General features: G+C 37.9%; 1 protein-coding gene and 1 long non-coding RNA gene across 2 annotated transcripts; both read right to left on the reverse strand.

Moving 5' to 3' along the window:
- Positions 1–3850: 3850 nt before the first annotated feature.
- LOC145506119 (uncharacterized) lies at positions 3851–7843 on the reverse strand. Its single transcript, XR_014053557.1, has 2 exons — positions 7026–7843; positions 3851–4343 (listed from the first exon to the last, which is right to left on the reverse strand). It is a non-coding gene; the product is annotated as an uncharacterized LOC145506119 (long non-coding RNA).
- LOC145506116 (calcium-activated chloride channel regulator 1) lies at positions 7836–39657 on the reverse strand. Its single transcript, XM_081489971.1, has 14 exons — positions 39477–39657; positions 37929–38069; positions 37585–37732; positions 36716–36824; positions 32577–32757; positions 26849–27076; positions 25531–25755; positions 17272–17449; positions 15130–15230; positions 14560–14784; positions 14160–14430; positions 13422–13592; positions 12471–12713; positions 7836–8432 (listed from the first exon to the last, which is right to left on the reverse strand). The coding sequence occupies exons 2-14, from the start codon at positions 37983–37985 to the stop codon at positions 8092–8094; spliced, it is 2478 nt and encodes an 825-aa protein (XP_081346097.1). The 5' UTR covers positions 37986–38069; positions 39477–39657; the 3' UTR covers positions 7836–8091.
- Between the last annotated feature and the right edge of the window lie 25395 nt (positions 39658–65052).

Raw genomic sequence — 65052 nt, forward strand, 5'->3', positions numbered from 1 at the left:
TTTTTTAGGGTTTACATGTCTCTGCTTACATCTTTATTGTGTTGTATACTTTTTGTATTAGAGCACTAGGATATTAATCATAGTTACTTTAAATTCTTGAGCTGATGATTCTAAAGTTTCTGCTATATTTAAATCTGGGTCTAATGTTTTGTTTGTTTATTTTTGTTGATTTCAGACTGTGTTTTTTGCCTTTATCATGCCTTGTAATTTTGGGTTGAAAGTCACAGATTATGTGTTGGGTGAAAGGAACTGAGGTAAATAGGCCTTTCATCTGAGGTTTTGTGCTATCTGACTAGTCGGGTGTGCTTACTAAAGGTGTAGCTTTAGGTGTCAGAGACAAAAATTTCATCTAGTGTCTGTTTTTGTCTTCTTGAATGTTTTGGGCTTCCCAGAGGTTCATGACATTGTACAGGAGACAGGGATCAAGACAATCCCCATGGAAAAGAAATGCAAAAAAGCAAAATGGCTGTCTGAGGAGGCCTTACAGATAGCTGGGAAGAGAAGAGAAGTGAAAAGCAAAGGAGAAAAGGAAAGATATTCCCATCTGAATGCAGAGTTCCAAAGAATAGCAAGGAGAGATAAGAAAGCCTTCCTCAGCGATCAATGCAAAGAAATAGAGAAAAACAACAGATTGGGAAAGACTAGAGATCTCTTCAAGAAAATTAGAGATACCAAAGGAACATTTCATGCAAAGATAGGCTCGATAAAGGACAGAAATGGTATGGACCTAACAAAAGCAGAAGCTATTAAGAAGAGGTGGCAAGAATACACAGCAGAACTGTACAAAAAAGATCTTCACGACCCAGATAATCACGATGGTGTGATCACTCACCTAGAGCCAGACATCCTGGAATGTGAAGTCAAGAGGGCCTTAGAAAGCATCACTATGAACAAAGCTAGTGGAGGTGATGGAATTCCAGTTGAGCTATTTCAAATCCTCAAAGATGATGCTGTGAAAGTGTTTCACTCGATATGCCAGCAAATTTGGAAAACTCAGCAGTGGCCACAGGACTGGAAAAGGTCAGTTTTCATTCCAATCCCAAAGAAAGGCAATGCCAAAGAATGCTCAAACTACCGCACAATTGCACTCATCTCACATGCTAGTAAAGTAATGCTCAAAATTCTCCAGGCCAGGCTTCAGCAATACGTGAACCGTGAACTTCCAGATGTTCAAGGTGGTTTTAGAAAAGGCAGAGGAACCAGAGATCAAATTGCCAATATCCACTGGATCATCGAAACAGCAAGAGAGTTCCAGAAAAACATCTATTTCTGCTTTATTGACTATGCCAAAGCCTTTGACTGTGTGGATCACAATAAACTGTGGAGAATTCTGAAAGAGATGGGAATACCAGACCATCTGACCTGTCTCTTGAGAAACCTGTATGCAGGTCAGGAAGCAACAGTTAGAACTGGACATGGAACAACAGACTGGTTCCAAATAGGAAAAGGAGTCCGTCAAGGCTGTATATTGTCACCCTGCTTATTTAACTTATATGCAGAGTACATCATGAGAAACACTGGGCTGGAAGAAACACAAGCTGGAATCAAGATTGCCGGGAGAAATATCAATAACCTCAGATATGCAGATGACACCACCCTTATGGCAGAAAGTGAAGAAAAACTAAAGAGCCTCTTGATGAAGGTGAAGGAGGAGAGTGAAAAAGTTGGCTTGAAGCTCAACATTCAGAAAACTAAGGTCATGGCATCTGGTCCCATCACTTCATGGCAAATAGATGGGGAAACAGTGGCTGACTTTATTTTGGGGGGCTCCAAAATCACTGCTGATGGTGATTGCAGCCATGAAATTAAAAGACGCTTACTCCTTGGAAGGAGGGTTATGGCCAACCTAGATAGCATATTTAAAAGCAGAGACATTACTCTGCCAACAAAAGTCCATCTAGTTAAGGCTATGGTTTTTCCAGTGGTCATGTATGGATGTGAAAGTTGGACGGTGAAGAAAGCTGAGTGCCGAAGAATTTATGCTTTTGAACTGTGGTGTTGGAAAAGACTCTTGAGAGTCCCTTGGACTGCAAGGAGATCCAATCAATCCATCCTAAAGGAGATCAGTCCTGGGTGTTCATTGGAAGGACTGATGTTGAAGCTGAAACTCCAATACTTTGGCCACCTCATGAGAAGAGTTGACTCATTGGAAAAGACCCTAATGCTGGTTAGGATTAGGGGCAGGAGGAGAAGGAGATGACAGAGGATGAGATGGTTGGATGGCATTGCTGACTCGATGGACATGGGTTTGGGTAGAACCCAGGAGTTGGTGATAGACAGACAGGCCTGGCTTGCTGCAATTCATGGGGTCCAAAGAGTCAGACACGACTGAACTGAACTAAGTGACTCTTTCTTAGTTGTTTTTGAGATTCCCAGTTCTTTTATCTCTAACCTTCTGTTATTATACTGCAGCCTTATTAATGTGATGGTAAGGTGTAGGGAAGGGAAAACACTTTATAGTCTTATAATTAGGTTTCATTTTTGTAGTGTGCTTGTTCTCTGAGCTGTGAGCTTCATACATGTTTTATAGATTTTTTTCCTTTGATAAGACAGGAACAACTAAATGGCTCTGGAGTTTGGTACTTCTCTTCCTCCATGTGGAAGGCTAGTTGGGGTTGGATTTGGGTATTTTCTTCTCCCTGCATGGTGGTATATGGGAGATTGGTGTTGAACATTTCTCTTCCTGAAAGTTATTTGGGCTCTGGTAAAACCTAAGCTGGATGGTTAGGTAACATTGTTTCCCTTGAGGACAGCTTTTTGTTAAGGAAAACAGAAATGCTCTGGGCAGTTTCAAAATAATTCCTTTTCCTTCTCTCCCTGTGAAAAGTCTGAAGGAATTTTTCTCCAATTCTCAGTGTGAGAGCATGGTGGGGCTCCTGGAGCAAAAATTCAGCAAAGTGTAGAGCTTTCTCAAAGGACCCTTAGAGTTTTTAACTCTTAAACTTAGCCACACTGAGCCTCTGCCAGATCATCATTTATAGTTTGTGTTCCTACTGGTACTGGCTTCATTGAAAAAAAGAAAGTGAAGTCACTCAATTGTGTCCGACTCTGTGCGACCCCATGGACTGTAGTCTGCCAGACTCCTCCATCCATGGGATTTCCCAGGCAAGAATACTGGAGTGTGTTGCCATTTCCTTTTCCAGGGATCCTCCTGACCCAGGGATCGAACCTGGATCTCCCACATTGCAGGCAGACTCTTTACCGTCTGGGCCACCAGGAAAGTGGCAAGGTTCAACTCCTGGGTTTCTGTTTTAACTGTGATTCTCTGTATTTGTCTGTCTTTCCAATTTTTAAAATTTATTTATTTTTAATTGGAGGATAATTGTTTTACAATATTGTATTGGTTTCTGCCTATATCAACATGAATCAGTCATAGGTGTACATGTATCTCTTCACTCTTGAACCTCCCTCCCACCTCCCACCCCATCCTACTCCTCTGAGTTCTCACAGAGAACCAGATTTGAGCTCCCTGTGTTATACAGCAAATTTCCACTGGCTGTCTAATTCTACACATGGTAATGCATATGTTTCAATGCTACTCTCTCAATTTGTTCCACCCCAGGAGAAATATCAATAACCTCAGATATGCAGATGACACCACCCTTATGGCAGAAAGTGAAGAAGAACTAAAGAGCCTCTTGATGAAAGTGAAAGAGGAGAGTGAAAAAGTTGGCTTAAAGCTCAACGTTCAGAAAACTAAGATCATGGCATCTGGTCCCATCACTTCATGGCAAATAGATGGGGAAACAGTGGAAACAGTGTCAGACTTTATTTTGGGGGGCTCCAAAATCACTGCTGATGGTGATTGCAGCCATGAAATTAAAAGACGCTTACTCCTTTGAAGGAGTGCTATGACCAACCTAGATAGCATATTTAAAAGCAGAGACATTGCTTTGCCAACAAAGGTCCGTCTAGTTAAGGCTATGGTTTTTCCAGTGGTCATGTATGGATGTGAGAGTTGGATGGTGAAGAAACCTGAGTGCCGCAGAATTGATGCTATTGAACTGTGGTGTTGGAGAAGACTCTTGAGAGTCCCTTGGACTGCAAGAAGATCCAACCAGTCCATCCTAAAGGAGATCAGTCCTGGGTGTTCATTGGAAGGACTGATGTTGAAGCTGAAACTCCAATACTTTGGCCACCTCATGAGAAGAGTTGACTCATTGGAAAAGACCCTAATGCTGGGAAGGATTGGGGGCAGGAGGAGAAGGGGACAACAGAGGATGAGATGGTTGGATGGCATCGCCAACTCGATGGACATGGGTTTGGGTAGACTCCAGGAGTTGGTGATGGACAGGGAGGCCTGGCGTGCTGCAATTCATGGGGTCACAAAGAGTCAGACACGACTGAGCGACTGAACTGAACTGAACTGAACTGAACTTCTTCCCCCACTGCCTCCACAAGTCTGTTCTCTATGTCTGCGTCTCTATTGCTACCCTGCAGATAGTTTCATCAGTACCCTCTTTCTGGATTCCATATATATGCAATATTTGTCTTTCTGACTTCACTCTATATCATAGGCTCTAGGTTCATTCATCTTATTTGAACTGAGTCAAATGCATTCCTTTTTTATGGCTGAGTAATATTCCATTGTATATACGTGTCTTTTCAATTAATGGAATAGCAGATAGTGATTAATTCTTTGATCGACCTAAGAGCAATTGTTGATTTTAGTTACTCAGCTTTTTTCTTGGGAGGATGGTAGTAGACTGCTGCTCTTGATTTTTATAATTAATCTTGTGTCTGGTAGCTTAACAGAATTCTCTTATTAGTTTTAATTATTTGTAATTCTGTTGAATTTTCTGTGTCACCTGAAAGTAATTACAGTTTTGTATCTTTCTTCCCAATTGCATCTTCTGTTTTTTTTTCTTTTAGCTGTATCATAGGAATCTTGTGACTGTTAAAGGTCTGTAAATAATTTATTAGTACAGTGGCCAACTAGATGGAATAAATTATTATTTCACCATTTAGATCTTCACAATCAACAAAAATTTTTTATAATTTATAGACTCTTCAGTGATGTGTTTTCCTTGGAATTTAGAGTTCTCCCTCTTTTGTGTCTGATTTCTCATCCATACTTGAAGATTTAATGTGCATGTCCTCAGTCGCTCATTTGTGTCTGACTCTTTACAGCCCCACGCACTGTAACCTCTCTCCGTGGAATTTTCCAGGCAAGAATTCTAGATCAGGTTGCCATTTCCTACTGCAGGGGATCTTCCTGACCTGAGGACCACACCTGCGTCTATTGTGTCTCCTGCGTTGGTAGGTGGATTCTTTACCACCTATGTCACCTGGGAAGCCTGCAGATTTAATGGCCCCTTTAAAAAATTTTTTTAATGATCAGGATGGACATTACCATTCATAGAATCAGGTTAATAAAGTTTTCAAAGGTTTCAATTTTAATGAAGCATGGTGGCTGAATGTATATTATCATATGTGAAATAGATCACCAGTCAAGGTTCGATGCATGAGACAGGGTGCTCAGGGCTGGTGCACTGGGATGACCCTGAGGGATGGGGTGGGGAACAAATATACACCCATGGCTGATTCATGTCAGTGTATGGCAAAAACTACTACAATATTGAAAAGTAATTAGCCTCAAATTAAAATAATTAATTAAAAAAAGAATGGTAGTTGAATTATGCTTTTATAGGTATGTTGAAATAATATAGTTTTCCTTTTAAATCTATTAATGTGATAAATTACATTGATTTTCTAATATTAAACCATCTTTGGATTCCTAGGATAAATTCAACTTGGTCATAATATGTTATTATTTTTTACATATTAATGTGGATTTGGTTTGTCAGTGTAATTTTTTCCTGACTTTTCCAGTGTATCATATAGCTTCCTCCTTTCTGACATTCAAAGTTTTTAAATATTCTTGTCTATAAACAAAGTATTTTCCTTTAATAAAACTGTTACTCTCTTTGTCTCTTTCTTCCTCAGGAAAAAAATCATACTAGCGCTATAGTAATGGTTTAATTTACATTTTATTAAATAGTGTATAAATTCTATTGACAGGATACAGTAAATTTCCTGAAATGCTGTGGAGAAATTAACAAGATGGTACCAGTCAGGCTCTCTTGCCCCACGCTCTCATGCCCTCTCACCCTATGTTCTATAAACAGTGACTTTGCAAGGTTGTGTAACAGCTGAGATCACTTAGAGCACTGCACATGCGTGTCACAAGATACTTGCTTGATCACCAGCTACTTTGTGAGGTACCCCTGTATGAGCTTCACCATGAAAGCCCTGGCTGCTGCTGCATTGGGCCTACATTAGAGCAGCCTCATGATTATGTTATATGAGGTTATGTTATGGCTATGTTATGGCTGCTGCTATGGCTGCTGCGTCAGCCAAGAGAGAGGCTGTGTTATTGCTGCCATGCCAGCCAGGATAGAAGAAACGCATCTGCAGTTCCTGTTGGAGAAGGCAATGGCAGCCCACTCCAGTACTCTTGCCTGGAACATCCCATGGACGGAGGAGCCTGGTAGGCTGCAGTCCATGGGGTCGCGAAGAGTCAGACACCACTGAGCGACTTCACTTTCACTTTTCACTTTCATGCACTGGAGAAGGAAATGGCAACCCACTCCAGTGTTCTTGCCTGGAGAATCCCAGGGACGAGGGAGCCTGGTGGGCTTCTGTCTATGGGGTCGCACAAAGTCAGACACGACTGAAGAGACTTAGCAGCAGCAGCAGCAGTTCCTACGGCTCCTTGTGTCTTCTTCCAGCCTCTTAGCTTGCTATCCTGGGTTCAGTGAACTGAGTGAATTGTGTGAACAGTGAGACAACTGGCATCATGAGCAAGATCAACAATACAAATGCTATGTGTTGATTGGGCTTGCCCTGGTGGCTCAGATGGTAAAGAATCAGCCTGCAATGCAGGAGACGGGGTTTCATCCTGGAGTTGAGAAGATCCCCTGGACAAGGGGATGGCTACCCACTCCAGTACTCTTGCCTGGAGAATTCCATGGACAGAGGAGTCTGGTGGGCTACAGTCCATGGGGTTGCAAAGAGTCAGACACGACTGAGTGATCTTTACTCACTGTGTTGATTGAGATCACTATTATTAAGTGGTTGGTTTCATTGTATCAAATTCTTACAATACCATGTGCACATGATATTTTGTGGATTTTTTAAATGTAATTGGTCAAACTGAATTTCATTGATTTATGAAAATGTTCATTAATTTGTTTCACAAATATTTATTAAATGTATATTATGTGTCAAATACTATTCTGGATTCTGAGGATACAGCAGTCAAAACAAATCCCTGCCTTAATAGAGCATCTTGGTGATACCCTTAGGATTTAATAATGGTCTCAGAATATGAATGGGTCTTTAGTGATGTTCCACAATACATACAAAAGTAAATTATTCTTGTCTAATGGTCGTTTATGCCTAGGGTCAAAGCTTTGATAGACCACTTTTAATCAATGATAAAAAACAAATTTGACCTCCTTCCTGCTTTGGATCATATTTCATTGAAAAATTATCTTATAGTCATTTTTATTATAGTTTTTGTTAATATGAAGTATTCATTCATAATAAAAATGAAACCTAAATAATTCTATCATAAAATTATTTCTATTGTGGATTCATAAACATTTTTCAAATGGCTTAGAAAAGCTTTGATTTTGTTAATATACCAAGTGAATTTATAGCACACTTCGAAAGTGTTTCTTAAAAAGCCAATAAGTAAGGTGTTCCCTAGTGGCCTAGAAGTTAGGATTTGGTACTCTTGCTGGTGTGGCCTGGGTTCAGTTCCTGTTTAGAGAAGTGAGATCCTGCAAGCTGTATGGCATGGCCAAAAAAAGAAAAAAAAAAAAAGCAAGTAAAAATATGCATTTTATTTTATGGTTAGTTAATAAATGGATTTTTCTAAGATAGGAAATGGTATATTCATTTTGCTTTAAAGTGAAACTAATTAGAACTAATAAACTCAAGTATTTAGGAAATTTACAACTTTCATACATTCACATATATTTCAAAGAGCTTTATAGTAGACAATGTGTATAGCAAATTAAATCCTAAATAAATGTTTGCCAACTATGTATAACATTGAATCTCAATTCTGATGCAATCCCTAGTTTAAAATATAGATAAAATCATAGCTAATCCAAAAATTGCCAAACTGATTGCAGAAATCTTGGTACCCAGAGCAGGGACACTGTCTTCTGGCATAGGAATAAACTTGATTGCTTGTGCAATGTTAGAAACCTCTGAGATGAGATTGGCTTCATTGATGGCTTGGACTGCAATATAGAAGTTGGTGCCATTTTCTATTCTAAAAGGTTCTGGCTTAAATTCAAAATTTTCTACTGAGCCGGCCTCCTTAGGTTTTAGACTAGAAGTATTCACTAAAGTAGCATTGTCAAAATCTTCTCGGAGATCCAGGAAACTCTCACTTATTCTTATAATGTAGCTGTTGGCTGGAAAACAAACAGATATTTCATGTACGTTAGAGTCACTGCATGCCTTATTGCTACCACATTGTTTTACATTTAAGAGTCCATCAGAAATGCACACTGGGTTTTTTGTCTGGTTATTCCATCTTCTTTATTTTAAGAATAAATATGTGAACAGTTTTTTATCTAGTTATCTAATCACAAAGAATTTAATTTAAAATTGTGTAGTACTAAAAATGGATCTCAATTTTTTAAGAAATAGAAATATGAAGAACTGAGTCTACTTTTGATTTAGAACAAGGAACACAATAATGTTTGAGTATAGTAAAGACATTCAGTACCTTATGTCTGTGCTATTTTCCATTAAGCTGAGAGAGGGAGTTATAAGATGGATGAGTAAGAGAGCAGATAAGTAGAGTAGGAACCAGGGATATGGACAAAGAGCAAAGGGAGGCAAAGAGTCTGGAATGTGTACTAATTAAACATGTTTAAGAGCCAGGCAGACTTTGACCAGCACCTTAGTTCTACTACTTTCTAGCTATAAGAAAGAAAAATTTATTTAATATTTCTTAGTTTTCTTAACTATAAAAAGAGAATCAATCTTTCATTTCATCCAACAAATATATATGGAATGCTAGTGATGAAAATTATATGTGAGAATGCATTAAAAATGTTTAGCACAATGTCTGGGACTTAATAAATATTTGAAATATTAATTATTATTACTGTTACTTTATCAAGAAAGGAAAGAAAGATAATACAAATGTTTCATTTCAAAATGCTTTTAGAAATCCATCAGAGCCATAGATAAAGAAATATATTTTAACATTAGGAAATGCCATGAACAATAAAACATCGAATGTCCTTTTTTGAAGTGAAGACTTTATTTCATGAAATGTTGAAGATGTTTTAAGTATGTGGTGAATAACTTAAATTTAGGATTTTCTTTTTAATTCAGGCCCTGTGCCTTAACGTCTGAGTCTTTTAATAAATACATCTTATTGATCTGATCTATTCCGCTACTCTTCACATCCTCTCTGCATTTAATTTTGGTGGGTCTATCTAACTATCCATCCATCCCTTACTTTAATTCAAATATTTCATTGTGAAATTTTGCTTTCTTGACTTTGAGCATATTATTTGGTTCCTTTTCTCCCTGACATGAATCCCTGGAATGTGCCTCCCTCTCCCTATCTATGCAAATTTTACTTATTCTTCAAGGCCCAACAGGTGGTCCAATTTCTCCTTGAAGTCTTGGTCATGTGTTTCATCACTTGATGACTCTCTTCCATGAACTCTTACTGCATGGGAAGGAGCTTTCCAATTTTATGAAGGTTCAGTTTATCTTTTCAATGTGAATTACTTCTGGGCCCCCAAAGACACATGAAAAGTGCTCAACATCACCAATCATCAGGGAAATGCAAATTAAAACTACCTTGCACCTGTCAGAACATGTATTATTAAAAAAACAACAAAAAACAAGTGTTGGCTAAAATGTAGAGAAAAGGGAACCCTCTTGCACTGTTGGTGGGAATGTAAATTGCTGCACCACTATGGAAAACAGTATAGAAGTTACTAAAAACATTAAAAGTAGAATGATCATATGATCCAGAAATTCTGCTACTGGGTATTTTTCTCAAGAAAACAAAAACACTAATTCAAAAAGATATATGCATTTCTATGTTCATTGCAGCATTATTTGCAATAGCCAAGATATGCAGCAACCTAAGTGTCCATTGATAAAATACTGGAGTGGGTGGCCTATCTCTTCTCCAGGGGATCTTCCTAACCCAGGAAATGAACAGGGGTGTCCTGCATTGCAGGTGAATTCTCTACCAGCTGAGCTACTACAGAAGCCCTATATATATATATATATACTTTTACACAACAGAATATTAATCAGCCATAAAAAGAATGAGATCTTGTATTACATGACAACATGGATGGACCTAGAGGGTATTATGCTAAGTGAATTAAGTCAGATAGAAGAGACAAATACCATGTGATTTCATTTATATGTGGAATCTAAAAAACAAAACAAATGAACAAATGTAACAGAAATAGTCTCATCAATACAGAGGACAAACAAGTGTTTGCCAAATGAGAGGGGAGTAGGGGGAGTGAGTGAAGTCTGTAAGGGAGATTAAGAGGTACAAACTTCCAGTTACAAAACAGATGAGTCATGGTGATGAAATGTACAGTATGGAGAATGTAGTCAATAATACTATGGTAACTTTGTATGGTGACAGATGGTAACTAGATTTAAAGTGGTGATCATTTTGTACTGTATAGATACATCAAATCACTATATTATGTATTCAGAACTAAAATAGTGTTGTAGATCAATTGTACTTTAATAAATATATTACTTTTTGGCCAAAAATGTTTTTTCAGTTGATGCCCAAAATGACAAAATTAGAGGATCATAAAATATTAGAATTATATCTACTTGTTTTAGTAATTCTAGGTCATCTAGTCTGATTTGCATATATGACAGATATGGAAATTGGGTCCCAGTAAATTTAAGTTTTTCATTCAAAATTATATAGGCTCTTCATTTATTTTTTGAGATACTGCTACTACCTCCTTTTGTAATGCCTAAGGGTAAAATTTGATAGAACTACAATATCTTCCTATTAGTTACAAGAAAAGAGGGAGATCAGATCCCCCCTATTGTAGGTGTTTGAGGTTAAACACACTGAAGTTCTTTCTTTTTCAATGTGTGTATGAAATGCTTTCTTCCTTCTTTTAGTTCCTGTTCAGCATAAGGGACATTTATTATGAATCCCATCTTAATCTAAAGGCTTAATCTTAACTGAATTCAAGTTATAACTAAACATATAGTCAGATAATTTCATTTATGGCTTTTTCAGTGAAAGTATATATATATATTTTTCACCATAGTTTTAAGGGTCATAATGTATTTCAGAAGCTGTCATGATAAGAGTCTCAGTACTGAAGTGCAAAGAGCTCTTTGTAGGTATTTTATGTTTCCTTTGGCTTCAGAATGATTTTTTACGTTGTGTAATAATAACAAAAAGATATAACTGTAGGAAATGAAAGATTAAGAAGCATCATTTCTTTTAAGAGCATATAGTGAGGGGTATATTATAATCCAAGTGAAGGAGCATTGAAAGTCACTTTTAAGCACTGACAACCTCTGAGTTATTGTGTCTGTTGATATGCATATTACTTTCATTTTACCACCTTAAAGGGAAAATAACAAGATTGGCTTTACCCCATGAGAATCTTCTTATCTGGCACAATTCTGGAATATGATAGTAATTCAATAAATACTAATTTAATTTAGTTAAATTTAAAGCAAAGCTAAAAATGATTAAAGCTTTTTGGAATGAGGGCAGTTTATTATGAGAAACTTTGAATGAATGAGATATTTTGGCCTTGAAATTTAATTCAAACTCCATAGCCAAATCTCTGCTCGTGATCCTCTTTCTGGGACATCTTCACTTAAATTCGTTAACTTCTTTCATTCTTCAAGACTTGGGTCAGGGATAGTCTTCCCTGAAAAGTTTTTAAGATATACCTTGTGATCTTAACCTTCAACTATTAATAGAAGTGGCCATCCAGTGGTGTATCTCATTATATTCTATAAAATTATCTTTTATTTTCAGGAACTATCTTCTCTACTTAACTGTTGAGAGTAGGGTTTATTTCTTAAGAACCTAATAGTGTTTGAAAATTCAACAAAAGGTCAATGAATGAATGAAATTGTGCAAGTACAGAAATACATAGAAAAAATTTTCTCTGTTAGGAAATCAGTCTTCTCAAAGAATTTCTAAGACAGTTCATGTTGTGAGAGGCAGTTTGGTACAACAGAATCTGATGAGAGTGAGTTAGACTTCTAATTTATTAAATATAGAAGTAATCTGGGCCAATCCGTTATCTCTTGGGGCTTAAGTTTTCACATATGGAAACAGGTGACTGATAGTAGACAATCTATATATGTTATTTATAAATAGGACATTAGAAAATTTTGAGCAAATGAAAGCCTGTGGGATTTCTTTTAGTATATAATATTTTAAAATATAATATCACACTTACCTTTTCCTTTATCTAGGACATTGCCAGGGGCTGTCCATGAGAGTTGAATATGCTCTTCTTTAAATTTTGCTTCAAGGTCTATAATTTTATTGGGTGGGATCACATGATAGTGACTATTACTAGGAGAAGGAGCTCCTGATACAGTAAATGATCCTCCAGAGGTTAGTCTGTTAAAGTCTTCTATTTCAGCTTTTGCCAGGTCATCTTTGACTTCAGGTCTGGGTGGGTTCAGTATAATTTTACCTACCAAAAAAGCAGTTTTGTAACTTTTCATATTGCCATATCTATTCTTGTAATCTCATTTGCAGCTGTAGAGGGTTAATATTGAGTGATAGTAGCAGCTATTGAAAAAGTAATAACTTTTAGTGAAAAAAAGCTTGTTTTATTGGTGTTATTTTAAAATTGATGAGGAGACATTATGAAATATTAGTACTGTTGTTTAACCCATCTTTCTTTATTCTTGACTGTAAATTCTTTGAGGACAAGGATGGCCCTTTATTTATCTCTGTAGCTCCAGTATATAGCAAAATGCTTGCCACAGTAAATTTTTTTCAGTGTAATTGAAATGAACTGAGGGAGATGTAAACAAAACTAGGTCCCTTATCATAAATATGGTTTTGAAACATTAAGTTGATTATATAACTCTATACTTAGGTTTTCCATGCTAAGTTGCTTCAGTCATGTCCGACTCTTTGCAGCCTCATGAACTGTAGCCAGCCAGGCTTCTCTGTCCAGGGCGATTCTTCAGGCGAGAATACTGGAGTGGGTTGCCATGTCCTCCTCCAGGAGGTCTTCCCAACCCTGGAATTGAACTCATGTCTCTTACATCTCCTGCATTGGCAGGTGGGTTCTTTACCACTAGTGCTGCCTCCATGGTACCTTTTAATTTGAATGCTTGTCACATATAATTTACCTAGATAAATGACATATTTCTATTTTAATGCCACTTACCATTTTCAATATAGCCTGGTATATACAGGGCTTTGTTCTGTGGTTGTCTTAAACTTAGCCTAGCCGTGTTGTTTCTTGCCTGGGCATGTACTTTTAAACTGTATCTACCATTTCCATGGTAATCTGTAAAATATCTTGAATAGATGCCATCATTCTTGACAGTATCAGCACCTTGATATTGAAATGTAATATTAGATATACCACAAAGTAAAAATGACAATATCAACTGTTTATGAGCCCTAGTGATGCAAGCTATTTTGGGGTATAGTATAGCACAACTTTTTAAGTACATGAATCCAAGAATCAGGCCACTTGAGTTCAAAGTCTGGTTTGGCCACTTGCCAACCTTTGACTTTGGAAAAGTCTAATTCATGGTAAACATTCAATTAATATTAGTTATTATTATTTCATAAGAAAATCCTATCAAAATAAGGAAAATGTAACTAAACTGGAGAAAGCAAATGTAAAACACTGATACTAATGAAAATAGAGAAAAATTGTACTCTGTTATATGGGAAAAGTAAAATTATTTATAAAATTTAAAGAAGATAAATATGCTTATGTTCACACCTAGACAAGATAACTAAGTGAAAAGTTAAAAAGTTTTAAAAGCATTACAATTAAATTTAATTCACTTAAATTATGTTTCATTAGCATATATAGGAAATCCTGACTTCTAAGACATGTGACTGTAGTAGCATTTTCAGTTCAGTGAAAGTTGATGCAGATTCTTATTACCTGCACCATTGTCCCAGAGCTCCAATGTTACTTGATGTCCATCTTCAGTTTCTATAATGGCAGTTACATTGATTCCCAGTACAGGCAAAAACCCTTGACTGACTTGTGCATAAACTATCACTGGGCTAGGGTAATGTGCTGTATTTTGACTCATGTGAGCAGTTGCAGTTACTGGGAGTGTAGTAGGACTTCTTGCTCGAGTAGTCACTGTCATTGTTAGCATTTGAGAACTGGCACGATTATTTAGAAGGCTATAAGTCCAAGTACCTGTCTGAAAATTTAAAAAAACATCTATTTTAGAGCTTTTGTAATATCTTCCTACTCCTATATGAGATGTTGTCTTCATTTTTTCCTTAAAATTGGTTGATAAAGCATGGAGAAAATAAAAAAATATTCTTACCTCTGCAATACCAGGTATTTGAAGACGAGCAGAACGAATATTTAGCTTATCTTCTTTGAAATCTGAGGTTTTATATTTCTTTCCTTTTGGATCCTGGAGAAGAATTTCTGGCTTTTTTATTGTCCATGTGACAACAAAGAAAGTGTCATTTCCAATTGTACTATCCACAGGCACCGTACCATTTACCCATTTCTTTTCTGTAATTGCCAAGGCTTTGCGTTCCAACTGTTAAAGTAAATATAAACAACAAACACATGAGACTGATTTGTTATTATAGTTAATAAGATTTCAAAGTTTAGTCAGTTCAGAGAAATTCTAGATATACTTTTAAGATTTCAATTAAAATAACCAAGACTTATGTTGAATGTTTATATTGATTAAAAATAGAAGAATCAAAAGAAAAAGTGGCTATAAGTATCACAAAAAGCAAATTCAGTAGGATATTTTTCTTCGGGAACCTGAAATGTTTTCAGACAGATGAGTTATTTATTAGAGAAAGAAGTTACTATTTAGGATAATAAAAATTTGTTACAAATGTGAAAAGGCAAAGAATTTTTTTAAGATACTGACCTGAATAGTCTGCTGAGTGATACTGCCACTTCTAGATGAAATTCTACTGAACGCATTAGTAAGGCCATTTATGTCTTTATTGGCATAAAACCGATGTCCTCCTAAAATGGAATTTTATTTCTTTTATAATACTAATTTTATTTTATTTGAAAAATTTTTATTGGAATATAGTTGATTAACAAAATGTTAGTTTCAGGTATGTAGCAAAGTGAATCAGTTATACAAATACATTTATCCATTCTTTTTTTAGATTCTTTTTCCATATAGGACATTACAGAATATTGAGTAGAGTTCTCTATGCTATACAGTAGGTCTTTATTAGTTAACTATTTTATATACAATAGTGTTTGTATGTCAATCCTAATCTCCCAATTTATCTCTCCACAGCTCCTTTTGCCCCTGGTAACCATAAATTTGTTTTCTATGTCCATGACTCTGTTTCTGTTTTGTAAATAAGTTCATTTGTACCATTTTTTTTTAAAGATTCCACATATAAGTGATATCATAGATTTGTCTTTCTCTGTCTGACTTACTTCACTCAGTTTGACAATCTCTAGGTCCACCCATGTTGCTGCAAATGGCAGTATTTAGTTCTCTTTTACGGCTGAGTCATATTCCATATGATTCTAATTTTAAGTGGGAAAATCATATTTGTTATTATACTCTTGTCAATATACTATAAAATACATTTAAAAATTTCTTTTTAAACTTACAAAAGATGAATTTTCCAGACCTTAGGAACTTTTAGTATATCAGTATCCTAGATGTAATCCTGCAATAACTAAACCTTGCTCAAAATATCTTAGAATAAAGAAAAAAACTGGCCAAATAATATTATTTTAAAATCAATCCTTAGATTTAAGTGCTTGCCACATTAGTAAAGCTTATCTAATCACCAAATAATGTTATGAAAATTAAAGACAATTTTAAACTAGCTGCTTATTTTCTAGTTATATTAAGATATACCAAAACAATTAGAGAATGACAGTGTAGAATAAAGTCAAATTGATTAAAGAAAGTGAAAGTAAAGTGAAAGTGAAGTCGCTCAGTCGTGTCCAACTCTGCAACCATGTGGACTGTAGCCCACCAGGCTCCTCCATCCATAGGATTCTCCAGGCAAGAATACTGGAGTGGGTTGCCATTTCCTTCTCCAGGGGATCTTCCTGACCGAGGGATCGAACCCAGGTCTCCCGCATTGCAGGCAGATGCTTTAACCTCTGAGCCACTAGGGAAGCCTAAAATTGATTAAATGCAGATACTAAATGATGCAAGAGTTAATGAAGAGGGAGGTAACTTAGGTGTCAGAAGCTGGAAAAGAGTGGATTGCAGAGAACAAGATTTGGTATTCAGTTCTCTATGCTGTGCTGTGCTTAGTTGCTAGTTGTGTCCGACTCGCTAGTTGTGTCCGACTCTTTGAGACCCACGGACTGTAGCCCACCAGGCTGTCTGTCATTGGGGATTCTCCAGGCAAGAATACTGGAATGGATTGCCAGCTCCTCCTCCCTGGATCTTCCCAACCCAGGGATTGAATCTGGGTCTCCTGCATTGTAAGTGGATTCTTAACCATCTGAACCCACCAGGGAAGCCCAAGAATAGTGGAATGGGTAGCCTATCCCTTCTCCAGGGGATCTTCCTGACCCAGGAATCGAACCCAAGTCTCCTGCATTGCAGGCGGATTCTTTACCAGCTGAGCTACCAGGGAAGCCCTGTCTTACTATATTGCCTTGGGCAAATAATTTGTATTCTCTAGATTTTACATTTCTTCCTTAATAAAATAGTGCTAGCTGAATCTCTACAGTAATATTGAGCAGGTAAGATACTGAGTAAGAATTTGGAACGGCAGTTGAGTAAGTCTAGTAACCATGAGAGCAAAGGTTCATCTTGGTGGTAAAAAGTGATGAGAAATGAATGAAGACAACACATACTGACTAATGTTAGAAGAAGCTAGTGTAAGTAGAAACAGAGAGAAGTGAGATAGGGTGAGGAAAGATATTAATTTGAAGGATGAAGAGAAGGAAAGGACAAAGATGAATTTTTTAGGACAGGAAAATTTTGAGCAGTTTATAGTTTAAGGGGAAAGAGCCCTAGAATGAGAGAAACTGAAAAGGTATTTTCTATTCAAACTCTATTCCAAATGTTTACCTGTCATATCTGACAGTGTCTCCAGTTCTTTGGCAGCAGAAGGTCCCAGAGCAATGGTGTGAATGATCACACCACTTTGTTTTACCTCTTCAATGCATAAGTGTATTTTATCATCTTCCCCATCAGTTAGTAGTATGATTTCAGAACCAGAAGTGCTCTGGTTACTCTGGATAATTGCCTAATGTTGAAAAACCAGACTATTATTAATAATTAGAGAATATCTTATCTAAATACATATAAACTAAGAATAAACCTTTTCTTTAATCTTGGAAAAGTCTTTAGGCCCATACATCAGAGTAGGCAAAAGGAAACTTTGCGTTGTCATTCCAGGTTGAGCTAGCTTGGAAATGAGTGTAATGTATAATGGCCTTGTAGGTTTCCAAAGGCAGAATGCTAACAGTGCTTTCACATATACTCAAGCTGTCCAAGACAGAAAGAATATAACACTTGGAACACTAATACACAATAAATATTCAGTGAATGCTAGCTATTATTATTATCTCAGGAGATACTTGGTGTGGAGCCCGATGACCCAGGCAGTTTTGGTAATTTGCAGACATTTGTAAAGCCATGACTGAAGGCAGGTGTGCAAAGTTAAATGATGTGACTTGTGTCTTTTTACGCATCTTAGTTGATAATTAAAGAATCTTAGGATTTCCTGGAAAAAACATTGACCTATCATGAAGAAGGAAGTTCATGAATTTATCAAATACTGTAATTTTGGGGGGGTGGTATTTTCCTGATTTTTTACCAAGAGTAGTGGCTAAGACAATTTACTCAGAGAAATTGAGAGTAAATTCTAGCTCTTCCATTTGCTGAATTGAATAGCTAGTGTTTAGTTCTCTGTAGTATATGTATATATAAAATATATGTATATATGAATATAATTTATATTTATAATAAAGTTCTATAAAGAGTTCAGTGTAATGATTACTTTTTTGAACTTTGGAGTAAGAAAGACCAGGTTTTGATCATGAATTTGCCAATTACTGATTATATGACCTGGAGAAAGATATTTAATTACTCTGTACCTCAGTTTCTTTATGTGCAAAATAGGCATAATAATAGTGCCTGATTAAAAATTAATGGTAGCAGTAAAGTAAGATTATGAATGAAAAGCATTTAACATAGGCACTAATGTAGTATATGCTCAATAAATTTCAGATATTATTGTTATGATTCTGTAAGTAAAAGTTTGTATGATTTCATTACATAAGTAATTAAGAGGTTTTTATTTGTTTGAATGTAATTTGATATAATCTCTTCAGCAATAGTCTGTGGTCAAAATTTCATATGACACATATCAAAACATTAAGAAAAACTTATGAACTAATATGTGCAAACATTATAACACATTCCCAAGATATGCTGCTGCTGCTGCTAAGTCACTTCAGTCGTGGCCGACTCTGTGCGACCACATAGACGGAAGCCCACCAGGCTCCGCCATCCCTGGGATTCTCCAGGCAAGAATACTGGAGTGGGTTGCCATTTCCTTCTCCAATGCATGGAAGTGAAAAGTGAAAGTGAAGTCGCTCAGTCATGTCCGACTCTCAGCGACCCCATGGACTGCAGCCTACCAGGCTCCTCCGTCCATGGGATTTTCCAGGCAAGAGTACTGGAGTGGGGTGCCATTGCCTTCTCCATCCCAAGATATAGTGTAGTCATATTTTAGAATTGAATAAACATATATAAGAATTATCATTTTTAATAGCAATCCTTGAGCACTTGCTTATCATTTTTATTGAATTATAGTTGATTTACAACGTCATATTAGTTTCAGGTGTACAACATAGTAATTTACTATTTTATAAATTATACTGTAAAGTCATTACAAAATAATGGCTGTATTTCTCTGTGCTGTACAATATATCCTGTTGTGTATTTATTTTATATGTAGTAATTTATATTTCTTAATACCATACCCTTATCTTGCACCTTCCCCTTTTCTCTCCCCATTGGTTACCACTAGATTGTTCTCTATATCTCTGAACCTGTTTTGCTGTATGCATAATGTTTGTATTATTTTTTAAGTCCTACATATAATTGATAATAGAGTTTTTGTCTTTATCTGCCTAACTTATTTTATTAAGCATTGTACCCTATAGGTCCATTCACATTGTTGCAAATGGCAGAATCTCATTCTTTTTTTATTGCTGAGTAATAGTCCACTGTATATATGTATATATACATACATGCACACTAAATCTTCTTTATTCATTCATCTCTTGATGGATGCTTGGTTTGCTGCTCTATTTAGGCTATTGTAAATGATGCTGCTATGAACATTAGGGGGCACTTATTTATCTGTCATATTTCTTGTAATTAAATGAGATAAGTACGATTGCTTTTTTTTCCTTCAAAGAAAAAGAAGTGCAAGAAGGCAAAGTATTTGTCTGAAGGGGCTTTACAAAGAGCTGAGGAAAGAAGAGAAGTGAAAAGCAAAGGAGAAAGGAAAAGATACACTCAACTGAATGCAGAGTTCCAGAGAATAGCAAGGAGAGCTAAGAAGGCCTTCTTAAATTAACAGTGTAAAGAAATAGAGGAAAACAATAGAATGGAAAAGACTAGAGATCTCTTCAAGAAAATGGAGATATCAAGGGAACATTTCATGCAAGGATGGGTACAGTGAAGAACAGAGTGCTAAGGACCTAACCAAAGCATAAGAGATTAAGAAGAGGTGGCGAGAATACACAGAGGAACTATACAAAAAAGATATTAATGGCACTGATAACCCTGATAGTGCAATAACTCACCTAAAGATGGACATCCTGGAGTGTGAAGTCAAGTGGGCTTAGGAAGCATTACTATGAATAAAGCTAGTGGAGGTGATAGAAGTACAACTGAACTATTTCAAATCATAAAAGATGATGCTGTTAAAGTGTTGCACTCAATACTTCAGCAAATTTGGAAAACTCTACTGTGGCCACAGGACTGGAAAAGGTCAGTTTTCATTCCAATCCCAAAGAGAGGCAATGCCAAAGTATGTTTAAACTACTGAATAATTGTGCTCATTTCACGTACTAGTAAAATTATGCCAAAATCCTTCAAGCTGGCTTCAGCAGTATGTGAACCAAGAACTTTCAGATGTACAAACTGAATTTAGAAAAGGCAGAGGAATCAGAAGTCAAATTGCCAACATCCATTGGTTCATGAAAAAAACAAAGGAATTAAAAAAAAATCTGCTTCATTCACTATGCTAAAGCCTTTGACTGACTGTGTGGATCATAACAACTGTGGAAAATTCCAAAAGAGATGGGAATACTAGACCGCCTTACCTGCCTCCTGAGAAACCTGTATGCAGGTCAAGAAGCAACAGTTAGAACCTTACAGGGAACAACTGACTGGTTTCAAATTGGGAAAGGAGTGTGACAAGGCTGCTTATTTAACTTATATACAGAGTCAGTTCAGTTCAGTCGCTCAGTCGTGTCCGACTCTTTGCGACCCCATGAATTGCAGCACGCCAGGCCTCTCTGTCCATCACCAACTCCTGGAGTCTACCCAAACCCATGTCCATCGAGTCGGTGATGCCATCCAACCATCTCATCCTCTGTCGTCCCCTTCTCCTCCCGCCCCCAATCCTACCCAGCATTAGGGTCTTTTCCAATGAGTCAACCCTTCGCATGAGGTGCCCAAAGTATTGGAGTTTCAGCTTCAACATCAGACATTCCAATGAACACCCAGGATTGATCTCTTTTAGGATGGATTGATTGGATCTCCTTGCAGTCCAAGGGACTCTCAAGAGTCTTCTCCAACACCACAGTTCAAAAGCATCAATTCTTTGGCGCTCAGCTTTCTTCACTGTCCAACTCTCACATCCATACATGACCACTGGAAAAACCATAGCCTTGACTAGATGGACTTTTTGTTGGCAAAGTAATGTCTCTGCTTTTAAATATGCTATCTAGGTTGGCCATAACCTTCCTTCCAAGGAGTAAGCGTCTTTTAATTTCATGGCTGCAATCACCATCAGCAGTGATTTTGGAGCCCCCAAAAATAAAGTCTGACACTGTTTCCACTGTTTCCCCATCTATTTGCCATGAAGTGATGGGACCAGATGCCATGATCTTAGTTTTCTGAACATTGAGCTTTAAGCCAACTTTTTCACTCTCCTCTTTCACCTTCATCAAGAGGCTCTTCAGTTCTTCTTCACTTTCTGTCATAAGGGTGGTGTCATCTGCATATCTGAGGTTATTGATATTTCTCCCGGCAATCTTGATTCCAGCTTGTGTTTCTTCCAGCCCAGCGTTTCTCATGATATACTCTGCATATAAGTTAAATAAGCAGGGTGACAATATACAGCCTTGACGTACTCCTTTTCCTATTTGGAACCAGTCTGTTGTTCCATGTCCAGTTCTAACTGTTGCTTCCTGACCTGCATACAGGTTTCTCAAGAGACAGGTCAGATGGTCTGGTATTCCCATCTCTTTCAGAATTTTCCACAGTTTATTGTGATCCACACAGTCAAAGGCTTTGGCATAGTCAATAAAGCAGAAATAGATGTTTTTCTGGTACTCTCTTGCTTTTTTGATGATCCAGCGGATATTGGCAATTTGATCTCTGGTTCCTCTGCCTTTTCTAAATATACATAATATACAGAGTACATTATGCTAAATGCTGGGCTGAATTAATCACAAGCTGGAATCAAGATTGCTGGGAGAAATATCAACAACCTCTGATAAGCAGATGATACCACTCAAATGGCAGAAAATGAATAGGAACTAAAGACCCTCTTGATGAGGGTGGAAGAAGAGAGTGAAAAAACTGGCTCGAAACTCAGAATTCAAAAAACTAAGATCATGGCATCTGGTCCCATCACTTCATTGCAAATATAAGGGGAAAAAGTGGAAACAGTGACAGATTTTTATTTTCTTGGGCTCCAAAACCACTGCACACAGTGACTGCAGCCTTGAAATTAAAAAATGCTTGCTCCTTAGCAAAAGAGACACAGATGTAAAGAACAAACTTTTGGACTATGTGAGAGAAGACAAGGGTGGGATGATTTGAGAGAATAGCATTGAAACATATATATTGCCATATGTAAAACAGATGGCCAGTGCAAGTTTGATGCATGAAGCAGGGCATTCAAAGCCAGTGCTCTGGGACAACCCAGAGGGATGGGATGGGGAGGGAGGTGGAAGGAGTGTTCAGGATGGGGGGAACATGTGCACTTGTGGCTGATTCATGTGGATGTAGGCAAAAACCACCACAGTATTGTAAAGTAATTATCCTTCAATGTAAATAAATTAATTAATTAATAAAAAGATGCTTGCTTCTTGAAAGGAAAGCTATGAAAAACCTAGACGGCATATTTAAAAGCAAAGACATCACTTTGCTGACAAAAGTCAGTCTAGTCAAAGTTATGTTTTTTCCAGTAGTCACGTACAGTTGTGAGAGTGGGACCATAAAGAAGGCTGAATGCTGAAGAATTGATGTTTCTGAATTGTGGTGCTGGAGAATACTCCTGAGTGTCCCTTGGACTCCAAGGAGATCAAATTAGCCAATTCTAAAGGGAATCAACCCTGAAGCTCCAGTACTTTTGCCACCTGATGTGAAGAGCCAACTCACTGGAAAAGATTTTGATGCTGGGAAAAATTGAAGACAAAAGGAGAAGGGGATGGCAGAGGACGAGATGGTTAGATAGCATCACTGACTCATGGACGTGAATTTGAGCAAACTTAGGGAGATAATAGAGGACAGAGGAGCCTGGTGTACTGCAGTCCATGTGGTCACAAAGAGTTGGATATGACTTAGCGACTGGACAAGAACAACAAGTATTACTTTTCATATTCCATTAATTGAGGAAACTGAGATTTTTTTTGAGCTGAGTAACTCACCCAAGGTGTTTTAGCTAGGGAATAATAGAATCACAGTCCCAGGTTTGTCTGGATCTGGAACTTGAGTATTATCTTAAACATATATGCTTTACAGAAAATAAACATCATGAGGAAAGCTAGTAGTTTGCATTAACTAGTGGTCCAGATGAAAGTAACAATCTCCACTTTTTAGCTGAGGCAGTGAGAGGATCAGGAAAGGGAAACAGTTTTCTGTTTTTTTGACTGAAGGAATATAAATAGGCTTAAACAGAGGCTATCTTAGGTTGGAAGAGATTCAGATGAGTACTGGAGGCAGTTTAATATAGTGCTCAAAAGTTGCTCACAACTTTTGATTTCACAATTTTTATTTCAATAAACTTCTACCTATGTGTTTTGAGTTTCATACTATGCTTGAGCAACTACCTTTATTTTTGTGATTTTAAATGTCAATTCAATTGGATGAACTGGGGTTTTCTTTATCCATAATATAAAAATATTAGTAATCTCCCTCTTCTAAAATCCCTTTAACAGCATTATTTTATCCTCATAGAAATTTGGACTATGGAGTGATTAAGAAATGAGGACCTTCTCAATAAAATCATGATCATTATGTTTACACAGAATTTTTCTTCCCTTTAACCACTCCTCAATGCAACGCAGTACCTCAGGAGTATGAACAATAGGCAATAGAATGTCTTTAAAAATTATTTAAATGAGAGTTCAAGATGGCAGAGTAGAAGGGTGTGTGCTCATCTCCTCCTGTGAGAACACCAAAATCTCAACTAGTTGTTGAACAGCCATCGGCAGGAAGATGCTGGAACCCACCAAAAAAAGATACCCAACATCCCCCCTTGGCATAAGCCCTCTTGGAGGTCACCATGAATCCTAGAGCCTGTGGACCCCAAGGCTGGGTTGCCTCAGGCCAAACAACTAACAGAGAAGGAGCACAACCCTACCCATCAGCAGATAATTGGGTTGAAATTTACTGAGCAAGGCCCTGCCCACCAGTGCAAGACCCAGTTTTTCCCACTGCCAGTCCCTCCCATCAGGAAGCTTACACAAGCCTCTTAGCCTCCTGTATCAGAAAGCAAGACAGAAGAAGCAAGAAGAACCACAATCCCACAGCTAGAACAGAAGCGACATTACAGAAAGTTAATCAGGATGAAATAGCAGAAGGTTATATCCCAGATGAGGGGACAAGATAAAACCCCAGAAAAACAGCTAAATGTTGTGGAGACAGGCAACCTCCCAGAAAAATAATTCAGAATAATGATAGTGAAGATGATCCAGAATCTTGGGAACAATGGTGAAGATGCAAAAAATGTTTACCAAAGACCTATAAGAACTAAAGAGCAAACAGAGACAAATAGTACACTAGAAGGAGTCAGTAGCAGAATAACTGAAACAGAAGAACGATAAATGACCTGGAGGACAGAATGATGGAAATCACTCCCACAAAACAGAATACAGAAAAAAGAATGAAAAAAAAAATGAAGATAGCCTAAGAGACCCCTGGGACAGCATTAAATGCACCAACATTCACAATTTAGCGGTCCCAGAAGTAGAAGAGAGAGAGGAAGGACCTGAGAAAATATTTGAAGAGGTAATAACTAAAACTTCCCTAACATGGGAATGGAAATAGTCAGCCAAGTCCAGGAAGCACAGAGAGTCCCAGGCAAGATAAACCCAAGGAGGAACACACTGAGACACACAGTAATCAAACTGACAAAAATTAAAGACAGAGTAGAATATTTAAAACAACAAGGAAAATTGACATTAAATAACATACAAGAGAACTCCCATCAGGTTATCAGCTGATTTCTCAACAGTAACTCTACAACCCAGAAGGGAATGACATGATATATTTAAAGTGATGAAAGGGAAGAATCTAATCCAAGAATATTCTACATAACAAGACTCTCACTCAGATTTGATAGAGAAATCAAAAGCTTTCCAGATAAGCAAAAGTTATGAGAATTCAGTGCCACCAAACCAGCTTTACAACAAATGCTAAAGGAACTTGTAGGCAGGAAACAAGACAAGGAAAAGACCTACAAAAAATAAACCCCAAACAATTAAGAGATATCCATAATTACCTTAAATGTAAATGGATTAAATGCACCAGCTAAAAGATGTAGACTGGCTGGGCGGATAAAAACATGTGCATGTAGGTGCTTCCACTTACCACATCACTCTGCTTGACCCTGCAAACTGTATGTAACTCTTTATATTGTTAGGTTAATCATGTCCCGATTATGGCCTACAATTGTTATTATCTTTTATTTTTTGTCTGGTTATTGATTGTGAAAACAGATAAACATCTTTTACTATTTAAAAAATTATTTAAATGAAAGACCTCTATGCTCACAACCCTTGTAAGAGAGCTGGACAATATTAAAAGTAATGATAAATGCAAATGATACTTATAAAAGCATTTTTATTTTACCTGAAATCCTGCTTTGAGCCCCCTACAAATTGAAGTTCCACCATCAGCTTTTTGAGGCAGATTTGCAGTGATCTTTTGGTAAACATTATCATCAATTATTCTTGTTAGATGATTTCGGATTTCAGCAACACTGTCAAATGTAACCATCCCAACCAAAGATCCCTTTTCAATAACTTGAATCAAGTATAATTCTGCTGCTTGATTCATTCGAAAGAGACGATCTTCCTGTAAGAAAAGAAAGTGAAAGTGAAGTCGTGTCTGACTCTTTGCGACGCCGTGGACTGTAGCCTACCAGGCTCCTCCCTCCATGGGATTCTCCAGGCAAGAATACTGGAGTGGGTTGCCATTTCCTTCTCCAGGGATTCTTCCCGTCGCAGGGATCAAACCCTGGTCTCCCGCATTGTGAGCAGATACTTCAACCTCTAAGCCACCAGGGAAGCTCCTATTTGCTTTAATATCCCTAACAAATTCTTATCATTTAAACTAAAGGGATTAAGTAATTCCAATAATCACTGAATCAATTATTGTGGCATGTCTGAACAATCCCTGAATTTCCTCCAATCTTGACAGACTGGTGAAAAGAATGTTCATGGCCAGAGAGCATGGTAATAATTGATTACTGTATTTTAACATTTAACTTCATTATATTGAAAAGAAATATTAAAGAAAAACTTAAAAAGTCAGTCATGTCATACTTGGGAAAGCCTTGAAAATGTATACCATCTTTTTTAACAATAAGGAAATAATTTAAAATGCACACAAAAATGTTTGTTGCAGTGTAATTTTTGATAAGTTGAAAATCATCAAAATGACCATTAATGGGGGGTTATTTGACTAAATTATAGTTTGTGCATATGATACAATCATTAAAATATGTTTCATAGAATCATTTTTTCCCCTGGGGAGTGTTTAATGTATAGTAAGTAAAAAATCATCTTATGAAATATTATGTAAGATAATCACATTTTTGAGGAGGAAATACAAATGCATAAACAGAAAAAAAGTAAGAATTATAATATGCTCAGTGGTGGAATCATGAGTGATTTTCATTTTTTCTTTTTGTTCAGTTATATTATTTCTTGTTTGTTAGAACCAAAAGTTAAAAGAATAAACATTATCCATAATCCAATAACCTTAATATAACAATTACTTTTATTTTAATATATTATCTTCTAGTGCTTGTCCATTCAAAATCATCGATTAAAATTTATTAGAGTAATAAATTTTAGTTAGCTTAGTAAAACTAAACCTAAGATTAAATTACACTTCTATTAGCTTAGATGTCTAATTTAAAAGAGCTAGAAAATAAAAATCTTACTGAAGACATGCTTCCAGATTTATCAAGAACCAAACAAACTACTCGCTGTTTGGATTTGAGCAATGAAAATGTAGGATGAGTTGGTGGATTCATTTCTGTCATGGGAGATGTATTTTGAAAGTCAACAGAGTTCATGATTATATCCCATGTGCTTTTGCCATTGCACATTTTGTTTTGTAGGTTTGGAGCTTCTGTATTGTGTGTTTTTTCTGTACAAAATTCAGTCACCTGGAAAAAAATCAATTGAAAGACAATTATACAGTAACTGATGCATTACCTCCCTTTCCAAATATACAGCTGGCTGTGTTATACATCCTTCACAGATTTTATCTCCTGATAATTAACAATTATTTCATAATCTAATAGTCTCATATCTGTTTTGCATACTTCAGTGGAGAAAAAGCAAAGTAAAATCATATACACTGGAAAATTATTTGGTAATTTTTTTAGATATGGGTGTCTGACTCTTTGTGACCCCATGGACTATAGCCTGCCAGGGTCTTCTGGCCATGGAATTCTCCAGGCAAGAATACTGGAGTGGGTAGCCATTCCCTTCTCCAGGGAATCTTCCTGACTCAGAGATTGAACCCAGGTCTTCTGCACTGCAGGCAGATTCTTCACCATCTGAGTTACCAGGGAAGTCCTTGGGGGATGATGGTGGCTGACATCATCTTAACTGCTTAAATTAACTTCTTACTTTCCTTTCTAGACTCTTGGGGAATTCAAGCTTTGAAATAAGTTTAATGGAAAAAGGAATAGGATTTGTAGTAATTTCTAGCTGCCTCCTACAAGTGGGCTAAAGAAAACAGCCTTCTTTAATTGCCTAAGTATTTGCTATCTCTTTATATAATTTATTGGAAAACTTGAAAACAAATATGTAACAATGTTACATTGTTACATTGTTACTCTGAATGTTATTGGCTCTGTGAACTCAGACATAAATAAAATAATACTCCTGAAAAAGTAATGACAATGTGGGAAGAAAAAAAAAGAAATGTGATGCCTCCTTAAGAAGCATCACTACGAACAAAGCTAGTGGAGGTGATGGAATTCCAGTTGAGCTATTTCAACTCCTAAAAGATGATGCTGTGAAAGTGCTGCACTCCATATGCCAGCAAATTTGGAAAACTCAACAGTGGCCACAGGACTGGAAAAGGTCAGTTTTCATTCCAATCCCAAAGAAAGGCAATGCCAAACAATGCTCAAACTACCCCACAATTGCACCCATCTCACATGCTAGTAAAGAAATGCTCAAAATTCTCCAAGCCAGGCTTTAACAGTACGTGAACCGTGAACTTCCAGATGTTCAAGCTGGTTTTAGAAAAGGCAGAAGAAAGAGATCAAATTGCCAACATCGGCTGGATCATTGAAGAAACAATAGAGTTCCAGAAAAACATCTATTTCTGCTTTATTGACTATGCCAAAGCCTTTGTGTGGATCACAACAAGCTGTGGAAAATTCTGAAAGAGATGGGAATATCAGACCACCTGACCTGCCTCCTGAGCAATCTGTGTGCAGATCAAGAAGCAACAGGTAGAACTGGACATGGAACAGCAGACTGGTTCCAAATTGGGAAAGGAGTACATCAAGGCTGTATATTGTTACCCTGCTTATTTAATTTATATGCAGAGTACATCATGAGAAATGCTGGGCTGGATGAGGCACAAGCTGGAATCAAGATTGCTGGGAGAAATATCAGTAACTTCAGATATGCAGATGAAACCACCCTTATGGCAGAAAGCAAAGAAGAACTAAAGAGCCTTTTGATGAGAAAGAGGAGAGTGAAAAATCTGGCTTAAAACTCAACATGGAAAACTAAGATCTTGGCATCTGGTCCCATCACTTCATGGGAAGTAGATGGGGAAACAGTGGAAACAGTGTCAGACTTTATTTTTGGGGGCTCCAAAATCACTGCAGATGGTGACTGCAGCCATGAAATTAAAAGACACTTACTCCTCAAAAGAAAAGTTATGACCAACCTAGACAGCATATTAAAAAGCAGAGACATTACTTTGCCAACAAAGGTCCATCTAGTCAAAGCTATGGTTCTTCCAGTAGTTATGTATGGATGTGATAGTTGGACTATAAAGAAAGGTGATCACTGAAGAATTGATGCTTTTGAACTGTGGTGTTGGAGAAGACTCTTGAGAGTCTCTTGGACTGCAAGGAGATCCAACCTATCCATCCTAAAGGAAATAAGTCCTGAATATTCATTGGAAGGACTGATGCTAAAGCAGAAACTTCAATACTTTGGCCACCTGATGCGAAGAACTGACTCATTTGAAAAGACCCTGTTGCTGGGAAAGATTGAAGGCAGGAGGAGAAGGGGACCACAGAGGATGAGATGGTCGGATGGCGTCACTGACTCAATGGACATGAGTTTGAGTAAGCTCCGGGAGTTGGTGACGGACAGGGAAGCCTGGCGTGCTGCAGTGCATTGGGTCGCAAAGAGTCGGACATAACTGAGCCACTGAACTGAACTGAACTGGTGAGTCATGTCCAGTAATTCTGCCAAATGATGTTCCATTACTATAGAACCTATTACAATCCTCCAAGTTTTGAAAATTTAGTAACTTGGAAAAACACTGGATAAACTAGTGCAGCATTAGGAGAGAATTCATGTTACAGTAAAGCCTCAGCTTTGTAAGTGTCATTTGTTTTTTTAAATGCCCTCCTTATATAAATCTCTGGCTATAAGTTCAGGTTTAGAACTAAATTATTAAACCTGCATAACTCATATTCAAGTTGTAAGAGTTTCTTTTCCTTCTCTTATGTTTCTGACCTATATTTCTCAGAAGGGGATATTTGGATGGAAGAAAAGTCTAGTTTTCAGTCAAAGCAGTGATTTATAATCATCCTGATGTTATGAAATGCATATGAAACATGACTCTTTTAACTATTGTCACTGCCTTTATTCGTGACCTTCAGGTCTCTTGTCTGCCTGTTTTCATGTCCTTCCAACTGGTCTGCCTACCTCCACTATCTCACTCCCTTTTGTTTTTCACAGCCAGTAGAATTGTCCTGAAGGAATTAGCTGGTTACATTACAAGCCTGAGGTTGATAAAATAAAAATCCAAACACCTTAGGTTTGTAGGTTCCAATTTTGTGTTTCAGTCTCATTCCATGTTTCTTCCTTACTGTGTATATTTTGCTTATAGAACTCTGAACTTTCTCCTGTTCTTTAGAGTATGCCACAAAGTTTTATAAGGTTCTCGCTAATCCAAATGGAAAAAGGAAACAGGAAATTTGTGCAAATTATAAAAAGGTGCCCCTTTCTCAAGTTCTTATTTCTATCCAGTAGTCATGTATGGGTGTGAGAGTTGGACCATAAAGAAGGCTGAGTGCCAAAGAATTGATGGTTTTGAACTGTGGTGTTGGAGAACACTATTGAGAGTCACTTGGATTGCATGGAGATCAAAATGGTCAATCCTAAAGGAAACTAACCCTGAATATTCATTGGAAGGACTGATGCTGATGCTGATGCCGAAGCTCCAGTACTTTGGCCACCTGATACGAAGGAGTGACTGACTGGAAAAGGCCCTGATGCTGGGAAAGATTGAAGGCAGGAGGAAAAGGGGGCAACAGCAGATGGGATGGTTGGATGGCATCACTGAGTCAATGAACATGAGTTTGAGTAAAATCTGAGAGGTGGTGAAGGACAGGGAAGCCTGGCATACTGCAGTTCATGGGGTTGCAAAGAGTTGAGCATGTCTTAGTGACTGAACAACAACAATAACTTGAAAATTGTTCTAATAAATATTAAAATTTTACTGACCATGCTGCAGATAATTTGGGCAGTGCTCAACCTGTGCAATAATGTGTGGCATCCCTGTATTTTTCCATCTTTGTTTTTGTAAACCTGTTTCTTTTCCTAGAATACACTTCCTGTTCCTGCTTTAGCAAGTTCATACTAATTTTTCTTCCAAATCCCAAATCAAAGCTCATTTCTTTTAGAAACCATTTTCTGACCTCTAGTTGGAGACATTTTCTGTACTCCCACAATACTTGGTTTCTATTTCTTCCTACTTTGTATTCTTATTTATTTTTCTTATATCTACCAGCCTCACTAATGAGTTCCTCAACAATGATTATTTTTAATTATTTGTATATTTTTTATGCTCCTAATACAGTGCTGGACATGAAGTGGGAGTAATGAAGTTTAAAGGAAGAAAACCATGGACTTGAATATTCATTATTTCAGAGCATATTTCTCCTGGGTCTGAGCTTATGCCTTGGGTAGTGTCATACAATGTATTTAGTCTATGTGACAATAATTAGAAGGTATGTATTTAGTCTATGTTATAATAATTAGAAGGTAGTGTTATGCACAAGATATTGTAGTTAAAGTGCAGTATTTATCTCTGAGCCATATCTTATATAAGCTGCCCTCCATATTTCAGCTACATGATTTTCCTTCTTCATTATTATTTATGATTTATTTTCTGATAGGCAGCATCAGTTATCTCTTAATAGGCAAGTGCTTTTGGAATTTATAGTTTGGTACAGACAGTATATATTCCAATTATCTTCTTGTGTCACATGATCTAATATCTATTTGGATGCTGAATTCTTTGGCTACCTTTATGGATCTACTTGCACACGTTAAAGTGAGATTTCTAGACTCATGCTTCAAATATTCCCAGGAGGGAGCTTTATTAGTCTGGAAAACAATTTTTACTTAAAAATCTCACTGGATTCATTTAGGAGTTTTAGAAGAAATTATCAAATCTATATTTTTACTCAAGTCTTTCATTATTAATGCCCTAGACTTCAAAGCAATTTTAAAGCTTATTGGAAATAATAGGCTTTTACAAACCTCTACCCATAAAGTCTGTGTTACTAGTAATTTGGTATATGAAAATTTGCTTCTTTTAATTGTTAGTTTACTATCTAGAGATAGTATTCTTTATTTTGATTTGCTGTTTTTGATAACTTTGATATGTTTCATATTTAAAAGTCTATTTTTATTGTTTGGAAACTTTCATTGAGTAACTATAATATGCTTACATTAATTAAGCTGAATTTACCCAAGGAAAGAGACAATTTCCTATTATCCAAATATTTTATAATTTAAAAAAATTAAAAGTTTTAAGTTTACTTTGTACTCACCTTGTGCTAAGCACTGTGGTTGTACTTTATTTATATTAGCTCTTATAAAACTAACAACAGTAATGCTGTAAAGTATTTTTTAATTCCCATTTAAAAAACTAGAGAATTAAATTTCAGATTAAGAAGTTTTTTGTTGTTCTGTAGAGACAGAGCCATTTATGTTTTCACAATATCATTTTGCCAAGCTTAGTGTGCTTTAGTGTGAAGGTAATGGAAAGCAGAGACTGTCAGTACTTTCTGAAGCTACAGAATGATTTACTTTGGAAAAGTAATATGAATAACACTTAGAAGAAATAATTAAAGTAAGGTTGTAGTTTAGACACTACAGAAGTCAAATGAGGGAAGGGATGCTATAAGAAATTCTGTGATGCCAATGAGGAGGGTACAGTTTTACCTCTGAAGAAAAAAAGACAGGTTAGTAATAAAATACGGGATAATTTCCAGATATATTCTGACAGGACTGGTGACACAGGACTGGATAAAATGACTGTTAGATAACTGTCTTAGTAATTTTCCTTATTTCTATTGGTATATATAATTTCACAGTAGAAAATTCAGCTTCCATAATTAATTTTTCCCAAAGGCTTCCTTTGTGAGACTAGAAAAAGAAGGTACTTACAGAATGGAGACTTTGCATAAACATGATGGACTCCCTTGCAGTCTGGGATTTTTCTGGGATGAATGTACATTTTGCTTCATACAGCCCTGTCTGTGAGTCACGTCTGCATGGCCTTGTTGTACAGCTGTCTCCCTGGCATTTCTTGAAAATCACATTAATACCAGTAATATGAGTTGAACATCTATGGTGAAAGAATTAGATTACATTTATATATGAAAGCCAGAGAAATTAGAATATATATTAACATCCTAAAATCATTCCCTCAGTGATAATTGCTATGGACCATGTACCAAATTCCATTTTGACAAAAGTAGGCACAGTGTCCTACCCCTATTTACCATCAACTTCAACAAGAACAATGATATTAATTCATATGTATTAATATTAACTGGCACTGAGCGGATAGATGGGGAAACAGTGGAAACAGTGGCTGACTTTATTTTTCTGGGCTCCAAAATCACTGCAGATGGTGATTGCAGCCATGAAATTAAAAGACGCTTGCTCCTTGGAAGGAAAGTTATGACCAACCTAGACAGCATATTAAAAAGCAGAGACATTACTTTGCCAACAAAGGTCCGTCTAGTCAAGGCTATGGTTTTTCCAGTGGTCATGTATGGATGTGAGAGTTGGACTATAAAGAAAGGTGATCGCCAAAGAATTGATGCTTTTGAACTGTGGTGTTGGAGAAGACTCTTGAGAGTCCCTTGGACTGCAAGGAGTTCCAACCAGTCCATCCTAAAGGAAATCAGTCCTGAATATTCATTGGGAGGACTGATGCTGAAGATGAAGCTCCAATACTTTGGCCTCCTGATGTGAAGAACTGACTCATTGGAAAAGACCCTGATGCTGGGAAAGGTGGGGGGCAGGAGGAGAAGGGGACAACAGAGGATGAGATGGCTGGATGGCATTACTGACTTGATGGACGTGAGTTTGAGAATACTCCAGGAGTTGGTGATGGACAGCAAGGCCTGACGTGCTGTGGTTCATGGGGTCGGGAAGAGTCGGACACGACTGAGCGACTGAACTGAACTGAACTAAATATTCACTGTTCATTAAAGTGATCAACATATCTATTAGCTCCTTGTGACTTTGAGCTAAAGATGATAATTCCTTACAGGGATGTTGTGAAAATTAATTGAGTTAAAAGATACAGAGGAGTTGCTTCCCAGTGGGGAGGGGAGAATCAACATTATGCTTAAAACCTTCTTAGATTTCCTACACATGATACACATATACATATATACTTGCACACGTGTGTGTGTGTGTGTGTGTGTGTATGTGTGTGTATATATATATATATATATATATATATATATATATAAAGAGCCTCTTGATGAAAGTGAAAGAGGAGAGTGAAAAAATTGCCTTAAAGCTCAACATTCAGAAAACTAAGATCATGGCATCTGGTCCCATCACTTCATGGCAAGTAGATGGGGAAACAATGGAAGCAGTGAGCGACTTTATTTCTTTGGGCTCCAAAATCACTGCAGATGATGACTGTGGCCATGAAATTAAAAGATGCTTACTCCTTGGAAGAAAAGCTATGACCAACCTAGAGAGCATATTAAAAAAAAGAGATATTACTTTGCTGACAAAGGTCCATCTTATCAAAGCTATGGTTTTTCCAGTAGTCATGTATGAATGTGAAAGTTGGACCTATAAAGAAAGCTGAGCACTGAAGAGTTGATGCATTTGAACTGTGGTGTTGGAGAAGACTCTTGAGAGTCTCTTGGACTGTAAGAAGATCCAACCAGTCCATCCTAAAGGAGATCAGTCCTGGGTGTTCATTGGAAGGACTGATGCTGAAGCAGAAACTTCAGTACTTTGGCCACCTGATGTGAAGAACTGACTCGTTTGAAAAGACCTGGATGCTGGGCAAGTTTGAAGGTGGGATGAGAAGGGGACAACAGAGGATGAGATGGTTGGATAGCATCACTGACTTGATGGACATGAGTTTGAGTAAGCTCCGGGAATTGGTGATGGACAGGGAAGCCTTGCGTGCTGCAGTCCATGGGGTTGCGAAGAGTCAGACACGACTGATCTGAACTGATACTGCTATATGTGCTGTGCTGTGCTTAGTCGTTCAGCCGTGTCTTACTCTTTGTGACCCTGTGGCCTGTAGCCCGCCAGGCTCTCCTGTCCATGAGATTCTCCAGGCAAGACTACTGGAGTGGGTTGCCATGTCCTCCTCCAAGGGGTCTTCCCGACCCAGGCATTGAACCGGGTCTCCTGCATTGCAGGCGGATTCTTTACCATATGAGCCACCAGGTAAGCCCAGGAATACTGGAGTGGGTAGCCTATCCCTTCTCCAGGGGGTCTTTCTGATCCAGGAATCGAACCAGAGTCTCATGCATTGCAGGCAGATTTTTTACCAGCTGAGCTACCAGAGAAGCCCATATTGCTATATAGATGTATACATATATACACAGATGTATATGTCATACAAACAAAACCATGTGTGGTTTTTATGTTTACGTCTTACATTTTATTGAGCTAGACTGAAAGAAGAAATGAAAATAAACCCTGTATAGAAATGCTTGTGTGTTCAAACCTTTTGGTTTTTATAAGTAAGAGAATTGTCAAATCCCTGGCAGAGAATGAGGTGGAGTAGGGTATGGATAAAAGATTCTAAAGAGTTCTTGTTTATTTGCAGGATTTATCCCATTCTGTGTTAATATTAAACTTCATTCCATTAATGCATTTAAATAAATTTATTTGTATTTCAAGGACTAAAAGAAATGATTAGTCATATTTTCCCAGAAGGTTAGCTCTAGAGTAAGCCTGAAAATTAAACTTAACTGCTTCCGACAAAGTGCCTGGCTCACAGTAGGAACTCAGTGTTATTTTCGATACTTGTTTTACTATATATCTTTATGACTGATAAGGAAACTGATTTATTTTTCATTAACTTTTAAAAAGTAGTTGTTTGATACATTCTTTGTTTAGTTTTTACTTTATGCCATGTACAAGGCTAAGAGATTAAAAAAAGTCAGTCCTCAAGGATCTTAAAGTCTAGTGGAGAAAAGAAAATGACACAGAAAATTATTGCCCACTGTGAGAGAAGCACCCTCAAGGATTAAATGGCAACCTACTCCAGTATTCTTGCCTAGAAAATTCCATGGACAGAGGAGTCTGGTGGACTGCAGTCCATGGGGTCACAAAGAGACATGAATGAGTGACTGAGCACACACACACACACACACACACACACACACACACACACACACACACATGCAGGTGAGAGAAGCCCATGCATGTTGCTTTGGGACCAGCCTCAAGGATATCTAACCCCAAATGAAGGGAGAGGAAAGACACTTGGGGGGAAGCATTTAAACTGAGACTTGAAGGATTGACAAACATTATCTGAATATGGGAGGTGGTGCTGGGAGGGGTTGTTGCATGAGAAGAGGAGAAAGTAGTGTTTCCTGGGTTGAAACCCTTGTCTCTGTGAAAGATTCTATCAGCTTAGTAGACATAAAGTGAAAAATGCAAAGGCACTTTTCTACCACACCTCTTTTCTCTAATATGTTTTTTATTCTAAAGCATTTTTAGTTACACTGATTTCTGTTGTTCTTTAATACTCATTAACTATTCCGTGTATTTGATAGTTTTAATTTAAATATCTCATCTATTCATAAGTAAGAGCTGTCTAATTCTACCTATTCTTTAAAAAATCAATTTTCTCACTTATTTTTATGAAAAGTACTTCTTTAAGCTCAAGATTAAATGAAAAATAAAATATACTTAACATGAGGCTATAACAGTGTAATTGATTTCAGTGAAACAGATTCACCTTAAAAAGCTTTGAACCACATGGAATAAAGATTGGGTAGGAACTTGAGCTCTAATTCTCAGATATCTTAGGGTTTAGATTACAACTTTTTTCTTTCTCTTTCCTCTGACAACAACATATTTTTAATACAACCTCATGAATATTGAAATTATTCCCAAATTTTTATTGATCGTGCTTCCAAAATATAATACTCAGAAATTGTTAGATATATAATGGAGCAGGTTGAATATTGCAATTAACTGTGTGAGCACTCGACCACAGAGATAGTCTTTGTTTGCCTAGTATAGAAAATTAAAAATTCATAAGTGAAAACTTTTGCAAACAGATTTATTCAATAGAATGATACCTTGTTGCTTCAATAGTGTTCCTCCTGGAGATATAGAATGGGTGGTCCCCATTATACTCATCAAATATTCCCCATCGGAGATGGGCCCACTCATGGACAAATGCTCTGCCTATGAGAGAATATTGCAGCTTTTAAATTTATGTTTACAACAGAGGTATCCCTGCTTTTTGAAAATTCATTATACACCACTTCACTTTTATGAAAGACCCACCTTAGTACCTGTTTTCACTAACAGAAAGAAATTTGAAGAGGATTTTTGCTTTTATGAAAAAAGACGAAAAGCAAAGATAGCATTAGGCATTTGTTTTGCAGCCAACTGTTTTACAGACAGCACACACACAGAGCAGCACCAAGCTCCTTCCCTAGCAACTGTGCTTGACATCAAGCCTCATAGATTTGAAATGTGTCTGTGAGCATCTGTGATTTATCTCAACATATTTTGTGTATCTGTTAACAAGATGTGTCCTAAGGTAATTGCTTCTTATATATCATTCTGACTTATGAAAAGTTTCATAGGAACACTTCTTTTGGGTAATGAGGGAAACTTGTATATAAATACAGTTTCCTTATATTTTAAGTCTCCCTTCCCCACATCATCAATCTAACTGAGTCAAGGAAATCTAGAAATTGAGAACTTTCATTAAACCAAAAAAGTTAAATTGGTTAGTATCAGTAAATGGCTAACTTTATTATTAAACACACATACAAAAAGAAATATAGTTAGGTTGAACATAACTAGTAACTTTCCAAACAAAAATATTAATTAATACTTATTTTTTCCTTTAAAAATTAAAAAAATATGATTAATCACCGTGTTATATTTGTTTCCAGTGGAAATAAAAACAGAAGTATGAAATAGATATCCTTACCTCGGGACCCATAGATAGGCAAATTATTAGTCAGCAAGAAGTTTGGAGTAAAATGTATATATTGTCCTTTTTCTCCACATCTTCCATATTGAAGTGTATAGGGATCATCTCCATATTTTAGGTAAGGATTAGCAACTATGACTTCTGCCTAAAAGGCAGAATAAACAAACCAAAACAGATCTCATGAGCAATAGAAACAAGGAATTTTTCATCTAAATTTAGAACATTAATATTACTAAATTAAATACTAAAGTAGTCATTAGTAATTACTCAAAATTATGAGCATTAATTTCTAAAAATCACAGCAAGAAGAAACAATTTCGGAGCTAGATAAAATACCCTACCTGGTCGTATGATTCTTGTTTTGGCATTAAGTACTCAGATTTTGACTTCCACGTCATTGGAATTAAAATGCTTACATTTCTGAAATAAACTCTTCATTTGGTGGCATGAAACAGGTAGGTAGAAGCTTCCGTTACCATTTCCTGACAAAATTAAAAGTACCTTGTAGTAGCAGTTTCATAATGAAATGAATGTGCAAGTGTACATACAAGCAAGAAGAAGCTTATCTAAGCCCATCTCCCCAAATATTTTGGCAAAGACTAACTGAAAAGTAGGTTACATTTTACTATATCTCTCTAGTCTGTAAACTCTCATTTTTTGTATACCTAGAAATCAGTTCTTTAATTTTTACCTGTCCAGGTCTGCATTCAGCATGATGGGTTGGAGCAGGGTGTGAGGGTGCTAGGTGAGATATAAAGGTGATTAAGACTGAGAGTCTGTTAACAAGTTGCTTCTTGAATTGGACAGAGGTGCTTAAAACTGGGCTGGGAATTTAAAGTTTGGTTGATTTTATGCTGTTGTTAATTGAAAAAACCATTTGCTAGATTTATTTTGAGTTATCTTCTCATATGGAATGTGTTCATAAAAAGCAAAGTTTTACCAAGCAGTGATTTTCTAAGAATACATAAGTCATTGGCTTCAAGTTCTAGTTTTGCTACTTAATGTATGACTGTACAAATCACTTAATTAACTTCTCTCAATTTATACAACAAGGGTAATTAATAATCTATATTGTGTGGGCTTTCCAGATAGTGCTGGTGATAACCGGTATGCCAGTGCAGGAGACATAGAGACGTGGGTTTGATCCCTGGGTTGGGGAGATCCTCTGAAGGAGGTCATGGCAACCCACTCCAGTCTTCTTGCCTGGAGAATCCCATGGACAGAAGAGCCTGGTGGGCTACAGTCCATGGGGTAACAAAGAGTTGGACACAACTGAAGCAAGTGAGCATGCATGCATGCATTGTTGACCACCTTATAGGAATATTGAGACACAAAGAAAATAGTATATATTAAGAGTACTAGATATATAATATTGTACTGATTAACCCAAAGGTAATTAGGAAATAAGTCAACTTCAAAAATATAATATTTTCTTTATGATCAGATACCTGAGAATTTCAAAATTTTCAGAGCTAAACAACTATGAAAACTGAAAAAATTGAAAAAAATGTATAAGATAATGAACCTCAAGGGCTTTAAATAAAGTTAGTTTTTTAAACATTATAAAAGTAACTTCATAAAGTTTCAAAATTATTCTGTAGTAGCTTCTGAAGATCTTTCTTTTAGCTTAATGAGTTGAAAATATTAGTAGTTTGGCCTTTTGATAATTCATTAACGGAGTGACTAAAGCTATTAATATATGATACATAATACTTAAACTAAGCAGATATTAACCTTGACAGTTTAGATACATGCTAAATAAATGATGAATATTATCAAAGGAATTTTGGAAAGTTATAACTCTATGTGAATGTGTGTATCTGCCTAGGCAACATGAGTTGAAATACTTAACAAAATAAAAAGAAGTGGATAATAAGCTTTTCTCTTACCTTTATGTTTTGAATAAGTTTTTCATCTTCTGGCACACTAGGGTTAATTGCAATGACAATGCCATCATATCCATTGTTAATCAAATTTACCATTGAACTTTTCATTCCAGGCAGGAGATGCAAAGTTAGGAACAGAATGACAGTCAGACAGAGCACCATTTTTGCACATGTTACAATAAACCTATTGGAAATGTAAGGAGAGTATTTATGTATCTGTATAACTCAGAAATTTGAGTGTAGCCCCAAATTTGCGTTAAAGTATTGCAAAATATCTTGATGAACTTCCTTATTCTAAAGAATTCTTTAACTGTTAAGTAGTAACGGGGATTATATGGACATTTATTGTACTTTCTAAGACAGCTAAGGTATTAAATACTCATTGAATTGAGAAATTCTGTTAGATTATGTAGTTAGTCACCATCCTCATCATGGTGGTCATTCATTGTCTTCATTGTCATCATCATCAAATAGTTTTAGATATTTTACAGTTCTGGGATCTGTTTACAGAAAAGTAGTCTGTGAAAAGTGGAGGAACTGAAATGCAAAGCACCAGGAAATAACAGGTGAAAAAGTCATATTTAAAAAACAAAGCAAAGATGAATAAAGGAACTAGAGCAGGAGTGGCAGTGAATTATCAAAATCTTAATTCACTGCCACTCCTACTCTAATGCCTTTGTTCATTTTTCTTTTGGTTTCTAAACAAGAATTTTTCATCTATTATTTACTGGTACTTTGCATTTCAGTTCCTCATGCTTTCACAGAGCACCTTTCTGTAAACAGAACCCAGGACTGTAAAATATCTATTTGATAATGATGGAAGTCATAGAAGCACAGTGGTTGGAGACAGCTATGTGTCAAGAGGGAAGTGGGTTTTTTCCCCTACTTTCTGTGATGACTACTTGGGTATTTCAGTTTTCAAAAAGCACTGAATGCTTTAAATCCTTGTATAACTTGGACAGTTAATATGCTTCAATTATATTTCTTTTTTGGATTGAACACAGATCTGCCAATATTCTGTTAGCTTGAAATAGTTGTATACATAGCATTGTGAGCTGGCTTTAGAGTCAGATGAATCTAAACCTGACCCTTGCCTTGGTCATTTAACAGTCATGTGATTCTTTTTTAAAAATTGAGGTAAAGGAACTTCCCTGGTGGCCCAGTGGTTAAGACCCACCTTCAATGCAGGGACACAAGTTAGATCTCTTGTCAGGTAACTAAGATCTCACATGCCACAGAACAACTAAGCCTGCACGCTGCAACAACTGAAGCTCGTGTGCCCTGGAGCCTGTGTCACAGCTGGAGAGTCTGTGTGCAGCAACAAAAGAGCCTGCATGCCACAACTGAGACCTGATGCAGCCAATTAAATAGTTTAAAAAATTGAGGTGTAGTTGGTGTAAAATATTTGGGCTTCCCTTGTGGCTCAGTTAGTAAAGAATCTGCCCGCAATGCAGGAGACCTGGGTTTGATCCCTGGGTTTGGAAGATCCCCTGGAGAAGGGAAAGGCTACCCACTCCAGTATTCAGGCCTGGAGAATTCCATGGACTGTATAGTCCATGGGGTCACAAAGAGTTGGACACGACTAAGCGACTTTCACTTACTTACTCACTTACTGGTGTAAAATATTATATAAGTTTCAGGTGCACAACAAAATGATTCACAGTTTTTAAAGATTGTATTATACTTATAAAATATTGGCTATATTCCCTGTGTTGTACAATATACTCTTGCAGCTTATTTATTTTATACATTTTGTAGTTTGTAACTCTTAGTCCCCTACCATTATCTTGCGTGACCCTTCTTCCTTCTTTCCACCAGTGACCACTAGTTCTGTATATCTGTGAGTCTGTTTCTTTTTTGTTGTATCTGCTAGTTTGTTGTATTCTTTATGTTTTACTTATAAATGAAACCATACAGCATTTGTCTTTCTCTGTCTGGCTTCTTTCACTTAGCATAATGCCCTGTAGGTCTGTCCATGCTGTCACAAATGGCAAGGTTTCATTTTTTTTTATGGCTGAGTAATAGTCCATTATATATATACCACATCTTTATCTATTCATCTGTTCATGGGCCCTTAAATTGCTCCTGTATCTTAGCTATTGTAAATAATGCAATAATGAACATAGGGATGCATATATCTTTTCTATTTCATGGTTTTCCTTTCTTTGAATAAATACCCAGGACTGGAATTGTTTGGTCATGTGGTAGTTCTATTTTTTTTTTTTAACTTTTGAGGAATCTCTATACTGTTTTCCATAGTGGCTAATCAGTGTTCTTCCTGCTCTTTAAAGATTACAGAAATGAGTAAAACACAGGCATTGCCTTTAAACAACTTGCAAATTTGAGATTTGAACTCAGGTCATCTGCTTTCAGAATCTATGTTTTTAAAGTATATGTAACATACATAACTTCTCAAAGGCTGAATCAGCCTAGAAAATTATTTTGAAAGCAGTTTCTTTTTGTTTCTATTGCAAGCTAGTACTTGACAGTATAAGAGCAAAAAGAATGGGGACTGCTATGATTATTTGCTATAAATCAATAGAACTTTTATCTTTTTTTCAATTTCATGTTGAATAATGGAATTTTCAAAAGACTTTTGCCATGAAAACTTAGAATTAAGTACAAGTCTTTCAGAATTTATTCATTTTTTGATTATTTTAAGGACAGAAAACCTTTCAATAAGCAATTCTTAAACTGTATCTGAAAATGAAATGGTCAACAGAGGTAAAAAATCATATTGTCATAAAAATTCCAAAAACTTAATCTCTAAGTTTCTTTTGATGATCTTTATTAAAACTTATTTCTTTATTCTTTTCCTGTTGCCTCTTCTCCTGAAAGATATTTGTCTGGATGCCTCACAGAAGTGTTGAGATAATAGCAAATTATTTTTTAAATATACTACCTTTCAAAGAGTTACATAAAATGAATTAAAAGCAAATGCTATTCTTTGTAGTATGAGATATGAAGAAGGAAATGTTAAGAGTTCTCCTATGGGTATGTTGCACCTATTCAGAGGTTTATGAACCGCACCCACTCATGCTACTGCCCAATCATTCTTAGATGTCACAGTTAATTCCTGTAGAGATTATACTGGATTTTACCAACTGTTACATAAACTTTAAACTGATGAATACAGTGAATTGTTAGCTTAGTCTCCTTGTAGATGCTGCCTTAAAATTTTATTGGCCCTTCCTTTTTCTTTGCTTGTTTTATACCATCACTTCTGGAATGTTTTTTTATTTGCTACCAACATTCATGCTCTGCGTTCATGACTATTCTTTTCATTACTTTATTTTACAAATCTGTTCATTCATTCATTTATTCAACAAACTTAATGGACACTTGCTATGTATCAGGCACTCTGCTAGTGTATTAAGCTATAATCATTATCTTCTTCAAGGTGCTTCCAATCTACTTGGCATCCAGGGCACTAGTAATTATCTTGATTGATTTTCTCTTGTGCTTCCTACATTGTTGAGCATTATTTCAATTTAGAGACTCTGATCATTATGCAATTTATTACTGTGATTTTTGAACTTAACACTATCTCAGCCAAGTGTTAACTACTACATTGCTGTAGCATACTCTATAAGTTTCTTCACTGTCCACTCACCCTTTCCCCCTTGCGGATAGAATTTCAATTTTGTCCAGGTGTTTTCAACTTTCATGTGACTTGAATGAAGGTCATGCCTATCTGAAGCTCAAGAATAATTCTAGGCTGATCTAGCCCATGGTCTTCAAAGTGTGGTTTGCAGACCTACAAAGGTCTCCAAGACTCTTTCAGATCTAAAAGGCCAAAAACTATTTTGATGATTATACTAAGAAGTTACAGTATTTGTGTTTTTTAAATTTAAATTTGTTGACATTTGATGATGATGCAAAAGTTGCAGAGGATAATACTGCTCAGACCTTAGCACAAATAAGGAAAACCACTTGGACAAAAGGTATAAGCTGAACTAGTCACATTTGTCATAAGTGCCATGTTTTACTTCAAAGAATTATTGACAAACTATGGTTATTCAGACATAGATATTTGGCAAATATTTTCTCAAAAATGTCATGTAGGAGAAGACAACTATTTGTTGACATTGATAAAATTTGAGCTTTTAAAAATTAGAATTTGGAAATATTATAAACTTGATAAAGACTTTTCTCATAAGGTTGGTGGTAGGTGGTATCAATTGATGTGAGTTTTTGCTATTGTATAATGAAATGTGTCAACATTTAGAAGATTTGCATAACTCAGTGAATCAGTATTTTCCAAATTGTCAATGCACGATATTAAAAAATTACACAAGTGTAAGTTCAGAAGGCAATGGCACCCCACTCCAGTACTCTTGCCTGGAAAATCCCGTGGATAGAGGAGCCTGGTAGGCTACAGTCCATGGGGTCGCTAAGAGTAGGACACGACTGAGCGACTTCACTTTCACTTTTCCCTTTCATGTGCTGGAGAAGGAAATGGCAACCCACTCCAGTATTCTTGCCTGGAGAATCCCAGGGATGGCGGAGCCTTGTGGGGCTGCCGTCTATAGGGTTGCACAGAGTTGGACATGACTGAAGCGACTTAGCAGCAGCAGCAAGTTCAGTTCAGTCGCTCAATCGTGTCCGACTCTATGCGACCCCATGAATCACAGCACGCCAGGCCTCCCTATCCATCACCAACTCCCAGAGTTTACACAAACCGATGTCCATCGAGTCGGCGATGCCATCCAACCATCTCATCCTCTGTGGTCCCCTTCTCCTCCTGCCCCCAATCCTTCCCAGCATTAGGGTCTTTTCCAGTGAGTCAACACTTCGCATGAGGTGGCCAAAGTATTGGAGTTTCAGCTTCAACATCAGTCCTTCTAATGAACACCCAGGACTGATCTCCTTTAGGATGGACTGGTTGGATCTCCTTGCAGTCCAAGGGACTCTCAGGAGTCTTCTCCAACACCACAGTTCAAAAGCATCAATTCTGTGGCGCTCAGCTTCCTTCACCGTCCAACTCTCACATCCATACATGACCACTGGAAAAACCATAGCCTTGACTAGACGGACCTTTGTTGGCAAAGTAATGTCTCTGCTTTTAAATATGCTATCTAGGTTGATCATAACCTTCCTTCCAAGGAGTAAACATCTTTTAATTAAGTGTAAATATAATTCAAAATATAATATACATAAAGAGCTTTTTAACAGAATATCAATTTACTTGATTTGTGATGTTTTCTAAATCAGTGGATGTTTGAAAACTATTTCTAAAATTTCAATAAAATCAGTATCATTTAATTTAAATACCAATTAATAAATATTTGATTTTGCTAGTGTCTTTTCATTAAAATACTCAAAAAAACGATGTTAATAAACAGTAAACTGTTTGTTAGAATCTATAATTGGCTTGCATTTTAATCATTCATCCCTTAATACCCAGGAAAGAATTTTTTGTTGATGTTATGTTTGTTAAAAAAACTTAGGGGTAACATGAGAAATAGTTTAAAAAATTTGAAAGAAGAGGTAAACCAAGGGAGGAATACAGTATTAGATTAACTCTTCCTAGTTATCTATCAGAAATCAATATTTGCTACTTCTCTGAAATAACTCATTTTGGTAGTTTGATATATGTTCACATACACACATAGATACATACACTAAAACATTGTTGGCATAATGGGCTGGGAAGACAATTTATAGTATAGCAAAATAAACATTTTGAAAATTAAACATTTTGTTATTTATTATAATTAAACTTCTTTTGGAGAAAGAAATTTAGTAAAGTAGCAACTTGGGAGTATTTTTTGAAGTAGTCTATAGGGAGCCAGGAGACCAGAGTTTGAGGTTTATATATGCTACTAATTTACTTTGTACAAACTGTGTCAACTTGTATAAACTCTAGCTCCTCATTTATAACATAAATTTATATCTATCTTTAAGAATTCCCATGGAAATTAAATGAGAATGTAAGTACTGTTTGTATATACAAAAGAAAGTGAAAGTGAAAATCGCTCAGTTGTGTATGACTCTTTGCGACCCCATGGGCTATACAGTCCATGAAATTCTCCAGGGCCAAATATTGGAGTGGGTAGCCTTTCCCTTCTCCAGGGGATCTTCCCAACCCAGGGATTGAACCCAGGTCTCCCGCATTGCAGGCAGATTCTTTACCAGCTGAGCCACAAGGGAAGCCCGTATATACAAAATACCATTCAAATAGAAAGCGTTATTATTTAGAATATTAAATAAGGCGTTCAGTACTGCAAGTCTATCCCATACAATAAAGCTAAGAAGTCAGGTGGTCTATGAAGAGAACTTACCACTGGGAAGTCATATGACTTGAGTTGTTCTTGAGATGTTACTGGTACATTCATGTTGGAAGTAACACATTTTCTGTTATCTACTCCAGTAATACACATGCTAAACAGAGCTTTTACCTAAAGTTAAGGTCCAAAGTCTCCAGCCATAAAACAAAATGTTCTCTGTATAATACTAATTGTTCTATATAGAGATAAAATCTGCAGGAGAAGTCTTTCCTGTGGTGGGCTTTAACTAGCTGAGCTAACTTGCTGGGCTCATGGTCATTAGGTAATTCTCTTGCCATTTTTTCTCCTCTGATAGTTTGGAAGTTATATGCTGTATTTCTATTTGTTTACTGTTTCCCCTAAAAATTTTAATATGCATATTTGTCTTAACAAAGTTCAAAGTTGATCAAATTATCTTTTTTTTTTAGAGATTAAACAAGGACCTTAGAAAACTTGAATTCCAATCCTTCTTTCCCATTTATATTATCCTTCTCATATATCTTAATGCCACATATTTAAATTTATTTATTTAGGCTGTCTTTATTGCTGTGCAGGGACTTTCTCTAATTGCGGGGAGCACAGGCTACTCTCTAGTTGCCGTCTTCAGACTTCTCATTGAGGTGGCTTCTCTTGTTGTGGAGCACAGGATCTAGGGCATGCAAGCTTTGGTAGCTGCTGCTCATGGGCTCTAGAGCTCAGGCTCAGTAGCTGTGGCACATGGGCCTAGTTGTATTGCTTTGAGTATGAATATTTAAATTATTTCTTCCAATCCACGAGTATGGAAAATTTTTCCATTTATTTGTGTCTTCTTCAATTTCATCAATGTCTTATGGTTTTCAGTCTTCTGTTGTTTTATAGTAAGTCTTGAAATAAGACAATGTGAGTCCCCAACTTTGTTCTTTCTTTTCAGAAAAAAAATTTTTTGTTATTCTAGTTCCTTTCAATTTCCAAGTTTTAGAATTTTCTTCTCACTTTCTACCAAAAAACCTAGTGAGATATTGTTAAACTTATAGATAAGTTTTGAGAAAATTATCATCTTAACACTGTTGAGTCTTCTGGTACATAGATATGTTTTATTGCTCAATTTTATTTAGATCATCTAACTTCTCTCAGTATATTTTGTAGTTTGCAGTGTACAAGTTTTTTTTTTTTTTGCAATTATTGTCATATTATCTTTATATAGTGTATGTGCTTAGTCACTCAGTCATGTCCAACACTTTGTGACCCTTGGACTATAGCCCGCAAGGTTCCTCTGTCCATGGGATTCTCCAGGCAAGAATACTGGAGTGGGTTGCCATTTTCTTCCTCCAGGGTATTGTTATAAATGGCACTTAAAATTTTTTCAGATGTTTTGCTAGTGTATAGAAGTAAACAAGGAAAGACAAGAAGGCCTTCTTCAATGAATAATGCAAAGAAATAGAGGAAACCAACAGAAAGGGAAACACTAGAGATCTCTCCAAGAAAATTAGAGTTATCAAAGGAATATTTCAGGCAAAGATGTGCACAGTAAAGGACAGAAATGATAAAGACCTAATAGAAGCAGAAGAGATCAAGAAGAAATGGAAAGAATACACAGAAGAACTGTACAAAAGAGATCTTAATGACTCAGGTAACCACGATGGTGTGATCACTCACCTAGAGCCAGACATTCTGGAGTGTGACGTCAAGTGGGCCTTAGGAAGCACTGCTGCCAATAAAGCTAATGGAGAGGATGGAATTCCAGCAGACCTATTTAAAATCCTAAAGTTGATGCTATTAAAGTGCTGCATTCAATATGTCAGCAAATTTGGAAAACCCAGCAGTGGCCACAGGACTAGAAAAGGTCAGTCTTCATCCCAGTTCTCAAGAAGGGCGGTACTAAGAAATGTTCAAACTACCAGACAGTTGCATTCATCTCCCATGCTAGTTAGGTCATACTAAAAATTCTCCAAGCTAGGCTTCAGCAGTACATGAACCAAGAACTTCCAGATGTTCAAGCTGGTTTTAGAAAACTCAGAGGAACCAGAGATCAAATTGCCAGCATTCGCTGGATCATAGAGAAAGCAAGGCATTCCAGAAAAACATCTGCTTCTGCTTCATTGACTATGCTAAAGCCTTTGAGTGTGTGGATCACAACAAACTGTGGAAAACTCTTAAAAAGATGGGAACACCAGACCGTCTTACCTGTGTCTTGAGAAACCTGTATGTGGGTCAAGCAGCAACAGTTAGAACCTTATGTGAAACAGCTGACTGGTTCAAAATTGAGAAAGGGGTATGACAAGGCTGTTTATTGTCACCCTGTTTATCTAACTTATATGCAGAGCACATCATGCGAAATGCCAGGCTGGATGAATTACAAATTAGAATCAAGATCTGGGAGAAATATCAACAACCTTAGATATGCAGATGATACCATGCTAATGGCAGAAAGCCAAGGGGAACTAAATAGCCTCTTGATAAGGGTGAAATAAGAGAGTGAAAAAGCTGGCTTAAAACTCAGAATTAACAAAACTAAGATCATGACATCTGGTCCCATTACTTCATGGCAAATAGAAGGGGAAAAGGTGAAAGTAGTGACACATTTTTTCTTCTTAGGCTCTAAAATCACTACAAATGGTGATTGCAGCCATGGAATTAGAAGACGATTGCTTTTGGCAAAAAAGCTATAACAAATCTAGACAGTGTATTAAAAAGCAAAGACATCACTTTGCCAACAAAGGTCCATATAGTCAAGGCTATGGTCTTTATAGTAGTCACGTATGAACGTGAGAGTTGAACCAAAAATAAGGCAGAATGCTGCAGAATTGATGCTTTCGAACTGTGGTGCTAGAGAAGACTCTTGAGAGTCTCCTGGACAGCAAGGAGATCAAACCAGTCACTCCTAAAGGAAATCAGTCCTGAATACTCATTGGAAGGACTGATGCTGAAACTGAAGCTCCAATACTTTGACCACCTGATACAAAGAGCCAACTTGTTGGAAAAGACCCTGATGCTGGGAAAGATTGAAGGCAAAAGGAGAAGGGAGTGGCAGAGGATGAGATGGTTAGATAGCATCACTGACTTAATGGACAGGGATTTGGGCAAACTCCGGGAGGGACAGGGAAGCCTGGCATGCCAGTCCATGGGGTCTCAAAGAGTTGGACATGACTTGGTGACTGAACACACACAGAAGTAATGGATTTTTTTTTTATATAAATTGCTATTGTATAATGCAATCTTGATAAAATCACATGTTAGTTTTATAACTTTTGTAGAAGAGGTTGGATTTTCCACATAGGTGATCATATCATTTGCAAACAAGGAGAGTTTTACTTATTTTCTAATCTTGATGACTTTTATTTGTTTTTTCATGTTATTGCACTGCTAGAATCTCCAGAGGAATATTGATTACAAGAGGGAAGATTGACTTGAATTGCCAAATCAACATTACTAAAAGTGTAAACCCATAGTGTTTCTATAAACCTTCTAGATGATTTTAATATTCAACCATGGAGTTACATTAACAAACACCAAAATTTCATTGTTGTTGAGATCATCTGCTTTCACTGTCTCCTCATTCACTTGATTTCAGTTCCTTGAACGTGCCAAGTTTATTACTGTATTAGAAATAGGAGTAAGGTTAGGTGTAGAGAACCCCAGGATGAGCAGGAATCACGCTTTGTTTCTTGCTTTTGTTTCTCTTATCATGTTAGTATCCATCTTTCAGACTGACTTTCTCTACAAGCCGGGACCTTTGCTGCTGACAGTTCAGACTCATATATTTTCAACATCCCCACATGAGAAAAAAGAGCTTCTTGTCGCCTACCTCAGCTTAAACAAGCAAGACAAGGGACTGTGATTATGTTGATTCAGGCTATGTGTTCACCCTCTGAACCAATCTGCGTGGCCAGCGTGTTAGGTCTTTGTGGCTGGCAGGTCCAGTGTTAGGTGTTCAGTTCAGTTCAGTTCAGTTGCTCAGTCGTGTCTGACTCTTTGCAACCCCATGAATTGCAGCACGCCAGGCCTCCCTGTCCATCACCAACTCCCGGAGTCTACCCAAACTCATGTCCATCGAGTTGGCGATGCCACCCAACTATCTCATCCTCTGTGGTCCCCTTCTCTTCCTGCCCCCAATCCTTCCCAGCATTAGGGTCTTTTCCAATGAGTCAACTCTTCTCATGAGGTGGCCAAAGTATTGGAGTTTCAGCTTCAACATCAGTCCTTCCAATGAACACCCAGGACTGATCTCCTTTAGGATGGACTGGTTGGATCTTCTTGCAGTCCAAGGGACTCTCAAGAGTCTTCTCCAACACCACAGGTCTAAAGCATCAATTCTTTGGCGCTCAGCTTTCTTCACCGTCCAACTCTCACATCCATACATGACTACTGGAAAACCATAGCCTTGACTAGACGGACTTTTGTTGGCAAAGTAATGTCTCTGCTTTTAAATATGCTATCTAGGTTGGTCATAACTTCTCTTCCAAGGAGTAAGCGTCTTTTAAGTTCATGGTTGCAGTCACCATCAGCAGTGATTCTGGAGCCCCAAAAAATAAAGTCTGACACTGTTTCCACTGTTTCCCCATCTATTTCCCATGAAGTGAGGGGGAATGAATAGTGTGATTTAAAAGAGAAAAAAAGAAAAAAAAGGTTCTCAAATTCGTAGCTTTTCTTGGTTGTGAAGTCTGCCTCTGTGGATGGGGTTGGATTAGCGTCCTGTGATGTTTTCCTGGTTGGGGAGGCTTGTGGCTATGTTCCGGTTGATGGAGCTGGATCTCATCTCGCTAAAGGGCAGCACAGTGTCCAGTAGTAGGTTTTGGGGTGTCTATGGGTTCAGTATGTCTTTGGGCAGTCCTCCTGGCTTTGGCAGTGTTAGACATATCTATTTCTGCAGTCGCGTCAAAGTGACCGTATCAGCATATCTTCACTGCCACTATTCCCCTGCTTGTCCCTGGAATCTTTGCCAGTGCTCCTGTCCCCTGGTCCTGCCCTGCACTGCAAGCCAAAGGTTGCTCGGTAGGGGCTTGTATGGATGTTTTCTCAGCTCCCTGGCCCTGCCCTCTGCATCATGGAGGCCTGTGTGAGCTTCCCTCAGCCCCTGAGCTTGCCTTCTGTGTCGCGGGGCATGTGTGCACTTGCTTCGGCTCTCTCGGCCTGCCCTCTATATCGTGGGATTTGTTGCACTTGTCTTGGCTCCCCAGGCCCGCCCTCTATGTCACGGGGCTTGTGTTCACATGTTTCTGTTCTCTGGACCTGCCCTCTGCACTGCAAGTTTTGTGTGCTCTGAATTCCACGTTTGAATTCCGTGCATCTCTTGGCACCCTGGCTGGCCCTCAGCACCTCGGGCTTCTGTGGACTTCTCTTAGTTCCCTGAGCCTGCCATCTGGTTGGGGCCACAGTCCATGAGCTGTTTATGGGCTGAAAAGTGCAACTTTCTGTTTTCTGCCCTCGAGATCCTTTGTTTTGCCCGAGATTCCACAACTTCCCCTTGGGCCCCCCTGTGAGGGAGCTTCCCAGTGCTCGGGAATCTTTTCCTCCTTCACGACTCCTTCCCCTGGGGCCCAAACTCCTGTTTAGAAGTTCTCCATCTTTTCCCTTTTTATGTCTCCATCTTCTTTCCTTCCTCATTCCAGGGACCTTAGCCTGCCCCCACCCGGAGGCCTGGGGTCGTCTGCTGTCGCCTAGAGGTTGCTTTGTAGGAGTTGTTCTGAGAGAGTAACAGGCAGGAAGGCTGCTGCTGCTGCTGCTAAGGCGCGTCAGTCGTGTCCAACTCTGTGCGACCCCATAGACGGCAGCCCATCAGGCTCCTCCGTCCCTGGAATTCTCTAGGCAAGAATACTGGAGTGGGTTGCCATTTCCTTCTCCAGTGCATGAAAGTGAAAAGTGAAAGTGAAGTCGCTCAGTCGTGTACGACTCTTCGCAACCCCATGGGCTACAGCCTATCAGGCTCCTCCATCCATGGGGTTTCCCAGGCAAGAATACTGGAATGGGGTGAGATTGCCTTCTCCTGGCAGGAAGGCTAGGGGGTCTCCAAACAGTGGAAATAGGCTGCAAGTGTCAGACTTTTTTCTCTCTCTCTTAGTGACTAAACCACCACTAAGCGGCAGGAGGAAACAAACTACAAGTGTCAGATTTTTTTCCCTTTCTTATACAAAATTAAAAGGTTTCCTTTAAAATTCTGTGTTGCCATGTTGACACCTGGTTCCACCTGAACTTAACTTTTCTCAAACCTTCAGCTAACCAATGTGTTTTTCTTATGGAAATGTTTTTCTTAAGCTGTGTTAATGAACTATGTATTTACCCTAGATTCTGTCTTTCTTCAAGTCAGTTCCACCTAAGACTCAGAACCGACTTGACAAACCAGTAAATTTTATTCATGCAAATGTTCTCTTAAGCTATGTTTATGAGACTGTGTCTCTGCTTGGAAACCTGCCTTTCTTCAAGATTCGTATCAGTCGTTTAATGGCCCTGGATGACTCACCTTTTGCTAATGTTATCTCAAAATGCATGTTGTGGGTGTGGGGCCTGGTGCCACTCTCTGAGTTCTGAAACATTGCCTTTCTCTAATTAGCAGCCTGCTAATAAGTATATAACTTCCTACTAAAGATTAGCAGGGGGACACTGTTTCTGCCCGCTTCTGATGTCTTTGTCAGAAGTTTTCTCTATCTCTTTTACACTTTAATAAAACTTTATTACACAAAAGCTCTGAGGGATGAAATCTTGTCACTGGGCCCTGATTGAATTCCTCTCCTCAGGAGGCCAAGAATGCCGGTGTCTTTCATAGCTCAGCAACAAACTTCCAGTTAAGTTCAGTTCAATCGCTCAGTCGTGTCCGACTCTTTGTGACCCAATGGACTGTAGGATGCCAGGCTTTCCCGTCCATCACCAACTCCTGGAGTTTACTCAAACTCATGTCCATTGAGTTGGTGATGCCATCCAACCATCTCATCCTCTGTCATCCCCTTCTCTTCCCGCCTTCAATCTTTCCCAGCATCAGGGTTTTTTCAAATGAGTCAGCTCTTCGCATGAGGTGGCCAAAGTATTGGAGTTTCAGCTTCAACATCAGTCCCTCCAATGAACACCCAGGACTGATCTCCTTTAGGATGGACTGGTTGGATCTTCTTGCAGTCCAAGGGACTCTCAAGAGTCTTCTCCAATACCACAGTTCAAAAGCATCAATTCTTTGGCGCTCAGCTTTCTTTATAGTCCAACTCTCACATCCATACATGACCACTGGAAAAACCATAGCCTTGACTAGACAGACCTTTGTTGGCAAAGTAATGTCTCTACTTTTTAATATGCTGTCTATTTTGGTCATAACTTTTCTTCCAAGTGTTATAGCCACGCTCTCCAGGAAACAAGCTCACTAGGAAGGACGATGCAGATAGTGAAGGACGATGCAGATAGTGAAGTGCAGTTTATTACACCGGCGGGCCCAAGGCAGAGTCTCCTCTTAGCCAAGGACCCCGACCAGCATTTGTGAAAATCTTTTATACCCCATGTGTACGTGTCTGAACCCACCACCCCAATTTGCTTGTGACTTACATAAACAAAGGAAAGGTAAATACAATCACAATAACCCCATATTCAAACAATCAATTATCAATAAGCCTGAGGTGACAGAAAAAAATCTATGACCTGTCCAGAGGTAGGGGGATTAGTGTATGTTTTCCCTTAGGTGATGAGTAACCTGAATACAATCTTCAAGATTCCCCTGTCTGGAGGGTGTCTTGTCCTTCTATTGTCGTTTCCACAGGCACTAAGCACAGAGTGTGATGAGTAACCTGAATACAATCTTCATAATTCCCCTGTCCAGAGGGGGTCTTGTCCTTCTATTGTCGTTTCCACAGGCACTAAGCACAGAGTTCAGAGTCCATTAGAGAGGTGGCCGAACATGATCAGCACGAACAGGCCTAAGATGGAGTCCAGGCCCCATGAATTCCTTCTTCACAAGGAGCAAGCGTCTTTTTATTTCATGGCTGCAGTCACCATCTGCAGTGATTTTGGAGCCCCAAAAATAAAGTCTGCCACTATTTCTCCATCTATTTGCCATGAAGTGATGGGACCAGATGCCACGATCTTTGTTTTCTGAATGTTGAGCTTTAAGCCGACTTTTTAACTCTCCTCTTTCACTTTCATCAAGAGGCTCTTTAGTTCTTCTTCACTTTCTGCCATAAGGGTGGTGTCATCTGCATATCTGAGGTTATTGATATTTCTCCTGGCAATCTTGATTCCAGCTTGTGCTTCTTCCAGCTCAGCGTTTCTCATGATGTACTCTGCATATAAGTTAAATAAGCTGGGTGACAATATACAGCCTTGACGTAGTCCTTTTCCTATTTGGAACCAGTCTGTTGTTCCATGTCCAGTTCCAACTGTTGCTTCCTGACCTGCATACAGGTTTCTCAAGAGACAGGTCAGGTGGTCTGGTATTCCCATCTCTTTCAGAATTTTCCACAGTTTATTGTGATCCACAAGGTCAAAGGCTTTGGCATAGTCAATAAAGCAGAAATAGATGTTTTTCTGGAACTCTCTTGCTTTTTCGATGATCCAGCGGATGTTGGCAATTTGATCTCTGGTTCCTCTGCCTTTTCTAAAATCATCTTAAACATCTGGCAGTTCACGGTTCACGTATTGCTGAAGCCTGGCTTGGAGAATTTTGAGCATTACTTTGCTGGCGTGTGAGATGAGTGCAATTGTGCAGTAGTTTGAGCATTCTTTGGCATTGCCTTTCTTAGGGATTAGAATGAAAACTGACCTCTTCCAGTTGAACACAAAAGGAGTGCTCTACTCCTGCAAGAGGGTGAGGCAGCCAAGAAAGTTTGTAGGGTGGGATTTTAAAAGAAAGACATGATCAGAAGGCAGAAAAAGGAGCCTGAGGATAGTAGGATTAGAAATGCAGAAGGATGAGGGACTATCGTGTTCCTGATAAACACCCAGAGATATAAAATCATGTGAAATTTTCAGAAGACTGAAAGTCTGACAGATTAAAAGTGTGAGATCACTAAAATGGTACAATAAGAGATAGGGAAGTGGAGGCAAGAGCACCATTGGCAGGCCTGGCACCGATCCATTTATAAATATTTTGGTGCTTTTGTGCTAGATGTCTTCCTGGCAAAAGTGATATATAGTTGCTGCCTTTGTGGCATGAAACTATTTTAAAATTAGTTTAAGAGCTATTTTGGTTTTGTGCATTACTTTGAGGGCAATGTGGTAGACATATTAGGGAGGGTAGAATGCAGATACAGAGTTTATTTTTGTGTATGGAGTTAAAGAATATTCTAATTTCACTTTTTACATGCAGCTGTCTAGTTTTCTCAGCACCATTTATTGAACAGATTGTATTTTTTTCTATTGGATAGTTGTTTTTTTTTCCCCAGAGCTTTTGGCCATTTTATTTTATTTTTTGGTTTATTTATTTTTACTTGAAGGATAATTGCTTACAGTTTTGAATTGGTTTCTACCAAACATTGGGCTTCCCTTGTGGCTCAGCTAGTAAAGAATCCGCCTGAAATGCCGGAGACCTGGGTTTGATCCCTGGGTTGGGAAGATCCCCTGAAGAAGGGAAAGGCTACCCTTTCAACAGAAAATTGGATTAAAGATTTACTGAACATGGCCTCCCCCATGAGAATGAGACACAGTTTCCCCCATAGTCAGTCTCTCCCATCTGGAAGCTTCCATAAGCCTCTTATTCTTATCCATCAGAGGGCAGACAGAATGAAAATCACAATCACAGAAAACTAATCAAACTGATCACACAGACCAAAGCCTTGTCTAACTCAATGAAATTATGAGCCATGCTGTGTAGAGCCACTTAAGACAGATGGGTCATGATGGAGAGTTCTGACAAAGTGTGGTCCACTGGAGAAGGGAATGGCAAACCACTTCATATTCGTGCCTTGAGAACCCCATGAACAATATGAAAACGCAAAAAGATATGACACTGAAAGATGAACTCCCCAGGTTGGTAGGTGCCCAATATGCTACTGGAGAAGAGTGGAGGAAAAAAACCCAGAAAGAATAAAGACAGAGCCAAAGGAAAAACAACACCCAGTTGTTGGTGTGACTGGTGATGAAAGTAAAGTCCAATGCTGTAAAGAACAATATTGCATAGGAACCTGGAATCCACGAATCAAGGTAAATTGGAAGTGGTCAAACAGGAGATGGCAAGAGTGAACATTAACATTTTAGGAAACTGTGAACTGAAATGAACTGGAATGGGCGGATTTAATTCAGATGACCATTATATCCACTACTATGGGCAAGAATCCCTTAGAAGAAATGGAGTAGCCCTCATAGTCAACTCAAGAGTCCAAAATGCAGTACTAGGGTGCCATCTCAAAAACGATAGATGATCTCTGTTCGTTTCCAAGGCAAACCATTCAATATCACAGTAATCCAAGTCTGTGCCCCAACCAGTAATGTGAAGAAGGTGAAGTTGAACAACTCTATGAAGACCCAAAAGAGCTTCTAGAACTAACACCCAAAAAAGATGTCCTTTTGATCATAGGGGACTGGAATGCAAAAGTAGGATGTCAAGAAACACCCGGAGTAACAGGCAAGTCTGGCCTTGGAGTACAAGATGAAGCAGGGCAAAGGCTAACAGAGTTTTGCCAAGAGAACGCACTGGTCATAGCAAACACCATCTTCCTACAACACAAGAGACGACTCTACACATGGACATCACTAGATGGTCAGTACTGAAATCGGATTGATTATATTCTTTGCAGCTGAAGATGGAGAAGCTCTATACAGTCAGCAAAAACAAGACCGGGAGCTGACTGTGGCTCAGATCATGAACTCCTTATTGCCAAATTCAGACTTAAATTGAAGAAAGTAGGGTAAACCACTATACCATTCAGGTATGACCTAAATCAAATCCCTTATGATTATACAGTGGAAATGACAAATAGATTCAAGGGACTAGATCTGATAGACAGAGTGCCTGATGAACTATGGACCGAGATTTGTGACATTTTGCAGGAGACAGTGATCAAGACCATCCCCAAGAAAAAGAAGGGCAAAAAACCAAAATGGCTATCTGAGGAGGCCTTACAAATTGCTGTGAAAAGAAAAGAAGCAAAAGGCATGGAGAAAAGGAAAAATATACCCATCTGATTGCAGAGTTCCAAAGAAAGCAAGGAGAGATAAGAAAGCCTTCCCCATGATCAGTGCATAGAAATGACTCTGATGCTGGAAAGGTTGAAGGCAGGAGAAGGGGATGACAGAGGATGAGATGGTTGGATGGCATCACCGACTTGATGGACATGAGTTTGAACAAGCTCCGGGGTTTGATGATGGACAGGGAAGCCTGGTGTGCTGCAGTCCGTGGAGTCGCAAAGAGTCGGACATGACTGAGCAACTGAACTAAACTGAACTGAACTACCAAACATTAATCAGCCATAGGTTTACCCATATCCCCTCCCACTTCAACATCTGTCCCACCATACTCCTCTAGGTTGTTATCAAGCCCCAGTTTGAGTTTCCTGAGTCATACAGCAAATTCCTGTTGGTTATCTATTTTATATATGGTAGTGTATGTTTTCATGTTACTTTTCCATACCTCCCAACCTCTCCTTCCCCCTCAACCAGCCATATCCATAATTCTGTTCTCTATGTGTGTGCCATTGGATAGTCTTAAGATGCCATCTTTGTTATAGGTTAATTGACCATAGGTAGGTGAGTTTATCTCTGGGCTTTCTTTCCTGTTCCATTGATCTGTATTTCTGTTTTTGGTTAACACCATATACAAAAATAAACTCAAAATGAATTAAAGGGCTGCACATAGAACTGGATGCTATAAATCTCTTAGAGGAAAAACAGACAGAACACTCTTTGGCATAAATTGCAACAATTGATTTTAGGAGCAGTCTTCCTCCTGTAATGAAAATAAAAATAGACAAATGAGACCTAATGACACTCAAAAACTTTTGCACAGTGAAGGAACCATAAACAGATTGAAAAGAAATCCCACAGAAGGGGAGAAAATATTTGCAAGTGATGAGACTGTCAAGGGCTTAATCTGTAAAATTTACAAATGGATCATGAGGGTCAATATAAAAAAACACAAACAACCCAACTAAAAATACATAGAAGACCTATGGACATTTCTCCAAAGAAGACATAAAGATAGCCAAGAAGCACATCTAAAGATTCTTAACATTGCTAATTGTTCGAGAAATGCAAGTCAAATGTAATATCAAATACATTGTCAAATATCAATAAGATATTACCTCACACCAATCAGAGTGGCCATCATCAAAAAATCTACAAACAATAAATTCTGGAGAGGATGTTCACTTTTGGCGAAATGTGAATTGGTATAGCCACCATGGGGAATCTCCAAAGTATGGAGATTCCTTAAAAAACTAAAAATAGAGCTATCATATAATCTAGCAACCTACTCCTTAGAATATATCCAGAGAAAAAGATGGTTCAAAAGATTCCATGTACCCCAGGTTTCATTGTAGTACTGTTTACAATAGCCAGGACATGGAAGTAACTTACCTACATGTCCCCTGAGAGATATATGGATAAAGAAGAGGTGACACATATATACAATGGAATATTTCTCAGCCATTAAAAAGAATGAAATAATGCTATTTACAGCAACATGGGTGGACCTAGAGAATATCATCGTAAGTGTGGTAAGTAAGAGAAAGATAAATATATGATATAACTTATATGTGAAATCTGAAAATCTGATACAAATGAAATTACTTACAAAACAGAAACAGACTCACAGAGTTAAAAAAAGGAATTTATGATTACCGGGAGTAAGGACGAGTTGAGAGACATAGATTGGGAGTTTGGGATTGACATGTATACACTACTGTATTTAAAATAGAAAACCAACAAGGACACTATATAGCACAGGGAATTGCACACAATCTTCTGTAATATCCTAAATGGGAAAAAATTGAAAAAGAATAGATGCATGTAAAATGTGTAACTGAATCATTTTTCTGTACACTTGAAGCTAACACAATATTGTAAATCAGTTATGGTCCAGTACAAAATTAAATTTAAAAGATACAGAGACAAAGTAGGGAGCATTTGTATCCAGGAGATGATGATGGATGCTGAACTGAAGCAGCATCACTGATGGTGAGATGGGGAGAGACAAAGATGAGATGGGGAGATGTCTATGATAGGACCTGTTAACTGATGGGAGGCAAAATGTGAGGAAATTGGCAGGTTAAGGTTTGGCTTCTTGGTCTCCAATTTGAATGCCTGGGTGGTAAGATATTTCTTTCTCTGAGAAAAAGAAATTCAGAAGGAGGTGTGGGTGAAGATAATATTTAAGTTTTATGGAATTGTTTCATTTCCTTATCAGAATTGACAAACCTTTATCCAAAAAGCTCTCTAAACTACTCACATTTTAGATGTTGTCTTAAAATGTGTGTTTGTGAGTATGTGTGTATGTGTGATGTTCATGGTGTGGGAGCAAAGGTTGGAGATGGAATTGGGGTTCAATAGCAGGATTTCCTCTGATGGCCTTATCCCTTGACTTTAGATTCTCTGGAATCTGGAGAGCCCTGTTTTCCTTTCTAGGAAAAAAGTTTCATTAAGTGTCCAAATACACTTGAGAAACTGCTGCGTATGAATTTACTTCTGGAGAAAAACACAGGATTTTGATCATTGCTACTTCCAAGTCCAATCAGATATTCAAATTATGGAATGAGTGATGGTGCTACTTCCATATCACAACATTGCTACTTTTCAGTTTCTCATATGCCTCTGTCACAATTTTGTGTAAATGCCCTCCCTTATTTCCTATACTGTGTGAGGACAGATAGCAGGACACATAGTGTTTAGCACTTTGCTTATATTCCCCTTGAGGTCAGACATACCACAAATTAATGTGTGGGTCATCACATAGTTTATTAAAGAAAATAGAGCACTGGGATCATAATTCATATAGTTGTTTTGCAAAAAATGTTACTTGAATTGAGATCTAATGATATATTGTAGTACTAAAACTATAGGACCACTTAATGTTGCATTTACAATCTTTCACAAAGACTACATATTTTTCATGGGTCAGTCCTATGTGGTGAGCAAGGCCACCACATGACAACCCTGAGATTGTGCTTTGGTAAACTCCAGTGATGCCATTAATATATGATTTAAATGATCACTTTGGAGTCATATATGTGATGGTCCTAGATAAGAATTGAGATTATAAGGAAACAGAAGACAGAAATAGAGGGAAATGGAGCCAATCCAAGGGATGAAGCCATGCTCAGCACCATAAGTAGTGGGCAATGGTAGGAGGGCGCACTGGAAATGAAGAGAAGGACTTGTCAGGAAATGCAGCATGGAAAATGACTATACCTGTGCCTGCAGAAGGGAGAATGGATGATGATGAGGTGAACACAAATCTTATCTACAGGAGGGAAGGAAGTGGAAGACAGTAGGAGTTTGGTGTCCAGGGAATTGTCTGTATATCAATTGCTTTGTCACCATAATTTTGTGCAACAATATTGTTGACTGTGATAACTATGAAATCAATTTGAGTGGTATTATCTCTTTACCATCTGAGCCATATCTCTTTGGTATATAAGCATGGAAGAATAATGTTCTTCCGTGTTTGTAATGATCTGTGCTCCAGAGTTCTCCTATCTGATTGGGTACCAATATCTCTTACTCACAAGACACTCCACTTCCATTGTGTGTGTGTGTGTGTGTGTGTGTGTGTGTGTGTGTGTGTTTGTGTTTGTGTTAGTTGCTCAGTTGTGTCCAACTCTTTGCAACCCCATGGACTATAGCCTGCCAGGCTCCTCTGTCCATGAAATTCTCCAGGCAAAAATACTGGAGTAGGTAGCCATTCCCTTCTCCAGGGGATCTTCCTGACTCAGGGATTGAACCCTGGTCTCCCTCATTGCAGGCAGATTCTATACTGTCTGAGCCATCAGGGAAGCCCAGATTCCATTAGTATTATCAATTTTGGCTCTCATGTTTGGTTTGATGGTTAAATCCTAATCCTATTCATTTTAAGATATTCTTATACTTGAGTTGGATTTCCTAGGTAGCTCGGATGGTAAAGAATCTGCCTGCAATGCAGGAGACCTGGATTCGATGCCTGGGTCAGTAAGATCCCCTAGAGAAGGGAATGGCAGCCCAATCCAGTATTCTTGCCTGGAAAATTCATAGACAGAGGAGCCTGGTGGGCTACAGTCCATGAGGTCACAAACAGTCAGACATGACTGAGCGAATAGCACTTCATTCTTGAATTGCAGCTTTCCTCTTTCTCTTCCTCTAATTCAAGCCAGACTTATGCCTATGACTTAAAGTAGGGGAGGATGGAGTATAATACCTCAGTCTCAATATCTTCTCCCTTTTCCTAGAGGTATTCTGCTTGGATCTTGGTGAGGGTGAATAGGAGAGGCCTCCTCATGAGCCTGTCCTACTATTGTGTAGTTTCAGATGTCACTCAGTGGTAGGTGTTCCAAATGTTCCCTAGCAGCTTCTTCGATGGGTCCTATAAAGTTCTTCTCTTTACACAGTCTCTTGACATGGGAGATCCCAAGTGGATTAAACCCAGTCACAATCTACAGTTCTACTCAATAAGAAACTCTATACTCCTTGATGTATCAAACATGCACAAAATACTTGATGCCTTCCACCTTCTCTCTCCAGTCCATTTCTTCCATGTCAGCAGCGTCAGGAACTCTGCCCTTCCAGAGACTCAGCAATGTTGATGTGAATGGATTACCCTCCTGACTTATGTGGCTTCCTGAGATTTACACTTCATTTAGGAGTGTCTTTTCAGAACACTGCACTTCTCCAGAAGGACAACCTCTTTCTCTCTTGCCTTATCTTGTATTGGGTGGTGTTTAGAGTAGTAGAATTAGTGGGTGGGTGTCATGTTTGGCTGACTTAGTACCTCTCACTTGCTGTAAGGAGATGTGGCTTGGAGTATTCTAAGCTTATAATCTAGTGTACATGATAATTTTTGTTCTCTGTTTTGAGCCTGCATAGTTGATTTTTGGAAATGATATCCTGATGGGTAGTAAATACTCCCTTGTTCTTATAGTAAAGGTCATTTTGAGGGCAAAACCTTGTGCTCCTAGAAATCTGGATATGAATAGAAGGTCAGTAGTGTGGATAGTGAGGATTTTACTTGCTTGTAGGCTTGATAAGTATCATGAGAGATAACTATTGAATGAAACCTCAGACCACTTTGAAAACTTATAATTATTTGTGTCTTGTGATTTGTTTAATATCTGTCTTTCTGTGAGACTCTAACCTCCATGAAGACTTAGGGTAGTATTTTCATTCACCAGTCTACTCACAGCATTTAGCTGCATAGTGTTGATAAATAGTAGGAATTTAATATCCTGGCCGACTGACTGATGGGCAATTTGCCCTCAGTGCTGAGATACCTGAATTTAGGGTATGGCAGTACAAACCTTCTCAGCATGAGAGCTGCTATGAATTGAACACTAAGTATGTGCAGAAATGAGGCTGAGGACTGCCATTATCTTGAGATTTATACAACACTTGCGGGAGACCTGGGTTTGATCCGTGGGTTGGGAAGATCCCTTGGAGAAGGGAACGGATACCCACTCCAGTATTCTGGCCTGGAGAATTCCATGGACAGAGGAGCCTGGCAGGCTATAGTCCATGGGGTTGCAAAGAGTTGGGCATGACTGAGCGACTTTCACTTTAACTTTTCTGAGGGTGGATATTAGTATTTTCACAGATTTTTACAGATGAGAAAATTAAAGCGTAGTTTTCGTTGCTTTTATATCAATCTCTAATTACAAAGAACAGTTTTAAAGTTTTATTTTTTATCAGTTCATTATGTAGAGAGAGTTTAAAATATAAAATAGCTCTGAAACATGTATAAAAAATTTACAATTGTAGTACAGATTAAATCTCTTTGGACCACATATTACTTTTCCCAATTTCTACTCCTTTTCTCTGCTCTACTTCAGAGTTAAAATCTTGAAAGAATTGTGTGCATACAGTTTCTGGATTTATTCACTTCCTGATTTTAGTTAGCAATATTTCTCTTATTACAGTCACTAATAACTGTGTTATTATGTTCATTGGCCACATTTTAGCATTAATCAGAAATGCTTGACTGCTCCTTCCTACTTGAATCATTCTTATCTTTTCTTGATCTCACACACTTGAGTTTCTCATTTGTATTCACAAACTTTTTCTGTTTTTCCCCACTGGCAGTTTATGCTTTTCTATTCAATATCAAAACTATTTGTGTCATTTGGAAATTGATAACATTTCTTAAATTGTTTATTACTGAATAACAAGGTTTATTACTGAATTTGCAAAGAAGCAATACAAAAGGCTTACAGAATATCGATGTAAATAGGTAGGTGAGCTCAGTAAAACCTGCCTCTACAGTTCCTCATGGGAGTGGGCCAGAAGTTCTGCAGTCCATGAAGCTGTTTTGGACGGAGTAATCTACCAGGTCACAGGAGCTCAGAGCTTCCTGTTTCCTTCAGTTTTCTTATTACATTAAGGACAGGGTCCACTTACTACCACATAAGGAAATTCCTTGCTGTGCAACAGATCATCATTACATACTTCCCTGTTTGAATTTGCTTTGCTGAGGCAACTTGGAAAAAATGGAAGTACATTTCACAGAAACTGTATGGTTTGGGTTAGAGTTGGTGACAAGAGACATATGCTTGAAAGTTCAAAGATCTAAAAGAGCTGCCATAACTATCTGAAGCTGAGGTTATAGGAGGTAATAAGAAGGATGGAAATGGGCTAGTGTCCTTACTCTTCCCTACTCCATGTCCAACTCCTCTTCTTTAGTGCTGGCTTTGCTCACGCATCATGATCCCAGACCCACAATGAGATACTTGGCAACAGTCTTACAGAGGTGGTAGCAGAGCAGAGGCAACAGACTTCCACAGCAAACTGCAAACTTCTACAGTTCCATGCTAGTTCCTGGCCTTGCTTAACTTCCAACATCCAACACCAAGAGCTAACTCCAGTGTTTCAGGGAAGTTTGTTATTAACACTTATATTAAGTTTTTTTTTTCTGTACTGATTCTACAGTTTTTTGTTCAGTTCTTTAGTGTCCCAGTTAACCCCTATAATAAATTCTCAATTCCCTAATGTTAACAGTGGTTCTGATACCCAGATGGAACACCGACTAATACTGTTATTGGTTGTTTCAGTAATTTAGATTTATGCACCAAACTAGTTGAAAACTTGGTGGCTAAAACAACTACCTATTTATCTCCTCCATAATTGTGTTGGCTTACTGGTCTTAATGGGGAGGTTCTTTTGCTAATTATGCTTGAAGTCTAATGACTGCAAATAGAATAATCTTGAGGTATGACTGGGAAACAGGGATAGTCAGGCCTCTTTCATTCTCTGTATAGTCTTGGAAACTCTGCAGTGATCTCTGTCACTATAACTGAATTTTGTAAATGACAGAGTTGTCAAGAACACAAAAAATGTAGTGTCCATCATTTCTGCTCTTTCTAATTTTTAAATAAGTCATTGGGGCCATCCTATACCCTAATGTGGGAGGCAACTACATAAGGCCATGAACAATAGGAGCTGTGGCTCTTTGGAAATCCTTTTGGAGACTAGCAACCATACTTTACTGTTAAACCTATAGCAGTCCTGACTCACTTCATAGTTACTTTGAGCTGTGCTGTTCTGAGTTCCATTTTATGCCAGTGTCATCAGACACTGTGGTTTGGGTCTCGCCATTTACTCATGCTGTATTAGGTCACTCTAACCTGTAACATCAGCCACACCAAGTAGCATGCATTATAACATGGGAAAGTGGTTTCCTCAGTTCTGGCTGAGAAGCTGAGATGGTAAGTGGATGCCATCTCTTGGTCCTACAGCTTGGACCGACCTCTCTAGGTGGGTCATGAGCTTGTGACACTGCCAACTGCCCATCTCTAGGGGCAGCAGCCAGTTGCATAGCTGCTGGGGTGGTTTTTCTCTTCAGGAATCCTGTAGTCATTTGAACCTTTGTGGTTGATAATGGGACACTCTTCCCCACTTAGAGCCGCCTCTCTTTCTTTACTGGGATAGCTTAGAATTTTTTCCTGTAACTAGATTTCCTACCAGATGGTGATGGCCCCAAGGTTTCATTTCTATACCTGGTATATTTTATAAATAAATTATTAGATCATAACAATGCTATAGGAATGTAATGGAAATCCCATGTAGAGCCTTTATACTGCAGATTTTCTCATTAGGTTATCCTGTACTATAGTCAGGGCTAGCTTTGTGGGGTGAGACTTGTACATTTGCATGGTGTCTCATGCTTAGAAGGTCCAAGTACTTGGTTTAGTGCTTTGCTGTTACCATCTTGAAATTCTTATAAATTATCAAGCAGGAGCTCTTCATTTTCA

This window comes from Giraffa tippelskirchi, chromosome 5, assembly GCF_054371585.1.
Source record: "Giraffa tippelskirchi isolate mGirTip1 chromosome 5, T2T-mGirTip1v1.2.pri, whole genome shotgun sequence".
Classification (NCBI taxonomy): Eukaryota; Metazoa; Chordata; class Mammalia; order Artiodactyla; family Giraffidae; genus Giraffa; species Giraffa tippelskirchi.

Excerpts from the sequence above, each read along its gene's own strand:
- LOC145506116 (XM_081489971.1), bottom strand. The coding sequence starts at position 37,985 with ATGACGTGGAAGTCAAAATCTGAGTACTTAATGCCAAAACAAGAATCA. Across the intron at positions 32,758-36,715 it reads AACACTATTGAAGCAACAAG|ATGTTCAACTCATATTACTG; the intron begins GTATCATTCTAT and ends CTTTCACCATAG. Across the intron at positions 27,077-32,576 it reads TTATGCAAAGTCTCCATTCT|GTGACTGAATTTTGTACAGA; the intron begins GTAAGTACCTTC and ends ATTTTTTTCCAG.